The following is a 69,991-nucleotide window of genomic DNA, read 5'->3' on the forward strand; positions in this document are numbered from 1 at the left end:
ACTATCCACTGTTATGACAACCAGCAGCGTAAAAAGCGGCAATGACAACAATTACGCATTAACCACACCCACTTCAAATTTCTGACCAACCGCACAATAGTTGTTGGACACCACACGCGAAGAAAGTTCTGCCCAAATGATGTGTCGAGAACAAACTGCGAGAACTCCTAAACCAGGGCTGCGAGGGAATTTAATGCCATTCTTTTCTTGCAGCCCTAGGACAGAGAACAAATTTCTTACTTCTGGCGGGGTATGCATAGGCCTTTAAAGTTAATGTTGCAGTATGAAACTACGAAACAAACAGCAACACATGTGGAACTGATTCCAAAAAGTGAAGGTTGTAACTATTTAACGATTGAAATCAAGTTTTAGCTAAACATAATAAAGTTTTAAGTTAAGCTACTTTAGCAACAAGCTAACTTACAATGAGCACGTGTCACAGCGGGAAAACACGGGTTGCAGTTAACGTTCAGTTACTTACCCCTGAATTTCCTTAGTCCCTTCTTCGTTAATTTGTATTCCAGCTTCAGTCATTTTTTTATTAGCTTATCTGTGGACAAGCTTGAGAAAGGAGGAAGCTTGCGTGGTCATACGAAATTTTTCAGGGAGTGTCTTAAGCAGTATCAAAATGCTGTTAGAGAGGCACAGTTTAAATATATGTCTGATTTAATTGCACAAAATTCTCAGAGTCCTAAGGTTCTTTTTAGCACAATTAATGCCCTTCTAAATTCTTCTTCTGATGTCCTACCTGAGGTTTCTACTGACCTGTGTGATCAGTTTTTACACATTTTATCTATTGAATTGAGGGTATTCGTTCTAATATTCCATCTCAGAGGGTTTCATTCCTTGAAATGTCACCCTGTGACAGTGCTCTTACACTTTTTCAACCTGTCACCTTCACAGCGTCATGATATTGATTCTAGTAAGAAATCCTTGTCCTTCTGATGTTTTGCCTTCTCACATTTTTAAAGGGGTTTTTTTCAGTTCTAAGTCCAGTTGTGACCACTATTGTTAATAGTTCATTGGTCAATGTGGTTCTACCCACTAACTTCAAACATGCTACAGTAGCCGTTGTTAAAATAACCTCATTTAGATCAGCATGACTTGAATAACTACAGACCCATTTCTAAACTGCCTTTCATTTCCAAAGTTCTGGAAAAAGTTGTTTACCATCAGATCTCTTCATACCTGAGTGCTTTTAGTATTTTTGACAAATTTCAGTCTGATTTCAGGGAGCTACATAGTACTGAATCAGCTTTGCTGAAGGTTTTAAATGACATCTTACTCACTCTGGATGCAGGTTCTGCCTGTATCTTAATCTTGCTTGATCTAAGTGCAGCTTTTGACACTGTAGGGGCTTTATGCTGGATTGGTTGGCTTCTTGCCTCAAAGGGAGAACGCTTTCTGTTAAAGTAGGGAATTGTTTTGCGTGACATTTTATGTTATTCATGCATTTATTACCTCAAAGTTGGATTATTGTAACTCTTTATACTTGGGTTTGCCTAATTCAACTGTAAATCGTCTGCAGATGGTTCAAAACGCAGCAGCCAGGCTTTTGACTGGTACTAAAAAGGGTCAGGACATTACTCCTGTGCTTGCCTCTCTCCACTGGTTACCAGTTAAGTCCCGGATTGATTTTAAAATTTTGATTTTTGTTTATAAAGCTTTACATGTTCTTACCCCTCAGTATATCAGTGATGTTCTTGTCCCATACAACGCCTCAAGATCCTTACGCTCTTCCAGTCAACTACTTCTTTCTGTTCATCGCTCACGTTACAAAACTACAGGTGACCAGGCTTTTTCTGTGGCTGCTCCTAGACTATGGAACAGTCTCCCTCTGTACAGTATATTAGATCGTCACCTTTTGTTTCTACTATTACTAAAATTACTCTATACTTATTTGTGTTTTTTATGTTTTAATTGATTGACTGAGGTGAGACCCTTGAGCAAGGCACTGGAGCCCCAACCGGACGCCGCAGCATTGGCTGCCCACTGCCCCGGGTGTGTTTGCATGGTGTGAGTGTGTGTGCACTTGGGTGGGTTAATTTGGGTTAATTTTTGGAATTTGTGCGCTGCACACCATACCATACTTGGCCATGTAAAGTCACTTTCATATGTCTGTACCGCACTGTGGCTGCAACTTTGCTTTGAAATGTGTTTTATAAACTAAACAAATTTATTCAAAACAAATTCACAACCTGACAAACAAAAAAAAAAAAGCTACTCGGTGAAAGCTGGAACAGCTATCTGCTAGTGTGGAAAGTGCGCCGTGCGCAAAAAAGGTTCGCTTTACCCGAAGCCTGTCATCTATAAGCTCTTGCAAAGCTCTTTAAGTCTCAGTTTTAGCTCTGACTCACGACAAGGATGAGCTACAGAGACTACACCTTGTCATCCTACCGGAAGATTTTCGGGGATTCTCCCAGGTTTCCTGTCTCTTCCTCTCGTATGAGCAGCGCCTCAGCTCGGATTTCCCCGGGGCTCCGGTCCATGGCTGCCGCCCGCAACAACGCGCCGGCCCTGAGCATGTACAGACGGGTCGGGCGGGCATCCTCCTCTTTCTCTCCAGTGCCGACCGACTCCCTCGACTTGACCCAGACCTCCGTACTCAACAATGAATTCAAAGTTATTAGAACTAACGAGAAGGAGCAGCTGCAGGTAGGAGGGATGAGCTCAAATAAATCATTATGCTTTTTTTCAGAGATTAGAGATTTATTTCTAATTATTAAAAATGATTGGTCTATAATTATGTTTTCATTAAAAATTCTGAGAGCCTTGTAGAGATTATGGCGTAGAATTTAAAGACACAAACCTGAAAGCACCAGCAACTTTATTTTCCTATTTTTGGCCAATTTTGGAGAAGCATTATTTCATGAACCTAAATCTGATGCTGATTTTAAAATGTTGCCTAGAAATCACTCACACAGATGAGTGATTAATATGATGTAATTATAAGTTACAGCAAAAAAAAAAAAAAAAAAAACACTGTCTCACTGGCTTCTGCTTAAACATTGAGCTTGACAGGACATCATTGAAACAGCATCTGCCATGTGAAACTGTCAAAAGATATATGTAATATTTTGTCATCATCGATCGACCAAAAAAACAAATGTGCCAGCTGACATCTAGGTCAAAGGTAATGTCTTGACATATTTTGTCTTGCCCAATTACAGTCGATAACCCAGCAAACAAAGAAACAGGCAAATCTTCACTCTGATGTTACTGGCTTGGTGAGCCTGTTTGTATGTCTGCTGTTTTGCAGTTTTGACTTACCACTGCCTCCTGGCAGGTTCTTGTTTTTGGTGAAATGGATGCTTTGTAAAAGTTCATCCCAATTTTAAAGCTGTAGCTATCAAATGTAAGTTAAAGTCAAATAATATTTGATCAAATCACTATAGGCCTACTCAATGGGAAACCTCCCACTTCCTGTCCTAAAGAGCAAGGTCTGATGATAAATATGTGTTATCCTGTTGCACAGGGTCTGAATGACCGCTTCGCCATGTTCATTGATAAAGTGCGGCACCTGGAGCAGCAGAATAAAGTGCTGGAGACCGAGCTGGTGACCCTGCGCCAGAAACAGAGCGAGCCGTCCCGCATCGCTCGTCTCTACCAGCAGGAGATGCAGGACCTGCGGTCACAGCTGGAGGACCTCAGCAGGGACAAGAACCGCATCCTGATTGAGAGAAACAACATGGAGGACGAGCTGCAGGTTCTGAAAACGATAAGAAGATTACGTTTTACTTGCTGTATCATATTTTATACTCCAAAGCACAATATCTCTTTGTCATTTTGTTGCCTGTCATCCACTGTCAGCATGTATTGATTATCTCCTGATATCTCACCTTTCATATAATTTAATCATCTCGTTTTCTACCTGTCATTAGGTAGTGAGATAGGTGAGATAATGACATCTCACCACCAATCTCACCTCTCTCATTCTCATCTCTTTACTCTCCTCTCATGTCTCTTTTCAGAAGCTCAATGCAAAGTATGACGAGGAGGTGAGGGCACGGGAGGAAGCTGAGCAGACCTTGAGGTCTTTCAGGAAGGACGTGGACGATGCAGCCGCCATTCGCCTGGACCTGGAGCGTCGAGTGGAATCGCTGACGGATGAGATCTCCTTCCTGAAAAAAGTGCACGACGAGGAAATCCAAGAGCTGAGCAACATGATGGAGGCGCAGCAGATCTCTGTGGAGCTCGAGCCCGCCAAGCCTGACCTCACTTCAGCTCTAAAGGAGATCCGCAACCAGTACGAGTCCATTTCTTCCAAAAACCTGCAGTCGGCCGAGGAGTGGTACAAGAGCAAGTTTGCCAGTTTGAGTGAGCAGGCTACCAGAAGCAATGAAGCCATGAGGGCCAGCAGGGAGGAGATGAATGAGTTCAGGAGGCAGCTGCAGTCCAAGACCATCGAGATAGAGACCCTGAGGGGCGCCAACGAGTCTCTGGAGAGGCAGATCACAGAGATGGAGGAGTCACACAATGCTGAAGTCACAGCCATGCAGGCAAGCAACCACAGTCAATAAGCAAAATTAGTTAAACAATGAAACATATACTTATTTATCTCACACAGTAGCAGGGCCACAGCTGTGAGTCTTTAAAAGTATGTAAGTTTTTCATTTCTATGGGGCAGTTTTTCTACAATAATTAAAACTGCCTGAGACCATTACTCTTTCTTTCCTACTGTTATTATGAAGTTTTATTATTCTTTTCAGGTCACATGCCTATTATTATTAAATCCCAAACATCTACGGTAAAGACTTAATTTTTTAATCCCCAATATGATTGTCTGCATGTTGTGTCAAAGACTGCTTCAAATTGCTTGACATAAAATTCTGATGGAGAAAATGTGAATTCTAGTAGAAAAATACTGGATATCATCCTGAAAAAAATGCAGGTCTTAACTTTGTCTTGCATAAAAACAATTTCCCAGAAGAAAATACACAGAAGGACATGATTTCAGGGTTCTCATTGGTAACTACATTGCTGGTAATCCATGCAAAATTCATGTATAGCCCAAGATGGAACATGCAGTTCCAGGCAGTTTTAAAAAAAACTAAAACCCTCACAAATCCTACATTTTCCAAGCAAGAAACTATAAATGGTCAGAGTTGAAACTGCTACTATGCAAATGTGCTGGAAAAGAAGGCGCTCTCAGCGCTGCTGGCATTGACTGCTTGCAGGTCATTACTGTGCCGAGTAATAGGATTGGAAGTGAGCAGATCTCATGGTCAAGTTCCTCATGAATTATGTCACAGCTTTAGTAAAGCTGTTGGCTAACAATGCTCAGCAGGGAGCCCCAAACATTTCTATGTCAAGGACTGAATAGAGGCAGCATACTGGTGATCTTATTTAAAACAAACACACTGCTGCTCTGCGACTGTCATTTTTAAATTTTTCACTATTTATGTTGCTTTGCCCAATTTTGGCTGCAAACAGAAAACTCAGTCATAAAAGCTTTTTTTTACAGAACAACTGCTGCAGTAGTAGAAAAACAGCAAATTCACACACAAAATGGCAGCAGTGAGGCCTCCCACTAAAATGTGCCAAAATATATTTATCAAATAGGACAAAAATAGAAATAGAGAAATCCTGTGTTTAATAATAACCTGTCTCAAATACAACAATCGCACTGGCTTTAATTAAGCTTAACAATTTCGTGTCAGAGATTGTCTAATTCAGGACATGACCTTTAATAAGCCTCTGCGACTGACTGAAACCATTCTCAATGGGTTGACCGTGCGTGCGTGTCTGAATCACCTCTGACCGGCTAAATCAGATACAGCAAGGCTGTAGGTATCTATAGGTTTAAAACCAGTCTATACACATACTGAGTAAGTAAACACGTTCTCATTTCAAATGTAACAGGACACTATTGGCCACCTGGACACTGAGCTGAGAAACCTAAAGGGCGAGATGGCACAGCACCTGAGAGAGTATCAGGACCTGCTCAACGTCAAGATGGCCCTGGACATCGAGATAGCTGCCTACAGGTGCTGGCTGGATTAAAGAACGCACTGAGCAAAAAATGACCATCTCTTGACTCATTTAACATCTTTAGGCATCGTGAGGTGCATTAAGCCTGTGTCCAGTCTGACATCTGTTTCCTCTTATTCTACAAGGAAACTGCTGGAGGGAGAGGAGACTCACTTCAACACCGGGATGTCGTTTGGCGCTCCCAGCTACAGCTACCAGCTCCGAGCCTCAGCTGCGTCCTCCATGATCAGCCAGAGGGAGACAGAAGCAGTCATCAAGGAAAGCTTCCAAGAGGAGAAAGATGAGGCAGACATCAACTCCAACAACTGAAGACAGATAGACAGGCATATCTGAAAAGTGAGATGAGATTTATTGTGTATGTGTAATGAGCCTATAGTCACGTGCTGTATTTGTTAGGGCAGGGGTAATACAAATATTTTTGAACTAGAGCTTAAAGTCTGTATTTCAGAACTCTTCATCATCTTTGGACTCTAAAACTCAAATATTTTTTAAATGAAAGGTTTGTCTGAATTACTATTTCACAAGTCTTCTCTATTAAGGGAAACCAACCTGGAATTCTTGAGATGAACATATGAGAAATTAACACGTTGCAAACATTACTACTGAATGTTCCGGGATGTTTTCCCATTTTGCTGCTGCTTGACATGGCACTGAACCCTGTGCTAACTTCTTAAGAGAAAGACACCAATTTTGAATGTAGCTCTGTTGTTGCGGTGTATTGTTTTATGATATTACAAAGTGTAGATCTTTTACCCTTCTAACATAACCAGTTTCAGAAACAGTCTATGTTGAAAAGCCTTATAGTAGCAGAAAGAATAGCCTGCATGGTTTATTATGATGTACACAAAATATTTAACTGTCCACTGTACCTGCTGGGGAACCACTGTTGTTTCTGATGCATTGAATAAAATGACATAACTGATCAACTGTGCTGTCATATCCAAGGCAGCACATGTACTAATAGAGTAGGATGTTCCTTCAAGTCTCCCCCAGTTACATGTGAAGCTTCTCTAGTTCAAGTCCACTGAGAAAGACCCTCAGCTTAGAAACTGTAATGACTGCATAAACGTAATTCTACTGCTTTCCTGACTTCCTGTCCAGTGATTTATGACAGAGTAAACAATGCAAACATTAATAAGGCCATTTATCTTTGCCTAAAATCACAACTTTGAAGTCTTTTTTTTTCCTTTTTCTTCTTCTTTAAATCCGTGTTCCCAGTTTGGCCAGGCCTTTCAAAATAGCCTGTCATTACAAAGCATCAAACATGGATCAATCTGGAACATTTTGTTGTTGTGCAGTCATTTATTCATTGAAATATATATATATAAAAAAAAACAAACAGGAAAGATATGTTTACAAACCATATTAAACACTTGCTGATACACACCCCCTTTAAGTACCGGTAACTGCTTTTGTGATCTAACAAGCCGTAATGAAAGCCCCATTACTTTATATGGGTAGACATTCTGTATGAAAGTTAACAGTTCTGAAACTAGATGTGTAACCCACCAATAGACAAGTTTTAATTAAAGATCACATGTAGATCTAAACTGTACAAACACATGCAACAAACCTTTGGTTGAGTTGGTCTTTTTGTTTCAAGCCCTTAAAATAAGATGAAATAACAGTCAACCTTCAATATTACTAGAAGAAAATAAGGTACAGATATGTGGTTTTCACAAGGATTGCAAAGTTAAACTGATGCAGCTTTTACTGCCTTCACAGCACAGTTTGACATGACTTTTCAGAGTCACTAACAGCAGTTAAGTCCTGTTTCAAATACAGCAGAAGTCATTCTTGTATAGAGTGGAAGCACACTGAAAAAATACCTAAAAGAAAACCTTGACTCTTGCAATAGATATGTGTTATTTCATGAGGTAAATTCATTTTTTAAAATGGTGGCCTTTCACAAAATCAAATGCATGTTGTCAGCGCTCAGTACATTTACAGCAGAGATGGCTTCTCCTGAAATCAAGATGGTGTTCTTGAGAGTTAAACATTTGATGACAGTGTGAAAAGAGTATTTGATGGCAGACTGTTCAGTAAAAAAAAAAAAAAAAAAACAAAGTTCAAAGTTCATGTACAAGTGGTTTTGGCAGTGCCCTTGCTACACTTTAGTTAATTAAAGTTATATGAAATAAGATCCTGAAACTCCACTCTTTGGAACAACACACCCAAGTAAGTTGTGGAGTCAAAAAGGTAGGCTGGTCTGCGAAGGAATTAACTACATCCACCTCTTGTGCTCAAGACTGACAAGGCAAGACCAAGCCAAAATGCAGCACCAAGAGACCATCCTGAAAACAAGACAAAAAGGGTCACTGAATAGACGCAATATTCCAGCCCCCTGACAACATTCAAATTATTAAAATTGTGGTTTTATCTTTCTCCGTGTGTTTCTGGCACTTACCTGTAGTGCATCTTCACCCACAGACCTCTGTATGTCTTTGAGTGACTGGTAGTGATCCAGCAGGTGATCTCCACATACCACATCCACCTGCAGAGAACACAAAAACACTTCAGCTGATTCCTACACATTTCTCTTTAGCATTTTAAAGGGACAAAGTACTACTGTGCCCACTCCCACATCATAAATGCATAAATACTTATCTGGCAAAAACACCACCATACAGGAAAAGCTTTGGATATTTATGATAAACTTGAACATGATGAGGTAGATTAAAACTTCAAGGACAACTAGAATACAAAATGATCTGAAGAGTGTTGTAACAATATAAAAATTTAAAGTGTTATATAATGAATTGTGACCCTGGGTTCATCTTTTCCTCTCCTCTCCAGGTTAGTCCAGACAGGCCCAGGCAGTGAAGCCAGGAAATCAGTGTAAGCTGATGATGCTAATCCTTAGCCACGTGTTACTAAACACAAAACAACTGAATGCTGTCGCTATGTATCAAACTGAACACATCAGCATCTCTGTTTGCCTGTGCTCTGAGGAAAAAGGATCTCGACTGTAACACTATTTGAACTGAGGAGTCTTTAACAATAGGTCCACTGCCCTGAGACAGAATTTGGGTATTACTGCACTTACAATTTGGTTGTAATCAGATTAACATTGTCCTTCCAGAGTGTCTGTTGTCCTTTCGATGTGGGCAGCCTGCTGAGTTTTGACCTGAGCGGTTGACCCTTTTATTTTAGTCTCTGTTTGTTTTCAGCATTTGCCTCATCTCCCCAGTTTGCACATGCTCATTCCACAATGCACTGCTTTTTGTTCTGATCATGTTTTCATGCCTCATCGCTTGAACACAGCTGATCTCCCACAGATGTGAATGAAAGATGGTAAGCTCTCACCAGGCAATAAAACTGAGGACGACAGTGTCCACTCACGTGTGTGAGTAGACACACGTTGAGCCCCACTCACTATGCCAGTTTTAACCTTGTCACTCTGTACAATTACACTATGCCAACTTCCTTTTCTGTCCTGCTTCCAAGCCGGTCTAAAGCAATGATCAGGATCAAGCTGTGGTCATGTCACTTTGTGGACTGATTAGCTGTAAGCCTTGCAGACTCACTTGGCAGGTTGGGCTGAGCTCCATCTTCCTTCTGATGAATAGTTCCACGTGGCGAATGGTAGCCTCACCCGACACACGAACGTACCGCCTCTCTAATGGCTACATAGGAGCAGGATGAGTTATATTCTATCAAAGTCTTTCAGAAGGATATCAATCATTATACACTATAGGAAATATATCCAACACTATATGATAAAATTAGAGTCCTGTCATTAAAAATGATGAGACCATGAAAAAACATGCTAGCTTCACTACTTCAAGCCCTGTTGGCAGGTCTGTAGTTATACTGTACATGTGTGTTTTGTCTACACACACATATAAAAGCCAAACTGTTATTCTGATTTTAGACTATAGAGCATTTAGCCCACACACGGACCGGATGATTAAACTGTCAATCCTACTCTAACTCCTGAGGAGACTAAGTAAGAGGCTGCTGTGTTCAACAAACAACCAACTGGTAAAGAAAGATCAACCAGCAGCCATAAAGTAAGAGGCCCATTCAAAAATTAAAATAAAATGTTGTACAAATTAAGTGCCGCCAGGCAAAAAGTAACAATATTTATCATAATGTAAATCTTTAAAACAAAACTATTCTTGACACTATAGCCAAATAGCTGTAGTTACAGAATAACTTCACTATTTGGATAAGCAGGCCTGGGTGCAGCTTACACTACAACCTTTATCAAGTTATCATTCATCTTGTCCTTATATGTTCTGTTACTGGGTCACATCATTTCTAATAAAACCTAGAAAAATGTTTACATTTTAGGTCATTACCTTATAGTTGCTAATCCCCTCTTCAGCCCTGAAAACAGAACAAGAGTCAGCGTAAACAAGCATTCTTTGAGGCAGTATGATCATCTGGTGCAATGTCTATAAAATTACATTCTAATTTCAGTCATTTCTACAATTCACATAACAACATGGGTGTGGAGCCAAATACAGGTCAGTCAGCCCTATTTAGGTCTACAAACTAAATCAAAGCACCTGCACTTGAACATTCAAGCACTTACCTCATATTTTCAAGGTGATTCACAGCAGTGAGAAACTACAGTATGTTACTTTATTTAGATGTGTAAGAAGACAGGTTTTTGTTTCACCTCGCTATAACAGTACTGCCTAGCACTAGTCAGTTTCTAATTGGGACATCGAGGACACCATATGTCTAGCAATAGGCCTTTTCCATTTGAACAGGTCATAGCAGCGAGCAGACTGGTAAGAACATAAATGATAGTCTTGGTGTTCTGTATACTGACTCAATAGCATGGCTAAGAGCACAGTCATTGTGAATGTTAGTTGTTACATCTGCTATATCAAGTTCGATATCTGCTGTGAAAATGCAGATGGTTACACACAGTGTCGACTTGTTCACTGGTCTCTTTGACCATATTTATGCATTTTAACATTATGCTTAAAAAAATAAGAAAAAAAGATGGAGACTATGTTTTCAGAAAGTGTAAAGTCAGAACCCTTCTCAGCAGGTGTGGCTCTCAAATAAGATGAATGAAAATATGTTTGGCCAGTGAGAAACAGTTTAGCTCAAGTACTGAAGATGGATAATGCATTGCTAAACTACTTCCTAACTGTTCTTGTGTGGGATTGTTAAGTTATATTAAAATGTAAACATCTAAAGGGCTAAGTATCAGTAACAGTAACAACTGTCCAGTGAGATCCTTACCCTACAAACTCCAGAAGCAGAGATACATCCAGTTCACGGGGAATGGTAAACACAGACTGAGGAATGCTATCTTTCTTCTGCCTCTTTAACACAGCAGGACTTGGAGGGGAGACCGTCACTGCAAAGGAGGAAAGAGGAAACACCATGGACTCAGTGACCAACTTTAGAGCTTTTGCAACTGCTGTGCTGAAAATCTCCACCTTTGAATTTCCATTACTAAGATTGAATGCAAAATCAAAACACATTTTCCTCTTGTAAAATCAGTAAGATCTTATCTTCAGGATTTGATCCTCTACTTTTATGACCTTTGTTTTTGTTCTGCCAGGTTGGTTATGTTTTCAGTCTTAAAGATACTATGATTAAGCACATATACAGTGCACATATACAGTGGTGTGAAAAAGTGTTGGCCCCGTTCCTGATTTCTTATTGTTTTGCATGCTTGTCACACTTTAATGTTTCAGATCATCAAACAAATTTAAATATTAGTCAAAGATAACATAAGTAAACACATGATGCAGTTTTTAAATGAAGGTTTTTATTATTAAGGGAAAACAAAATCCAAAACTACATGGCCCTGTGTGAAAAGGCCCCCCCCCTCCCTTTAAACATAACTTAACTGTGGTTTATCACACCAGAATTCAATTCCTCTAGCCACACCCGGGGCCTGATTACTGCCACACCTGTTCGCAATCAAGAAATCACTTAAATAGGACCTGCCTGACAAAGTGAAATAGACCAAAAGATCCTCAAAAGATCCTCGACATCATGCCGAGATCCAAAGAAATTCAAAAGCAAATGAGAAAGAAAGTGTGTGTAAGAAATCAGGAAGGGGGCCAACACTTTTCCACACCGCTGTAGATGACTGAGTTAGTTTGACTAAAGCCAGACTTTACTGGTAAATACGTTAGACTGAATTGTTGTGATGTGTAACCAGCAGTCTGGTCCCCATGATGCTGTGTAAACTGTGAACTTTGGATTAACAATGCAATTTTATTAAATCAAACATTTCAATAATCCATTAATAAAAAAAAGAATGTGAAATACTGCAAAGTACATTAGATAGTTAATATTGCTCCAAACCTATTTACTTATGAGGCACAACTGTTTTACCTGGTTTTGGAACCTCCAGCCCTCTCTCCTTGTAGAAGTTACACATTTGTTCTCTTTCCACTATAGGCAAACAAAATCCAGATCAATTGACACATCATATACATTTATTTCATTAAATACACATGGAAAGTGTGTATGTATACATACGCTCCTCCAGGTAGGGAACCATTTTGTAAACAATATCTTGCAGCTGTCTGTCAGGCCTGTGAGAAATCAGGGAAAAAAGTTGAATACAGACCAAAAATTAAAGCATTTCAATTTACAAAATAATTTTTCTCACACTTCACACTTTAAAACTTTTTTCCTGAATAACGTAAACTCAACAAACTCAGCTGACAACTATCAAGACATTTAAAACAGACTGAAGGTTGATACAAATCAGCAAATTCTTCAAAAAAACAACAAAAAAAAAACAGACCTACCTGATGTTGTAAAGGGGCTGGGTCTGGTGGACAACAATACTGCATGTTGGACACCTGCTGCTGTAGAAGAAGTGCTTTACGATGCAGCTTTTGCAGACTAACAGGAGATGAACACATCACAATGTAAAATGCAGTTTGGATCCATTAGGATATTTTGCAGCAACAAAAAAAAAATAAATTAGATACTGACTTTTTTTGTACCCAAAAGTTTTTATGAAATATGCTGATACACATTTATCAGTGATTAGCTAATCGCTATGACGATTCACACCTTTGTTGAACATTACTCCCTGTGTTTGCTGTCTACCTTAAGCTATCTAAAGTATAGTCCTCTTGCAGCAGGCTTTGAGTGCACACACTTGCAAACCACAACTGAGCAAGTGTGGCTGTTTCGTAACTGTGTCCACTATAGTGACAGACAGGAAAGACAACTGATGTGTGGACAAGTGGCCCTGACCACAGAGGTTATGGTGTGCTGATAGCCATATCTAGCACACTGGTGCCTCTCTGCTGTGTTCACCAATACAGATATTTACAATAGATGACTGTGACTCTTGTGTTGAGTACATATTTATATACGCTACGCGTACTGGACAGTTGTTATCTGACATATCCACAGCCACCACACATTTTTTGGTAAATGGTATATTTACATTTATATTTGTATAGCACTTTTCTACACTCAATTGTACTCAAAGCTTTTACACTATATGTCCATTCACCCATTCACACACACATACACTCATACACCAATGGAACAAGCCACTGGTTGAGGGAGCTTGTGCTGTGGCAACTTGGGGTTCAGTACAATTCAACATGTGGACCATTTGAGCCAGGGATCGAACCACCAACTCTCCGGTTCATTGTCAACCTGCTGTATGTCAAGCAACTATTTAAAGACATGTCAAGAAAAACTGGGAAGCCAGAAAGTACACAGTAAAGCTTTTCCTCCTATTAAAATTTTCAAAGTTTTAAGCTTATTTGTCTCACAAAGCTGTGCAAAACTATTTCTGTTAAAACCAAAACAATCACTATTGGTTCTTGCTATTTGCTATCACTTATGGTGTGCCAAAAGATGTTTGCACAAAGTTCAGTCTTTATAAACTTTGTAGTGTAGTGTTGCTTTGTGAGCCTATTGATTGGTCTTTGAATATGTCCCTATGTGCAAACAGCCTTTTACTACAACCCACAAGGTTGGATTTCCAAAGTATAAACCCAGTCAATACTTATATACTGAACTCAATAATATAAATTATGCATAAGATTAGCCACCCAGTTCATCTGAAGCCCTTGGAATCCTCTTGAAGTCCTCTGAGGACTACGGGAGCTTAAGGACCCCTGTGCTGGGACTCACATGTGTGCAGGCACTCTGTGATGGTGGTGGCATCGATGAGAAAGCCGCAGCACAGCGCACAGCGGATGTATGGGTAGAACTGGTTGAGGGGGAGCTTGCGCTGTGGAAAGTAAACAAATCTCGGTCAGTGGGTAGCCACGGCGATAAAGACTGCCATGCCACTACGCGGGCATCACTTGAAGCCGCGTCTGCCTAAAAACGGAAGCTAAAGGCAGTAACGTACGTTTGAGTTAGCGCAGGTTTCGAGGAAGAAGAGCAGCTCAAAACGGGTGGTATCAATTTCTATCGTCGGAAAACAGCTTCGTCACAAACAGGTCAAATGTAAAAAGGCTTCAGACCCTGTCGACGTGTAAACGTACCTCTTCCTCTGAGTCGCTCTCGGATACATGTGTTGACCCCTCGTGACTCCTGCGGTCGGACGGAGGCGATGACATCCCAACGGCTTTCAACGGCTCTATCTTCAAGTTACGACAAACGTAACGTTTTCTTTAAAAGAACAACTGAGCTTTAAATGTCGTGCATAATTTTAGTTGTCAGTAACTTCTGACCCCGGCTTGCTAACGTTAGCTTGCCTGTTATACGCAACAATAAAAGTATAAACACAGTCGCGGTTATGTTGCCGGTTAGCCTTAAGTTATAGCCTGATTGCTAATACCACCTACTCCTGCCAGGTTCAGTCCGTGCTATAATCACAAAAAAGCACTTCAACGCGAGGTTAAGGTTACTTCCTAACTTTATCTACTCTGTTGCTTTATTCACGCTCACGCTTGCTCCGCTCTTCTTCCGCGAGCAGCAAAAACAATACAACTTCCCGTCTGGCTCCTTCAGAATAAACGTAACGCGACCAAACAATTAAATTATAGCTTATGTCTAAATCATATCCATGCTCTAAACACCGCCCTGGGTCTAGCCTTTACGCTCAAATTGTCTATAATAATTTGTTAATCGATTAACAAATTACATGCATTTATTTTGTGGACACAATCAGGTCTTCTCCAGCAACACACGGGAAAGACAGTCCTACCCTGATTCTTTCTGCAGGGGGTGCTAGAGCATGTCATTGATCATGTGTGAAAGAGAAGTCTCCTTTCCTTTCCTTTCCTGAATTGCATTTGTCATCGATGTGTCGTTTATGTCGTACATGTGTCTGTGTTTATTACTGCCTGACCCATTTCCTGTTTGTTGTCATTTGATTTTTAGTTATTTCAGTTCGTGTAATAATGAAGGGGCATAGTTTTCTTGCCAGAGATGTCCAGATGTGACCTCACACTTAAAGTCAACATTTTGTCCTTAAAATATTTTTCCATAATGATAAAATCTGGAAAATGCATCAGCAGATTTTCATCGCAATAATTTGGAAAACGCTTTATTCAACAGTTCCTTTTATTTTCATGACAGTGTCAAAGAAGGACCAGTTCTGTTTTGGTCAGTCATTTTTAGAGTGATCTATGAGCAGAAATGGATTATAGTATGTATGTATATATATATATATATATATATATATATATATATATATATATATATATATATATATATGTATAGTTTGAGGGTTCTTAGGTCAGGTCTTAGCTGTTCCTAGCGCTGTGCTCTTCTGAACTGAGAGCTCTGATGTTGTTTCTGGGATCTGTTTTTAGCCACTCTCCCAGTTTGGGGGTCACAGCCCCCAAGGGTGCCGATTACCACGAGGACCACTGTTGCCTTCACCTTCCACATCTTTTCTAGCTCTTCTTTCAGCCCTTGGTATTTCTCAAGCTTCTCATGTTCCTTCTTTCTGATGTTGCAATCACTTGGAATTGCTACATCTACCACTACGGCTTTCTTCTGCTGTTTGTCCACCACTACTATGTCCAGTTGGTTAGCCATCACCTGTTTGTCGGTCTGTATCTGGAAGTCCCACAGGATCTTAGCTTGGTCATTCTCCACCACCTTTGGAGGTGTGTCCCATTTTCACCTTGGGACCTCCAGCCCATACTCGGCACAGATGTTCCTGTACACCACTTGGTTATGGCGTTCTATGTATGCTCTGCCTGCTAGCATCTTACAACCTGCTGTTATATGCTGGATTGTCTGATGATCAGTGCCTCTGTGCTGTCTTTCAGTCCAGCTTTTTCCAGCCACTGGTAGGACTTTTTGATATCAGCCACTTCTTCTATCTGTCAGTGGTACATACTGTGCAGTGGTTTGTCCTGCCATGATGGTTCTTGCTCCTCTCCCTGTGCTTTGGGCTTCTGTTGCCTGAGATATTAACTAAGTACTCCATCTCTCTGGGCCATCTTCCTGATGTACTCATGGATCTTTGCTATTTCATCTCGGATGGTGGCTCACAGTCCTCAGTCTCCTTCCTTCCTCTTAGTGTACAGTCTCAGGATGCTGGATTCTTGACATCCGTGGTCTTTATCTCCTATTTTGGCCAGTTTATTATGCCAGCAGGGTATCTGATGACTGGTAGGGCGTAGGTGTTGGTGGCTTGGACCTTATTCTTCCCATTTAACTGACTTCTTAGGACTTGCCTTTCACTCTGTAGGTACTTGGCTGTGGTTGCTTTGCTTGCGGCTTCTTCTTGGTTCCCATTTACCTGTGGGATTCCAAGCTACTTGTTGCTTTCCTCAACATCCGCTATGCTGCCTTCTGGCAGTTCAATTCCTTCAGTCCTGGCAACCTTCCCTCTCTTTATTATCATCCAACCACACTTATCCAGTCCTTATGACATTCCAGTGTCATTGCTGTATATCCTGGTGGTGTGGATCAGAGAGTCGATGTCTCGCTCACTCCTGGCATACAGCTTGATGTCATCCATGTACAGGATGGTTGCTCCATTTCGTAGTCGGAATTCAAAGCCAGTCTTAGTGATCATCTGGCTGAGGGGGTTCAGGCCTATGCAGAACAACAGCAGGGACAGAGCATTTCCTTGGTAGATGCCACACTTGATGGAGAATCGTGCATTCAGCTTGAGGTTGGCCACTACGGTTGTTTTCCACAGTCCCAGTGAGTTCTTTATGAAGGTTCTTAGAGTCCTATTGATGTTGTGTAACCCCCAGCAATCCAGGATCCATGTGTGAGGCATTGAGTCATAGGCTTTCTTGTAGTCAATCTAGGCGGTACACAGGTTGGCCTGTCTGGTCTTACAGTCTCGAGTGACTGCTTTATCTACCAAGAGTTGATGTTTTCCTTCCCTGGTGTTCTTGCCAATTCCTTTCTGGGCACACTCATGTATTGAGCCATGTGCTTACTCATCTTAGCCGCTATGATGCCTGACAAGAGCTTCCATGTTGTGCAGAGGCAGGTTATCTGGCGGTAGTTGGATGTGGCTGGTCCCTTTTGTCCCTTCAGGATCAGGACTGTCCTGCCTTCAGTCAGCCATTCAGGGTGAGTCCCATCCATTATTAGCAGGTTCATTTGAGCTGCCAGGTTCTCATGGAGTGCAGTTAGCTTCTTTGGCCAGTAGGTGTTAGGGTCCTGGTGCTGTCCAGTTCTTCATGTTTGAGACCCTTTCGTGGATATCTACCATTGTGATGGTTATGGGGTCCTGTTCAGGGAGGTTGCTGTGGTCTGCTCTCAGGTCCATCAGCCACTGGACATTGGTGTTATGTGATGCCTCCTTCTCCCATATGTTTTTCCAGTATTGTTCAGTCTCCAGCCTTGGTGGGTCTGCTCTCATGTTACTGCCCTGCCACTGGGAGTACACTTTGGATGGTTCGGTGGAGAACACCCTGTTTATTCTCCTTGCTTTTATTTCTCTGGTGTACCTCTTCAGATGTGTGGCTAGGGCTGTGCGTTGTTGCTTAGGAGTCTCCAGAGCCTCTGGTATGGACAGCTTGTTGTACTTGTTCCCCAAGTCTTTCTTCATCCCATCTCTCTGCAATTCTGATAGTTGCATAACCTTTCTCCGTGTTGCCCTTATTTTTGTCTCCAACCTCCTTCTTCATGCAGGATACTGCTCCTTAGTGGTGATGTTTATCTTGTGACCAAGCATCTCAAGGATCACTTGTTGCCATGGTGTATATCAGCCTGTTGGTGTCAGTGATGGTCACAGTAGGGATTGTTCGTAATGCTGCATTCACATCTTCTAGTAGACTTTCAGTTGGGTACTTCACTTAGTCTTGGAAACCGGCTGCGGATAGATAGTAAAGATTGCAGCAGCAAACAGAACTGGAGAAAGAAAAAGGTCTTCTGAACACTAAATTCATTAACAAAACGATGTCTGATGGTTCTGTCCACGAGACAAAAGTTGTCTGCGTTTATTGTGGATGTGAGTTAAGTTGGCTTTTCTGTTTGAGATGATGTATATTATTTTTTTCCACTTTCTCCTACTTCATTTCGTGTTTGCTTTGCATTAATGGTGTCAGCTCATTATGACATGGTCAGATTATGTAGGAAAATGCAGCTGATTTTGTTTGTGTGGTCTCTGAGGAAACAGCTGGCAGTAACTACTTATATCCAGGAAGAGAGACACTGGGTGACTCAGGAGCCTCAGAGACACAATTGTTTGTACATGACACTGCACGGATGCATAAAACAACCACTCCAGACTAAGAGGATAAGTGTGCAACACAGCAGGCTAGGACAATAGGAGTCGTGATATTTATGTGAGACGATATAAAACAAAGTTAAATCTTTGATGACTGAACTTGTGAAACTCAGAGGTTTACTGAGAGATGTTGGCAGTGATGGATTAGTCATCTCCACTCAGGCCTCTTTGTCTTCTAAATATTATCTCTATTTAGAATGAGCCAGTTTATGTGCTGAATGCTCACTTATATGTGGGACTTTTCATGGTTAAATATTTACTTTTGAAAGACTTCTTTCAAAAGACTTCTTTGTGAAGAAGTTTGTGAAGACTATAGTTTCAATCTCCCAAAGGATATATTTGAGATTATAGAGTTTATCACATTTGCAGTGCTGTGTGGTTTCAAGTGTCTTTGCAAATCACTCTAAGTCAGTGTCAATAATGAAACATCAGCATCCTTGAAAACCTTCCATAACACCCTCATTGTGTTCTTGTGCAAATAGCTTGCTGTCACGATTGCACAGGGAATTTCCAGACATCTGCTCACAGTGTGTAGTTCTGTGTTGTCTGTGTTTGTCCGCCCATCCATTATCTTATTCCCATTTAGGGGCACAGGGATCTGCTGGAGCATATCCCAGCTCTGGAAATCTGGAAATCAGGGAAGCCCCATTGAGAATTACTGTTAGATTATTGTAAGAGACAAGATACTTAGGAGAAATTAAGCTTGGTAAAATTTCTTAAGAATCTCTTCAAAGAAATATTTCTGAAGATTATATTGTATGTTTGCATGTTCTCCCTGTACCTGTGTGGGTTTTCTCCAGGTTCTCCAGCTTCCTCCCACAGTCCAAACACATGAAGTTTGTGGTTAGATTAATTGGTGTCTCTAAATTGACCATGGGTTTGACTGTGAGTGTGAATGGTTGTCTGTCTTAATGTCAGTCCTGTGATAGACTTGTGATTTGTCAAGGGTGTACCCTGCTTCTCTCCCACTGTCAGCTGGTATAGACAATGGATGGATAAAAAATAATACAATATTTCAAAAATAAATATCTGTCATTTTTAATTGCTGAGGTATTTTAATTTTGACCAAAGCAGAGCACTGACAGACCAATAGACCGATAAGTGCCACCCCTAGAATCACTCTGCTTGTGTTGCTAGAAGTATAAAATAAATATATTAATTAATTTAGAGGACAATTATTATGCCTCATAACATGCAGTCTAATTTTATTAGAAGAACAACAGCCTATTTATTTATTTAGCTTTCCAGCCCTTTTCTCTTAGGCATATTTACACAGTATATCAGAGATAGCACCTTGTAGGTGATAAAATTGCAATTATACTGTAGATACTCAGTTACAGAAAAACCTCATCTATAAGATCAACCAAATCCAACAGATCTGACTAAAAAATAGGGCACTAACAGCATACTGATATGACTCTTCCATATCTTACAACTGACAAGATCAATAAACAGCTTTAAATATCAGCATGTAGCAATATTAGAAAAAAGACCTGGATCCAAATGAGCTTATCAAAAACACTGGTTATATATTTTTTCTGAAGTCAGAAAATGTAAATGCATTTACAATTTACACAGTACTCATAGTATATTACACAGTATATACAGAAAATGATGTTTATGGGGCACCTCACTCAGACAAGAAACCAGCTGAAACAGGCTCTTTATATCAGTGCAGAGTGTCTATTTATATCACTACAGTACAAAGCGGTGCTTAGAAAGTGGGAGCTAAGATTTCACTGAAGAATGGTTGGTTCAAATCTGCCTCACTGGCAACAATGATATCCCACTACTTGACAATGACAGTCAAAGTATTTAAGCATCACTGACACCTGATACCTTCTAGTCATTTATGATACAAAACAGTTAACAATAACTTAACATCCATCTATATGTATTTATGTATGTATGTGTTATTTTAGTGGTAGAGTCCCTCAGGATCCTGAGGTGCAGATGAACAGTAAGTAATTAATTTCTATCAGATGCCATATGACACAGCTGTTTTTTCATTTAGGGCTTCAGTACCTTCGCTCAGCCCAATGCACTGCAGGATGGATCTGATTGGCTATGAGGCAGTGGGAGATGGCAGTCAAAATACACAACCACGTGTTTTTGATTGGAAAAGTTGTCTTATAATTGCACATCTGTCATTACAGGTTGGCCATCAAATCTGGGGCAGCAGTGAGCCAAAGGAGGTTCTGATTTCTTCATAGCTGGTGTCATCTGGTGGTTGGATCTTCTTTCCAAGCCCCAGACTCTTAAGTTGCAGTGAACAATCAAGACACTGACTGGAGTTTTTCATGCAAACATTTCTCAGTGGCAGAGCTGCTCTAAAGGCAGAAATAATCATGATTAATTAGTTGAGTTACTGAAGTTACACTGCAGATCAACATCCTCAAAATGCTGAAGGTCCTAAACAACAGTTTGGAGGCTGTATACTGTATCTATTACCCAAACTAACCTACACCTTGAATATTTACTATCTGGTGACTACTAGCTCATGGTCTCACACTACAGCATATTGTGGGTGACAATGCTATGAAGATGTCACAGACTTTTGTTAATTGCACCAATGTTTCTGCATGATGAATGATCAAAGCTTAAAGAACCACAACTTTCGTTGGAAAGTACTATCCACTACCCAGCTCTGTGTGAAAAGATTTACTCATCCACTAGTCCCTACATAACGCCAGCTTATCTATGGTAAGGAGCAAAGTGGGATTTCAGAAAATTATGAACCATCATCGTTCTGTTCCATTACTCACAGTTGTTAGTCTATGGTAATGACTATACTGTATACTTTTAGGATAGCAAAGTAGTGAGAATTGCTCAAAGCAGTGTACTTTGTACTCCTTTTACACTTTTTCAGCTCAGTTCTTGTAAATGTTCTTTGACTTTTGTTTTCATTTACAAATATAACAAGTTTAAGTCAGAAAGTTAAATAAAATAGCAGAGCCATCCAAGAAAATGCAGCATAACCTCAGGCCTTTATTCTCTTAATAAAACAATATTAAAGACCAATATTAACTGGGAATTAGCTTTTAGTGGCCTTTAGACGATCTGTCACTTTAAGGCACTTGTGCATTGGCATAAGTCAGAGGTGTTGACAGGAATTTATTTCGGGTGGTCGAAGGTATTTATTTAATCTCAATTTAAAAGCTGAACAGAAAACACAGTCCTGATTCATTCACAGGAAGATACTGTCCTGTTGCTGGAGGCCAGTCAAGAAAATAAATGTCCAGTTTGTGTTTTTAATGACACTTAGCTCATTATATAGATCTCTGGGCTCAGTTCTTCTTTAGCAGCATTACTCTTCCACTCCATCAGAGTACAGGTAGCATTAGCTTTAGGCTTTAGTAGCGAGTGGGGACCTAGTGTCCTCTACAGTGAAAACACATCATGCTGCTCTGTTCACTGCTTTGCTCAGTACCTGAGGTTTATTGCTGCTGGTGTTATTCAGTTGTTTTTGCCTTTTCGTTAGGCCAAAGAAGTCACTATTTTTTTGTGCTTTCTGGATTCATCCCTAATTTAAGCCTCCTAACATGACAAATTAGCCCAATTGAGCAAAGCCCCTAAACAATGAAACTTTCATGATACCCCCATTCTGATTGGTTCTCAATGGTTTTAGTGTAAGGGAAATTAAAATATGGTTACACATTGTTAGTAATGTTAAAAGTTCTGTCGGTCCATCAAACAGGATGATTAAGACACTTAATCCAAGGAACTATTGTCCACATTAAGAACATGTTCTCTGTTCTATGTTGTTATTCTGTTTTCTTAAAGGTTTGATACAAGATGATATGTAACATATGCCATGGGGGAGGGCTTAAACCTGAATTCCACCCCCCTACCTATGCCTTTGGCTTAAGCATATACTGTATGTACTGCAAATTGTAGCCTCGAGTCTTGATCAATAGTTTCAATCTGCTATCATGAATTCCATGTCAAATACTATGGTGTAACTGAGACAAGCTATGTTCAGAGTAGCTCTGCCTCACTGAATGTCACTAAAACCTTTATAGTGTTACTAAAATCTGTTGGAAGGTGAAACAGGGCTTCCTATAGTGACTGGAGAGTGTGAAGTGCTGCAGGACATACTGTACATTCCCCTCTCAGACCTCCAAGAGACTCTATGGTTGTTCAGGTGCTTGTGGGGGATCAGGCTGGAGGCGGCAAACGGGTTTGTTGCACATGGGGCAGACACTGCGAATCTCTAACCATTTTAGCAGACACCTGAGAAAAGCATAGATCAGGGACATATTACAAAAGTTTCATGTAGGTAGAAACAATACAAGACTCAGACAGCTTAAGCAAGGCATGCAAAGGACATCTGGACTGAACAGATGCTGACACAGTTGACAAGTATTAGTCATACACGTAATGAAATGTCAGTCATAAAGGCAAGCACACCGCTGTCAATGTCACACCTGTGCTGTGGGGCAAAAACAGCTATCTGCTGCTGAAGACATGTTCATGTTCAAGCGTGCAGCCACATATACTGTCAGGAATGTGCTTGTCATTTTCTGGAAGGCGCCCCAAAAAAGTTGCTGATCATTTTTTTGCACCACCTCCCTTACTGTTACTTTGAAGGCACAACTCCACCATGAAGTCTGAGTAATTAGTAGTAATTAGTATGCCCATCAAGAAAACTCTAGCAAAGTGGTTAGAAATAAAGACTAAAATAATATACTGAGTTTTAAAAAGTGATGCCTATGGAGTCATGTGAGTGAATCTGTGGACACAATGGTTTTTCCAAAAGTGTTGCTCCATATAGTCTCAACTGAAGATTGCTTGTAACATCATTGTCAATAAAATGATGTACATAATTGCTAATGTGTGAAACAGCTAAACAAATGGCGCAAGTCATTTGACCGCGACGTTGATACAAATACAGAGTCAGGTGTTGTAATTACTGAGTAGGGCTGTGAAACTTACTTCTTGTGAAAAGCATGGGAACATGGACACACTCCAAGCTCATCCCTGCTGCGAAACTCTTCTAAACACACAGCACATGTTTGCTGAAAAGGGGAAACAACAGGATATGAAATCAGGTCATAACTGACGTGCGTCACCTTCATTGTTTTCAATTAATACACTAAATACTGATCAAGCGACATGTCAAAGTAGCCTACTTCCAGTTTCAAATTTGGTAGTTTAACAAAGATAAAGCCAAATGATTATTAGAGGATTTCATACTTTTTTAAATATTTTTTTTTTATCAAGTGAACTAAGCTTTCAAACTTATATTTATGAGCATACTCAGTTTTCTTACTTTTCCAAAACCTATATACTATAATACTAACCTAATTATGATAGTATGAACATGGTACATTGGTACATAACAGTAACAGAGTACAGTATCAACATCTAAAAATTGCAAGATCGATGACTGAGAATTCACAATTTTCAAATTTCATGCACTTGAGATATTAAGATAGATCTTTATTATTTAAAAATGTTTTTGAGTAATATTTTCTTGAAAGGGGGATTTTTTAGGGGCAGGGGGCAGAACCATTTTTTAAAATGCTTAAAATGAAGTACAGTGATTTAAAAGGATTATCATCCACATTACTTAACCGATGCTGGGAAAGGTTTAGTTGATGTACAATATTTGTTTGCGTGTGTCATTAACCTCTGCAGTATGAACAGTAAAATTTTGGCAGCAGTGACTCACACATTGATCACTGTCTCTCCCTGTTTTTCCAGCGAAATACAGATTTGCTTAACATCACTCTTTTATTTGAGTCACTAATGCATTAAGTATGTTTTGCACATTCATTGTGTCCCATTAGTGTCTTAGTGTGGGTCAGCTACACTTGTTTAGACTTTTTCATTACAGTGTTCATCCTATCCCATCCACACTGTATTCAACTTACACCAAGAAGACTCAGTTTCTTCCCCGCTCCTTTCAAAACAACCTGCTGACAAGAACAAATTAGTGAAAAAAAGCATATAGTTCAACAGACCAAAACATAGTAACAATTACAATTACTTATATTAATGATAACAACTAGTGGAAGTGGGTTTAGCATATTACCTCATTGTAGCCATACTGTTCCCGTGCACCTTGACGTCTCAGTCTGTGAAGCATAAAAAATAAACCTATGCTGTAATTTAAAGCCATAATTCTATATTGTACCTGGTGGCTCTGTAGCCATCAGGGCATGTTTTGTCCTGCTGTATGAATCAGCTGAGATACTGCTCCAAGCAGACCTGGAATTTACACTATGCCAGATTCAAGTAACAGCGTGTGCCTTTACACCCGTCATGAGCAAATCACGTCATATGAGATTGCATGTATGAGAATTCAAACTGATATTCAGTTTCACTGAGTTGTTCATAACTTGTTGAAAAGATAAATGTATTACTATTATTTTGGTTGAATGTACATTTCTAATTGAGATATACACTGTTTAAGTTTGCACTGGCCTTCACAGTGTTCAAATTATAGGTATTCTATCCACTTTCATTTCCAAAGTGCCTGGACTACTCCTCTGCCAGCAGTAAAACACATTACTGACAAAATATTCTAAGCCCATTTCAACTTTTGGATTCTGCAAGCATAGCCTTACTTTGTGTCCATTGTATAGTTACAACTAAAACAATCAAAATCCACCAAACTCTAGATTCAGATCACCACTGTAGCCTTGGCTGATGCTCTTGGCTGAAAATCCAGCTTTAACTTAACAGCCTTTTTAACTGGTTTTTCCAGGAATCCTGGAACTCAACAGTGGTGCACTGGCCTAAACCCAGCACGTCTGTAATTGCTTTAAGCAGCATTCACTGGATCCTTTGTGGTTTGTCAAACAACAGACAATGCACTATGTATTTCCATTTATTGGAGTGCCTCTCATGCTTCTGTGCTGACAGCTGACCTGAATGAACCTCATATCACAATATTAAAACCCAATTTAGAGTTCACCCAACTCTGCTGTGTGAAGGCTAAATGATACTTAATGATGCCAAGTAGCAGGTTGTACATGTATGGTTCCTTCAAACTTTGTATGTCAGAAGTTAAGGTCATGCACCTTATTGATATTTGAAGCCTGAATCAGTTGCTTGTATTTTGATAACAATTTAATTTCAGTAGGCATAATAAATAATAGTTACAGTAGGTTTATCTTTCTCTGCCCCTCTGTAGGTAAAAGCAATATAGAGATTCAGGTATACTTTCTCAGGATACCAAATATCAGGACAAGGGAAAGTAGAAACAACGAAAGAAAAAAGAATTTCAAAAATTTCACTTTAAGGCAGGGTGAAGCTAATTTCACTGCCCATATGACAGCCCTGGAGTTATATCAGAATGATTTCTCCAGGGAGAAATGGTTGAATCTGTCTGATTTTTAGTAACATGCTATTACTGTTCTAGTATAGCAATCTGACACAACTACAGGAGTGCTATGTCAGCTTTGAGTGTTGTCATGTACCTGAACAGATAGCAGCAGAAAGTGAGGCTCAGCATGAGGATGAAGAGGCCAATTCCCAGGATAATGATGTAGATGTTGAGCGGCAAGTGGAAGAGCTCTTCAGATGTCATTTTGCAGTAAGGGTGGGAATTTTGCAATCCAAGGTCACAAAACATCCTGAGAGGAATGCATACATTAAAAACATATCAAAGAATGGAAGCTCTATAAATGCAGAATAAGCAATTTAGCTTGGCTAAGATAAAACACCAGTGTTACAGTATTACAACAATCAAACTCAAAATTTTCAGTTGTTAAAAATCCTTGTCAAACAACATTTAGACAGTCATTCTACCAAATGAATACATTTATCCCAAAACAAATATGATTGCATATTGTTTCAGTTTAAATTCCCAACAACTGACTGTATAAACAGTAACTACAACTATCAAACTGGTGCATCATACAACATAACAGGAAAGGTTGGTTTTAGCCACCATCTGAATTTAATCTAACTGTATTCAGAGTCACTTTGCCTTCATACAGTGATGCTGAATATAGCCTTGTGTTGGTAAAAATGCAAATGCATACTCATGTTTTCAAATGCATGTTGAAAATGTAAATAAATAAAAAAGAAAACACAGGCACTGTCAGATAATTTAGCAATGATGACTCTACCCTGCATAACTGTGGCATTCAGAAGCCCATAAACCACAATTTATGCCTCTTTGCATGTTGTGTATTACACAGACGGAAGATGTTAGCATAAATAACTTGCAAAATTCATAGTAATGTGGGTGAGCTTCCAAAGTTTGCAACTTTCATTATTTAGCTTCTAATGGGCCATATATTTGAGGGTTTAGTGTTCATAACAATATAAGGTGTCTGGGCTGTGTTTACATATTGTAGCACTGTCCTAGAGAAGCCAAACGTCAGTCACTGCAGGGTTAAAGATGAACTTATGTCTCCAGAGGCCTGTGGATGTGTGTATCTTCTTATTACAGTAAACCCCTTTACGCTTAGTGGAGCATGGGTCATCCATAATGGACTTCATTGTGTGTTGATTGTAGATATTTTCTGTAAACCCAGCTCCATAAGAGACTTGTCAGTGTGTGTTGAGAACAACACAGGTCTTCATGAGGACATCTGATCATACATCATCCAGTCTGGCAACACACACTTTGTCTGTGTTCATCTTGCATGGCGTGGATGTTAGGTAGGATTTTAGAAGCTGCGTGTGTGTGTATGTATTTGTGTAACTGGTAAGGCCTGGCACACAGGCGCCACACTGCATATTTGAAACCTCTAGTTTCAAACTGCAATGTAATACTGCTCACGCTGCTTACAGGGATTCGTGAGCTGCACAGAGTTTTTGAAATTAGGTGAAAGTTGATAATATGAGTCCATATGTACAGGTTGCATGTAATAAAAGTGCCTAATTTTTCATTTTTGTTATAAATAAGAAGTGAGTGAGAAATGAAGATAAAGGTAAGGATCTCTGTTGCAGAAAAGTCTTCTGGCTATTTCTTCTCTTTCCAGTTTATTGAAGTGTAATCCCCTGTTTACTTATATAATAATGTTTTTTAGGACTGTGAAAATCTTTATGGAATAAATCCATGTTAATTAGGATCAAACTGGGGTTATTTCAGAAAAATACTTGCTTTCTGGCCTACAAGTAGTTACTGGCTGGTGTTTGGGTTTGGGAAGAAAGAAGTGTATTCAGCTTGAGGGTCCTGAACATGAAGCTTTTCATTCCATACTATGCACATCAGCCAGAAACTGCAGTAGTTCTTTTTTTTTTCCAGTATGTCAGGGGCCACAACTTATAATGTGTTGGCACTCTCCTGGTTCACAGCCTCTAATGAAAAAGTGACATGGCAGTAGGATGCAATGTCGATGTACAACGGGGAGTTTGGCAGGAGCTTTGGGTAAAGGAGGAGACAGGCTGTAATCTTAGCACAATGTTAGTAAATCATTGATAGTGGAGCACTAAAAGGTAAGCGACTGTGCAAATGAACGCAGTGCAAACAGGACTGTACCTGGACACTGTTAAACAGGAAGAGAAGAGTTGATGTTATGTTTTAGATCAAAACAAGGGTAGAATTTTGGTAATGATTATCAGCTAGTTAATAAGCAGTTGACTATTTCAACAGGGAAACTCTGTAGCATTACAACCATAAAGAAATCTGTGTTTAAGAGTACTCATGCAATGACAGGGAAATATACTAACCTAACCAACACAGCTTAGTAATTTAGTCACTTAGTAACAGTTACTCAGGGTAAATATTATGTAAAAAGTCATCTTTTTGAACTACGACTATGTTGTAGGCTAAGTCATGTGTAACTCACTGTAATTTAGTGTTTAGGTGTATTTTTTCACCTAATAATCACTGAGTAATAAAATGACTTAAGCTGATCTTACAAAAATCCTGAGCAGCTGGCACTTACCGTTACACCACTGGACAAGATTCATCAAAATGTGTGGATGCTAAGATAGCAAAAAAAAAGAAGAAGAAAGAAAGTAGTTAAGGTCATGCTCTCCCCAGTATCACAAAGTCTGGTGTCCACAGCTTTGTCTGATGTTTCTTTCTGGAAATAAAAATGATTTGTTGTGTCCACTACCTTTTAGGTTCAGTCTTGTTAACCCCTATTGTCGAGAGAGCAGATGTGCAGTGAGTTAAATCCTTGTGGTCTGGAGTAAGAAGACTGGATTACAGACTGCCATTTCCTCACTGTACAGAGAACAGTGATTATTCAGCCAGTGGTGATGATTTATCTTCTAACAATGTGACAAAAACATCCACCTTAATTGAGGTTTAGGCAAATATCAGGAACTGTGTCAGATTAATAAACGTCAGTATTCCTTTGTGACATCCCTCTACAGGACAAAGAAAACAGTCTTAAAGATGAACCTGCAAGGCTTGAGAATAAAAAGTCACCAGTGTCACTGATACTTTGAAGAAGTATACTCCAAATCCCATCCAGCACTCTGGTTATGAAGTCCTTGCTTTTTGGCTTTGTCTCCCCTTCAAAACACTGTCACAAGGCTCTCCCTTCCTTCCTTTTCTCCTTTTCTCGTTCTTTTTCCGTTCTGCTCTGTCCTCTCTTTTTAGATCTCCACGTTGATTTCCTCCTTTCTGGCTGTGAAAACCTGCTGTGGCCAATTATGGAGAGACAAAGGGAAGGACATGGATGGATTCCCCAGCAGCACAGACAGGCAGGCAGCCTCAGTGTTCCTGTGGAAAGTAGCTTCTCATCTCTTTCCCTGCCTCTCTGCTCTGAACAGAAAACACAGGGAAGTGTAAGATACAGGAAGACAAGGCAGCTATTGTAAATTCAGATCCAGGATCTCCTGTATTTTCCTCTCATGTTCATTCTCCCCTTCTCTGCTTCCTTGTCTCGCTTCTGCACTTCTCGTCTACACCACGCAGTTTGTAAACAGATCCCTGCTCATGTGATTCGCTGTCTGCATCACAGCTCTGCTTTCACCGCCCCTCTATTTTTCTTCCTCGCCCCCTTCCCCCTGCCTGCCCTCCCTTTACCCCTCACCCGTCTGGGTTTTTTGTACCACACACAAACCCCCCTTCCCTTCCTTCCTTTGCAGCTGCAAGCTATTACTGAAGTAGCTGCAGATGGCAGACAGGCAGAAGTAGAAACAGGCGTGAGGAGAGGTGGTGAAATGTTAGTCTTAAGATTTGACAAATTTGTCAATTTGATCAATACCAACTCATTTATAGAGATTCTCTCCTTGTTTATAGAACAATCGCAATTGAAACTGATTCAAATAGGGAATTTGAGCCATTAGCCCTAATGCAGGACTACCAAGTGTGCAACTGCCCCAGACCCTTAGGGGGCCCAAAAGCTCAGGGCTGACCATGTGGCAATCAGTTTAAAGCTAAAGACCATTGGTAATACCTAATCTTTAAATCCTAATGATCTAGAGAGGCCCTGAGTTCCCGTTAGCACAAGGAAGACAGCTTATTGTGCTTCAAAACTCTAAATTTGCAGGTCAAAGTCTGACAAAGTTAACCTCGATCTATTTTTTGTACTGTATTTAAACAGTGTATTTTACTAAATAAAATTTGTTCTTCATACATACACATTGCTAAGAAAGTGGGTAAATAGGGCCGTCATCATGATCTTACAGAACATTGTTGCCTGTTGCCCTGGGGTCCCACCGTCACAATAGATTAGATTAGATTAGATTAGACTAGATTAGATTCAACTTTATTCTTATTGCACATGTTACAATACAAGACAAAGAAATACAGTTAACATCTAACTAGAAGTGCATTTGTAGTAGTGAAAAATATTTACATATGACGGGGTGAATATGAATAATAGTGCTAGGGATATATAGGAGGAATTGTACCAGTATGAGAAATATACATGTTATATACCATATTTGCAGATGGTTGAGAATAGTGGAAGAATGAAAAATATTGTATACATAGTTATGGTATATTGGTTATGAGCAGGTTATATACAGGTTGTTGTGTTGTTGTTGTACAGGTTGTTTATGGAGAGTGCAATGAAGAAGACCACATCTTAACAATACTATAACAATATGCGTTGTCAATCCAATTATTATGGATAGTACAATATAAGAGGCTATGTCTAAACAGTACTATAAAAACCTGTGCAATGGTTAATTAAAGTACAGTCTGTATGTATAGTGTATATATATTATGAGCCCCTGAAAATATAAGTAGGTTCAAGTAAATTCAAATTAAAATGCAGGTAGCATTCAGTTCAGTATGAAGTTCAGGTGGGGGGGGCTAATACTGGTCTGCTCTGTTATTTTCCAGATATTCCTTGAACTTCCTCATTCAGTCTCGAAATGTCTGCAGACTTTCCCTAAGCACACCTGCCTCTCATTCCCTCATCGACCCTGTCCTGAATTCCAAGCCCATCACACCCATTTACAGTTCAACACCTCAGTATATACACGCATCAGCTTTCCCTTGTCCTCTGCCAGACTGTCTATTGTGCTTTAATGCCCTAGCCGTTTCTATTCCTGCCCTCCTTGTGGTTACCTTTCTGTGTATTCAGCTTGTTAATGGATCCCTTGAACATTGCCAGATTCAGTTTTGTTCTTCCTGTTGCTTGGTGACCTCTGTTTAGACTCTGGCTATGTCTCAACTTTGCTCCACCTTATAGTGGTTGCTGGAACTCAGAGCAACCTTTCCTCTTTTATGTTGTAAAATTAACCTTTTTAATTCATTCACCAACTTATCTGCCGCTCTAGTCTGCAGTTGGGTCTATTTTGTCTGTTTTCTAACTCCTACACTTTCATGGATGCTGCCACCTGTCTGCCTTGGGCCACTGTTGCCATTTACCAGTTGCATGCTCTGGGAGTTTAGCTTCTGCTCTGGTTCCTAGAACTTTACCTGTCCCAAGTCTTGGTCCAATCCCTAGAGCCCTGCTCCAGACTACTCCTGGGCCTACAGTATGCTGGTCTCTCGTTTCCAAGAGGAGGCCACCCTCTTAACCTCATGCCTTCTTCCTAACGTCTCTAGGTCCTTGGTTCTCCAGCCTCTGGGCTGTCAGCCTGAGGTCTCCATATCCTCTGCTTTCTAGCCCCCAGGCTTTAACAAAGCCAGCATTACAAACAAGGAGGATATGGGGTAATGCAGGAAAAGCAGGGATTCTGGTGAGAGAAGAATAGGCTTCATAGAAAGAACACAAAATTTAGTGTCCCAGATTTGTTTTCTCTGTGGCTTCAGATTTTACTTACCTCTGTAATAAGCTACAACACCGTTCTGTTGGAAGAGCACTGAGACTTAATTTTCATCTGTCCTATTGTGTTTGTTATGTTCTGCTACTTTATTTCAATGCTCTCACCCAACCCAATAAACACAGCAAAACACTGCAGAGATCAAATAAACCACTCCACACACATTTGGTGTGAACATGCCATGATGTTATGACAGATCTTCGGCTCTGCTTGGTGAGGATTATTGCAAATGTGAGTTTCTTTCTGCCTTCATAGCAGCTTTGTCATATTTGTAGAACTACAATTACAGCCTGCTTAATTTTCTAATTTATTGTCTTTATTGAAGATGCCAATTAAACACTGACAGGGCTGGATGAAAAAGTAGGTGAACCCTTGAGTTAATAGCTGATTGAACCTCCTCTGGGAGCTGACTTCAACAAGTGTTTTTGGTAGCTCTGGATCAGACCTGCACAATGCTCAGGAGGAATTTTGGACCATTCCTCCTTACAGAGCTGCTTTAGCTCAAACACATTTGTAGGATGTCTGGTGTGACTGACTCCCTCCCATTCTGTGGTGGATTTACTCTGATGCATTGGTTTATCTTCCTGCTGTATCACCCAACTTCTACTAAGCTTCAGCTGGTGGACAGCCACCCTGACATTATCCTGTAGGATATTTTTGTAAGCCTGGGAACAAAGGGGACATTTTCCTCTTCATGATGGTAAGTGGTCCAGGCCCTGAGGCAGCAAAGCAAGCCCAAATAATGATGCTCCCTCCACTGTAATTCACTGTTGGGATAATGTTTTAATGTTGGTAAGATGTGCCATACATAGTACTAGTATTCATCAGTCCACAAAACATTGTCCCTGTGGCACAGCAAATTGCCAAACAGCTTTTTGGCAAATGTCAGGCACGCAGCAATTATTATTATTATGATTTTTTAGTGGTGGGGGATGGAGGGTGAGGGAAGAGCAGCAGCTTGCTCCATGTTGTTCTGCCATTGATGCCATACTGATTCAAAGATGTTCTCATGAACAGAGATGTTTGCCAGTTCCAGTGATTAGCTATTACTAGTGGGTTCTTCTTGACCTCATTGAGGCTTTTGAGGGATCTTGACTAGGCACCCATTTCTAGGAAGAACAGCCACAGGATTAAACTGTCTCCATTTATAGACTGCTTGTTTAACTGTCGACTGATGGATGCTTAAACACTTTGAGATGACTTTATATCCCTCTCCAGCCTTACGTAGATCAGCCACTCTTGATTGTTACTGTAAAATATGTCTTCAGAGACCTCCTTTTTGCGAGGCATGGTTCACATCAGCAGATGCTTTTAAACAGCAAATGCATCTTTTATCATTCAAAGTTGCTCTAAAACACACTTCCAAACTCAGTTCATTATTGGACTCTATGTATGCAAACTACTGACTCCAATTAGCTTTTGTTGAAGTAATTAAACTGTGGGTTCACTTACTTTTTCCTCTAGCACTGTTTAATCAGTGTGTTCAGTAAAGACATGAGAAATTAGAATTGTTCATGTCTTATCAGCTTAAGCACATTTTGTCTAGTGTTGTGACTGGAGTGAAGATCAGATCGTGAGCCAAATTAATGCAGAAAAATTCATTTCCAGGGGTTTGCATACTTTTTCTTGCCACTTGCCAAGTGTCTTGACCCATCTAGTGGCCGGTGTGCACAACTGGAAGATACGGGGGGCTGGTCCTGGTAGGTAGCATTTGTTTAACAAAAATCTATATTCTACACTAAAAAAACACATAATTCACTCATAATCATAATTCTACTAGCATAAATTTTAAGTGTTTTTAAAAACATGTAAACAGTGTCTTAATAAACTGAGCTTTTATTGAGTTTGGAAGTAAGGTAAGTAAGGCAGGTATAAAGGCTAGATACTACAGGACTCAATGTCTGTTAAATTACAAGACATGCAGATGTGTATGAAAACCTGTTTCCGCCATGGGGATGAAAAATAAAATGACCCCCTAAGTCAAAATAATGAGATACTTTCTCAATATTGTGACTTGGTAACTCAAAATAACAAGATTTTATTTTGACGTAAGCCTACCAACCAGAAGTACTTATTCTACTTTTTTTTAGGTTTTTGGTGCAATGACAGATAACTTTTGATACTATGTGATTCCTCAAAAATCACTAAAATTTCATTATTTTGTGCCTAAAATAATCTTCAGTAATGGCATCCATTGGCATTTGATCTGTGTGGAAGGCCTCCCCTAAGCTGTTTGCTGCTTTGGCATGTATGAGAATACAGGAATGCTAGCTAATAGTTACCAAGTCATTATTTTGAGGAAGTATCTCACTGTTGGGATAATGTTTTAATAACAAGTATCTTGTTATTTTGACTTGGGTCTTTTTATTTTTCATCATTTTCCATAGATGTGTGTAGTTTTTGTGTAGTAAAGAATTTATTTAGATGCTATTCCAATTTCAATAGTATTTATAGTAAGAATTTTTCTGCCATAGTTATTGTCGTTGTGTATTGTGTTCTGTAAACACTGGCTGTGTAAACACTGTATCTTATGACTATGGCTACTATGGGATTAATTTAATAAAATTTAGATGCATGCAAAGCTTAACCAGTATTAGTCAGTATAACATCTTTTTTCTCCCTCTTTCAAATGGTATTACCATTAAATTAAAAAAAAACATTTCTTTGTCAATGTAAATTAAAATATTACTGACGGATTAAAACTAAAAAATAGGTCTCTTGTACCTTTTGAAGATACTATATGTTTTGGTAAATGTAATATCTCACATCTCACATTGCAACCATTATTTTTCTGAAAATGTAGTGTTTTGGTTTTTCAAATCACACACAATGGCTAACAAAGAAAACATGGAGGTGTCTGAAGCCAGTGTCGAGGTCCATTAGCAAATGCTTGAGCCACAGCTATGGAGATGTCAAGAATATGAAAACACACATCTTGAAAAATGACAACCAGAAGATTTACCAAAATTGGGCATCTAAAACATATCACAAAGCAGGAAAAAGAAATGCTTTATTACCTGGCTGTGAGACGGATACAGTGTGTGCCACAGACTGGAATGGCTCTGGTGGCATGTAACTAAACATATCTTGTAGGAAACAGGAGAACTGGTCAGCAGGTTTTAAAATTAATACAACAGAACTGTGGGAGTTTTAGGAGAGTTTCAAGTCGGCTAATGATTAAATTTGAAAAAGACTTTGACACACAAGTTAAGAATTCTGTCCAAATTATGGATAAAGCTCAGCAAACTCTAGCTGTGGTAAGGATTATGGGGATCACAATGAAACCAGTGCAAGAGAAGCAGACTTCAGAGCCATTCCTACATATTCCAAAAGGGCAATATAAACTATGTCAAAAATATATCAAAGCCACACAATTACTATTATTTAACATTGATGCATATTTTGTCAGCTCTCCTTAGTATTAGTGGAATTATTATAGTTTATTTGGTCACATATCTTTTGTTTCATACAGTGAAATACAATTACAGGATGGGTTCTGTTTCTTGTATAGTAATAGTAATTTACAAGTTAGGTATGTGTTTTGGTTTATTTTAGTGAATTTCAATGTCCTGCTGTTTCAGTAACAGTGCCTGTTGTTTCCCCAGCAGAGGGTGCTCCAGGATCATATATGAGATGCAGTCATTTTAAATACAACTTGCAGAAGATGGCACTGTTATTTGTTTATATTCAGTAAAAGTCCTGATTGAGCCATGGACTTAAATAGCACGCTAATCAAAAGGCAATCAATTAGACCCGTCTCTTGTTTGTGATTATTTGCTGCAAGTACATGAAGCAGATTAAACAGTCTATATTAGCTTATTCAATTTCACTTCAATTTATTTTATTTGTATAGTGGCAAATCACAATTCAATCACCTCAAGGCACTTTACAATAACAAAAGCAAAAAACCAACAAATCCCTTATGAGCAGCACTTGGCAACAGTGGAGAGGGAAAACTCCCTTTAATGGAAGAAGAAACCTCCAGCAGAACCAGGCTCAGTTTGGGCGGCCATCTGCCTCGACCGGTTGGGGTGAGTGGATAGAGGAGAGAGAAAAGAACAGCAACAATAAACAACAAATAGACACTGCAGGTTGGTGAGACCAGTAACTGCTCATCAGCAATATATACAGCTCCAGGACCAGGGACACCTGCAGAAGGTACAATGAGAGAGCACATACTACTGGAGACAAAAGGCACAAAGTTAGTCACATTCAATGGTGGCATATACATGAGCTGGGGGAGGAGAGAAGAGAGAAAGAGGAGCAGAGAGGGAGGGAGAGGAGCTCAGTGCACCAATGGGAAGTCCTCAGACAGTCTAGGCCTATAGCAGCATAACTAAGGGATTGTAGAATCACCTGAGCCAGCCCTAACTATATGCTTTGTTAAAGTGGAAGGTTTTAAGTCTAGCCTTAAAACTACAGAGAGTGTCTGCCTCCTGAACCCAGACTGGGAGCTGGTTCCACAGGAGAGGAGCTTGATAGCTAAAGGCTCTGCCTCCCATCCTACTTTTGGAAACTTTGGGAACCACAAGTAGACCTGCACTCTGAGAGTGAAGTGCTCTATTGGGATAATATGGTACTATGAGGTCTTTAAGGTATGAAGGAGCTTGATCATGAAGGGATTTGTATGTGAGGAGACCTACCTTAAGATGATGAGGAGACCTAAATATGATTGACAGATTTGTTATCACATTGCTATTTTTGTGTAATACCTCTAAAACTGTGCATGAGTCTTCATTTCTCCTTTTCCTGTTTTATGTTTATATGCTGGGGCCAAGCGTTCAGGCTTTGGGACTTGAGCGGTGTGAGCCAGCACAACAAATTTAAAAAGTTTTTTTAGTTGTCTTCCACTTGGAGGTCAGCCCCCTAGTGTGATGCAATGATAACATATGTAAGTGGACTACCATGCCCTGACCAGACAGAACAAGATATAACCAGCCTGTGCCTGGTTGAGGTAGCTTGCCTCCAAACTTCACACGTGTGTAACCATAAATTCCAGCACTGCACCAAGAGAGAGAGGGAGAGTTCAGCAGTGTCGACAGCGAGGGCCTAAAGGCAGCTGACGTTTTGTGAACATAATGACTCACTAAATGAAATGACATAGTAAATGTTCATAGTACTATACTTATCAACTATTATCAGAGTGATGTTAACTTTAGAAAATATGAAATGCATTAGTACACACTGGTCATTCCACTATGTGCTGGTTATGTGTTTGATAACCTGATATCATAGTCAAAATCACAAGTGTGTGAAAACACAGTACAAATAACGGCACAAGCAATGAAGATGCAGTCACTGTCACAGAGTTATACAGACAGTATGTCTTAGGTTAAACTTAAGATACTTACTTTTTCCAGACTGGTATTTCTAAAAAGTGGCTTTGTCTGTTTGTTTCTAGGAATACGTTTGTTCTCATTTCTTCGGAGGGCATAGGACTCAAGGAATGTGACAGCATGGATGCAAGTGGTATTTCTGAATCAACATATGGATAATAGGCTTTGAAACCTTGTTTCTTAAAAACAAAGGCTTGGATATAGGCCAACTGTATGAGGGTGTGTGGCTGATCCAAGGACACTGCCACAGCAGCAGCGCAGATACATTAAGAGAATTTACATTGAATATGGGAAATCTTAAGCACATAGACAAATACATGGATATCATTACGATTTTATGTTACATTTTCTTTGACGGGTTCGGTTGCACTGAAGGATTTTCTAAGGCATGCATAATCTGCACAATTACACATTTTAAAAAACTGAAACATCAAAACACAAAAGCACTAACTTGGCAATTGCTTTGCTTTCCAATACAATACAAAAAAACAGACATGAGATGTCTGGGCACAGCTTACTGCACCGAACTACTTCAAATAACATAAATGACCTACACATGTTTATGTGGGTCGCAGAAACATTAAAAAAAAAACGTGAGTGGTAGACTGTTGCTGGGTAAAGGCTCAAACGCCCTTCGAAAAATCCTCCCTGAATGACTTTACTGGTTGTGTACTGTCTCCACTACACACCAAATCCAGTATTTTTCCATCAAGTAGCGCGATGGACCACGTGACCACAGAGGAGGAAAAAAAAAACGCTGTCATGTTTGCATCCCCAATTGACAGCGGTGCACACTGTGTATGGCTCTCAGGCAGCGAAATATCGCCAGCGCTAATGCATTTCTTGTCTGCGCTGCTACGGACACTATAAATGTAAGAAGTCCACCGTCTAGTTTGATACTGTTGCCCATTCGGGAAACAAATTCTCCCCCAGGTCGTTTTTCTAACCCCGTGCGTTCATGATCATATAACCACTCCCACTCGTGGCTGGTGGAAAATTACCAGCTTACAAGTAACAAGCAAATGAATGGTACTTGCGGTTTGTCACATCATTCAACCTAACACTTTATCTGCATGAGACGCACACTCGCCTTTCACGATGTACAAGATTTAAGAGCAGGAGAAGCTTCACACAGTCTAAGTGAATAAACTCATTAAGTGTCATTAGTTTTACGCCTTGCTCTGTGCGCGCCCGCAGTCTACAGGACATGAGCAGGAATTGGAGTAATATAACGTTATAACTTCACCCTGGCCAAAGCCATAAAACTGTGGTCGCCAAGTTATTCACTATTCTGATAGGAGTCATGAAGAAATCCATTCTGCATGGGAGTCTGCCCTCTTTTTCTCTCCGGGCGGAGTAGTCGCGTGGGCGCTTGGGCGAATTGAAATAAACTGACAGGTCAGTCTTTCAATGGGACGTCACCTACGAAGCCCTCGCCAAAGAGCCAGCCAATCACGGCGCAGTGTGGGCGGAACACCAGTCCAAACTTTACGCGGCGCCATCGGCTGAAAACTAAACCGAGATGGAATCTCCCAGTCTGAACCGGTTTCAACCGGTTGCGAGTTAGTTGCTTGAGAGAGAAGAGGAGGCGCAGACACACAACCTCTATACCGCCCCACTGGAAAATTATTAGAGTAACGAATTAATTTGTCAGTCAATGTTTACTTTGTTTTGTAAAATGAATCGGAGTGACATATTCTTGGGTTTGCCGTAATAGTAGTTCTGGAAATCACATCAGTGGTTCTCACCTGCTAGACATCACTCACTGCTGGAGCTGGAGATAGTCAACGCTGCAGAAATTGGAAAATCGTTTTCTTATCAACAGTGATACTGAAGTACTCACTATATCTTGTAGCTTCTTTGGCACTCTTTTCAGTCAGAGCCTTGGACTTAGGTAGGTAAAGGTAAAGTGCAAACATATAACGTTGTGATTAACGTTTCTCGGCTTTACCTGTAACGTTACAGGGAATAAAATGCATTGTGGTGTGGGTAACGTTATTAGTTCAGTTGTGTTATCTCAATGTTTACGTGGGTGCTGCTGAAAGGAAACGCTAAATGAGAACGCAATAGCATCAGTGGGATAATAAAATAGCCATCGTCTGCCTGCTAGCTAAAATCTACCACTTTATGAGGATTGGTAAACACTGTTTCTCAGAAAGTGCTAACGCTGTGTGTTAACTTGGCGAACTAACGTCAAATGCCGAGGCTGCATCTCGTAACGTTACGTGTCGTTGCGGATGGACAAGTGTTCAAACGCTGTATGATTAAATCGGTGCCTCTCCCACCACAGCAGCATCACTCAGCCGTGATGTGAGCCGAAGCCAAGTTAATGTTGTTAGGTACCCAGTGGTAACACATTTCAAATTTGGCACTGCCTATTGTAACGTTAAGCCGTAAAATGTAACGTTAACGTTAGTTATTAGGACAAGCCGTTGCCAGTCTTTCTGAAAAACCCAAACACCAAAAAACGCCAAGTTGCCTGAACAACACTGTTAAATGATACAAGGAGTAAAATGAATGTATGGGTGCTCTCCGTCCCTGGTATCAGTGGTGGGAGTGGTTGTAGTCAGTAGTGAAGTACCACATGTGAGCTGTTAGTGCGACACACTGCTAGCGGTTAGCACGAAATTTAGCGTAAAGGCTAGCCGATGTTAGCATTTTTGCGTGCAGCACTCCAGTGTCGTGTGTTGGCTGTTTTCATGAGCCACAAAGGTAACGCAGCTAAGTATCGTAGTTGTAAAGGACGGTCATTATTCCGATTGTCTTTCCGTCTGTTTGGAGGAGCGAGCGCAGTCACTAACATGTAAACAACGTGACGTCGACTAGTATATCCGGCACGTGGCTTGATTAACCTTCTTAATATGGTCGTAGAAGAGCTTCATTAGCAGGACAGAGTGAGCAGTATGGACGGGCAGTAAGCCATCGTGGGAATCACTTTGGTTTTATGAGCGCTATACTCAGCCATTTACAGATCAATGATATTTCTGGTGTGGTTTTGGTTTGGTAAAAGCCCTTCCATCATAAATAAAATGAAGATTGAAGTTTTGAGATGCATTTACATCGGTAGTCTAGGGCAACCCATCAGAGCACCCTGTTCACCTTTTTCAGCCAAATTACTGTTGTGTTTAATAAAGTTCAACATAAGAACTGACAAAGCTTTCTGTGTCTTTGTACACTATCTGAACAGTGACAAGCTTACAACACCTTCAGCTTCTTAAAAATGATGGGACATTAGTGGGTCTAGGGGATGTTTGTTAAGTTGTCAGCTGCTTGGAATTGTTTCCAAACACACAAGTCACATGACTTTGGCTGCTGAATGTGTTCTGTGCAACCATGACCCCTCCCTCTGGTGTCCTTGTTGCAGAGCTCTATGCCAGCAATTATGACAATGTTAGCGGACCATGCAGCACAGCAGCTGCTGGACTTCAACCAGAAACTGGATATCAACCTGCTGGATAATGTGGTGAACTGTCTATATCATGGGGTAGGACCACAGGTATGTCTTTATATGCTATCTAATACAAAGCATATTGTTTAGAAGTTACATTTGCCATGCTTTATAGAATGCATTTTATATTCATTTCATGCAATTCAATGTGTTAAATCTAAAATGCCATTTGTATGTATTACAGCAAAGAATGGCACAAGAGGTGCTGACACACTTGAAAGAGCACCCTGATGCCTGGACAAGAGTGGACACCATCCTTGAGTTCTCCCAGAACATGAACACCAAAGTAAGTTAGAACCAGTCCAGAAAACATTGATGGAAAGACACTTACTTATACTTTGAGGAAGACGTAAAAAATGTGTTTGGGGTGGGGAACAAAACAAACAAAAACTGTTTTAATTCTTATTGAAAAAAAAAAATTGTATTATGTGTGCATATTGTGGGTGCAACATGGCCCCAGCAGAAGTTGAAAATGTAGTCCTGGCAGTATTTGCTTTATTTCTTAACTCTTGAGCTTAGCAAGACATCCTTCTGATTAAATGAATTCTGTTTGATCTGAACCCACCATAAAAATTAGAATCTTATCAACTTGATTTTGTGTTGATGTTTTAATACGTCGTCAGAAGCAGTACTGGTCTTCTGGACTGAAAATACAAGTTAAAATAATTGTGTCAATCAAATGTGCAGTGGCTTACAAATAATGACATTGAATAGAAAAATAAAACAAGCTATCCCAGTAAACTTAATAGCTAGTTAGGTGGTTGGGCATTTTTGCATGGCCAGTGGTTAGTTGCATGTCTAGCCTGTTACCATAACTCCTAGCTTTAGTAAAGTTGTGCTTCTCACACATTGTCAAGGTCAGAAACATGTTAAATTCTACACTCTACACCATTAAGCTTTTGGCATGTGACCAGTTACTGTAACCATTTGTACTGATGTAGTAGGCAGTATCCAACATCTATCTACCTACCTACCTATCATCCATCCATCCATCAGATTTATACCTTGAATAAATTGCTTGTTGATAAACCATTGACATCCCTTTCTACTTATATCTGTTATTTGAAGTTCTCTGTGGACATGCTGTCTCTTACAGCATACCCACTGATAAGTGTGCGTTGTGCCCCTTTGCACTAATGCACCTAATAAGTGACTGAATAATGAACCCAGTGATTCAGTCTTGAGAATAATACAGAGGTTTGTATCAGCAAAACAAAATTGATTTTGATATTTAAAATAATTAAGCATAATACTGTTCCCACATAAAATGACTATATGAATTGACTATGAAAAAGTGTTGTACATATACAACTTCCTCAAAGTAATGGTGACATGTGCCTTTTTCTGTTTTGTTTGCCTGTACAGATTGCTTTTAACACTGACGTTCATTACTAATGTCTAAGTTGATGTATCAACAGTATTTTTTTTTCTAGTTTCAAATTTGTAATTTGCCAAAAAATAGGGGCATTTGAGGAAAAGAGGAAACAAAGGTAAACACCTCTTGAATTCTGCATTTGTCTTGTTTTATTCGTTTAAAAAGTGCATAATTTCAAAAGCACTGTGAATATTTGGCTTTTTCTTAGAAACTACAGTAATTATAATATTTGCAAAAGTGTAATGAATTCAAGTTGTGACTATTTGATATTAATCACAATGTTCCATTATGTTTATGGCTTGTAATAGGAAGAAAAGGGGTGTGTCATCCTGTGCCTCATGACACAGCTAGGCTTTGACGGCAGGCCTCCACAAGGTCTACCCTTTTTAAATTCCCTTTGACTGAATTCTGTTCATCCGTTTCTATTGCATCTGTTTCATTGGACAGAGGGAGGTTGCAGACTGCAGTCAGTAGGATCCATTGTAGAGAGACAATCTGTTGATGACTTAATTTCACCTGTAGGGATCATAGCTCTGTTCCCGACCCACCCATCTCTTCTTTTACAGTGCATCTTCTTCCTCTTCTCAGCCCGTTCCCATCAGTTCTTTGGCCTAGGCCTTTTAATGATGAGCTTTTGCCAGCAGAGGTTACAAAGCATCTGGCAGTTTCCCTGCTAATAACTTCTCTCTTCTTACCTCCTGTGGTGGTTTGTGTAAACTATCGTAGTTAAAGGTGAAACAATGCCAGAATTGTCTGTAACTCTCCAAATAACATCTGTCACTATTGTCCAGTCATTGCCTGTAAGGAGATTTCACCTTTAATCTTCCAGCGTCCATTATCGGAAGGGCACTGTTACTACTGCTTTAATAACATCCTATACTATTACAGTCATTCATTTTTTTCTTGAATTTATGATCCCTACAGTTGAAATGATCAGTTGAAATAACACTACATCCAAAACTAAAAAAATGTTTTTTGTTGTTTTTTCTTCATGCTTCACTATTAAGCAATCAGAAATTAATTCAGGGAGTAACCTGTGGTTGGTCTTGCTGTTCCTTATGACACACCAGCTAAAGGGATCTTATGCAGGCTTACCTTCAACTTGAAACATAATTTTTGTAGTGTTAGGAAAATTGATTTATATGGTTTAGGGTTGGGTATCGATGAGTTTTATTTTATTTATTTTTTTTTAATTTATTTATTTACTTTTTTGGAATCAGTTCTGGTTCTTGTTAAAGGCCTGTTCAGAGTCTTGGTATCCTGTTTGAGTAACAAAAGAAGCCAAATTATGAATATGAAAAAGTCATTTAAGTCACAGCCATAAACACCAAGCTATGTTTAACTATTCTGTATTCTAGTCAACCTTTTTATACTTGGCTGTGTTTAATTTGGACACTGTACCGTTAGTTGTTTCTGGGGTGCTATGACTACTGCTGTTTCTTAAACTTTGCTACACTTCTGAGCTCAAGCTCTGTCATACTATGAGTACTGTTTTTGTGTGTTGATACATGCACAACTGTGAGGAAGATGGAAACACAGTAGGTTAAAACTTTGCTTTCATGGGTTGTGAAACTCAGATAGTGCTCCTGAATAAATGTGATAGTGCTCCTTTCTTATATACTGGAACCAGTCCAAATTCAAAACCAGTTGTCGGTGCCCAACCCTGCATACATTCTGTAGTGATGTAAAAGAACATTTTATTTCCACCTTGTTATGTCTTCTAGACCATTAGACTTGCCTTAGAAACAATCAGAGGCAAAGTTGGTTAATGGCTTGTTTAATTTTTCTGCTGTGTTTTGCTGTCTGGTGTTGTGCTGGAAGAAACAGCAGGACTTCTACAGTGTTCCAGATTAATGCTGCTTGTATAGATGTTAAAAAACAAATACAAACTACAAGTGAATATTCTTCATACGACAAAATCTGCATGAAAGATGTGGTTCAGTCCAATCCAATTTAGCAATGCAAGTTATTACAGGCTGGTCCACTTCATACTGTTTTTGGTTTGTATTAAAATTACACTATGCTTGTTGTTGAGTGTTATTATAAAGCTTTATCCTAATGCTCCTCTCTCCTTGCATGTTACAGTACTATGCTCTTCAAATTCTGGAAACGGTTATCAAAACAAGATGGAAGATTCTTCCCAGGAATCAGTGTGAAGGTAAAACTTAATTTAGTGGTGTAATTCACAAAATACTTCTGTGTTCAGTGCCTTTTTGAATGTTGTGACGTGCTGTTGCCAAGTTGAGGAGTATTCCCCACTAAACACGCTGGTTTGTTTTCTGCTTGACTGGCTTGTGCATTCTGCAGTGTATCTTTTGTTTTAGAAAGGAAACAAGCAAAACACCCCAGCACTGATTTTAAAGCTTTGTGAAGGACATATTAGAGCAAGTAGGGCAACTTCAGTTTTTAGCTTGGTTGCTTTCACTGCTTTAAAAATGTTAAAAGTCCCTATGTGTGGAACATTTGTGCTACAGTATGTTTCTGCTTGCATACATGTATATATACATTTTATTTTTTTTTTAAAGAAAAGACATTTTCAGTGTTGCTTTCAGCCTCTTTGTCTCATTGTGCTCAGGGAAAGAGGGTGGGGTTTTAGCATGCAATAATGCTCCCCCAATGTCTTTTTTGAAACTACTGTTAGAAGATGCCAAAGTCTGATATTTTCACATCTCCCACTTTAAATTAAATGCATTCAGAAAAATACAAGATTATCATTAGTATTTATGACTATTATAGTATGTGAAGTTGTTTACAATATAAATTCAGCATTTTGTATAATGGGTTGAATCACCAAAAGGTACAGGATATTGCAGTATATCAGAAAAGTAATTTATTTTGGGTATAAAAAGCTCCATAGTTTTTTTTTTTTTTTTTTTTTTTTTTAAAGATGCAGAGATTCTTGACTGTGAAAACACTCGGGGAAAATATACCTTCCACTGTACTGATCAAAACATTTCAGAGGCAGCTTCAACCCACATCTATTAGCTAACTAACTAGCATAGCGAGACTAAGTAAATGGAGGACAACACCTTTTTAATGTTCTCATCATGTCAGGATATGTCTGGATTTACACACTTTATTGCTGCACATTGACAGTGTTCTGATATTTTTGTATGTTTGCCAGGTATAAAAAAGTATGTTGTTGGTCTCATTATCAAGACTTCATCGGATGCATCAAATGTGGAGGTGAGTAGACTTTGACTGACAAAAGCCTCATATTTTGTTCTGTCTTTTTTTTTTTTTGTTTTCAGGGTAGCAGGTAAATGGAGCAGCCATGAGTAATGCTAGTAACATGTCATCAGTGCTTTGTTATTCAGACTAAAGATGCTGACTTCAGCAGCAGTGTTTGTCAGCCAGCTAAACCACTCAAAAAACCAGAAGTTAGAATTAACTTAGGGTGGAATCACCACCAGTGGAAAAATCGACAGATTGTATATTTAACTATCACTTATTTAGCAGCCCACCTGAAAAACATGTATCACACTCAACAGATGTAGCAAGTTAACAATGTGTTCAGCTTTGAAAGGAATCAAATAGAAATTTAATTATCAGAGAATACAGCAACTTTCATTATGGTTAATTGTTAACCTGCTGTACCAACCCAGCTGTATGAGTATGGAAGATGTGTGTATGGTGCTACCCGATCTAACAGAAGTTCTAATTTATAATTGAGACTATATATCTTCCTTTAAGTACCTCATATGTAGTAGTGTAAATTGTAATAAAAGCAAGATTAGGAGTATTTGTTGAAACACTTCTCAAAAACAAAATGAAAACAAAACTTAATGGCATTTTCCGGAAATGAAACCTAATAAACATACCTTGAAAACTGACCTGGAATTGAAATCAGAACAAGCTGTAGAGTGGCCACTGTTTGTCAGTTCAATGATGTGAAGTAAACATGTAACAGGAGGTAAGCTGTGGATAATGGTGCATTTACACATATGCATATAAAGTAGTTGGCAGTGACTGGCCTCTTATCACTCTGTAGTTCAGGTGGTGTGTTGTGTTGAGCACATAATTTACATACTCTTCTCTGACGTATCTACCGTTGCCAGAAACACCAACAATGGTGACACTGTTTACAGTCTGTGATTTCCACATGGCATTCTTTTTTATGTCCTGGTAATTTGTTGAAGATGTCGGCAATTATGAAGCCGGAAAGTGGCATGGTCAGCTTTTCTTTCATTTTATGTAAAATTCCTTCTTGTAGTGGAGTAAGTGAAAAACTTAGCTTTGGTTTCTGTGAAAATCAAGATAATCGTGCCTGGCTGTCACTGCACTGCATCAGAGCAACTTTGCATACGGTTGAGCCTTTCCCCTGTAGTGTAGCCTGGTGCTTGTTGAATTGGTTGGCTCTGGAAAGCTAGCTCTTGTTCAGTTTCTAGCCGTCGTCGGCGGCCCAGCTTTTTGAGTCTGATAAAGGTCAGACCTGGCGAAGGTAACACATAAATATGTCTGTTAAATGAAAACATTTAGCTGATAAACTATGTACTTGACTGTTAGTATTTAACTTCATATTGAGAAAACAGTTTTCCAGAGATGTTTCTGGTGCTTGCATCATTTCCAGGTATTCAACTATGAAAAACATCATACATTAAATCTAACTGCACAGGCTTTTCCCAGGTTATTTAGATTATTGACCCAGCCACACTGTCTTTGCATAGTTGTGAGATTTCACTTTCAGATATGAGAATGATCTGCTAACCAAATGAGCTACAGTTGAACAGAAGGTATTATATTAATGTAATGTCATCACTTTATTGATGGCTAACAAACTCATTTTAGGATAAAAAGGATCAAAGAAACAGTTAAAACAATTTAATGCTTAAGTTTGACTTTTGTCACTGTCCCTTTTAGCCATACCTCTTACTGTTTGATTTGTGATTTCCAGTCCACATTTTAGATTTTGTTATATTTCATGTTGGTGTTGTTTGTCATGTTCCAAATGAGTGGTAAATTGCCAGAAGTTTTGTGTTCTGTAGCTGATATCACTGACATTCATTTACCTCTTGTTCATTTGTACTATTTAGAAAGAAAAGGTGTACATTGGGAAGCTGAACATGATTCTTGTTCAGGTAAGCCTTCAGTATTAATGACAACACAAAAACCTTGTTACCATAGACCAAACACCATGTTGTTACTAAATGTTTAGGCTACATAGTAGTGAGGATATTGTTCAAACAAACATTATTTTAAACCATTAGATTTTGTATTGTTACAGCTCATTTACTACAGTATATACAAAAAATGTGGCATCCACACAGTGCCTTATCAGGAATAAATGTGGCAATAAAAGCCTAATAGTTTATGTGGAGTGTGTTTAACTTTGGAAATGTTGACATCTGAGATTTGGAGACTAGAAATATTTTCAATGCAAACAAGATACCATAGTCATGTTATTAGGAAAAGGCTCTTGTTATATTTTCAGGCATATGTTTTTAACCTTATTTAGGGTTATGACTGGGGTTATGACTTGTGTGTGTGTGTGTGTGTTTGTGTGTGTGTGTGTGTGTGTGTGTGTGTGTGTGTTCAGAGCCCATTCACTTTTTAAAAATTTGTTATGTCGCAGCCTGATGCTATAATTCTTAAATTTTGTTTTTCTCATTAATCTACACTCAATACCACATAATGACAAAGTGAATTTTAGGAATATCCGTACATTTATTAAAGAAGAAAAACTGAAATATCACATTTACACAAATACCAAGCTATGAGGTCAAATGAACTGCCTGCAGAGCTCAGAGACAGTATTGTTGAGAGCTGGGGAAGGCTACGAAAAAAATTTCTTCTGCACTTCCAAGAACTGGTCTCCCAGCCAATGTGAGCAATCATGGGAGAAGGGCCTTAGTAACAGAGGTGACCAAGAACCTGATGGTCACTTTGACTGAGCTCCAGAAATCCTGTGTGGAGATGGGACAAAGTTCCAGAAAGACAACCATCAGTGCTGCCCTCCACCGATCTGGGCTTTATGGCAGAGTGGATAGACTGAAGCCTCTCATAAACACAGAAAAGTCCACTTGGAGTTTGCAAAATGCACCTGAAGGAATCTCAGACTGAGGAACAAGATTCTCTCGTCTGATGAAACCAAACGTAAACCGTTTGGCCTCAGTTTTAAACGATATGTCTGGAGGAAACCATGCGTCTCTCATCAGCTGCTCAATACCGTCCCAACAGTGAAGCATCGTGGTGGCAGCATCAAGCTGTGGGGGTGTTTTTCAGTAGCAGGGTACCAAGATATCCTCAATGAAAACCTGTCTTCCAGTGTTCAGGACCTCAGACTGGGCCAAAGGTTCACCTTCCAACACGTCAACAACCCTAAGCACACAGCCAGGACAACACAGGAGTGGCTCAGGGATAACTCTGAAAGTCTAGAGTGGCCCAGCCAGAGCCCTGACTTGAACCCTGTCAAACATCTTTGGAGACACTTCAAAATGGCTGTCCACCAACTGTCCCCATCCAACCTGACCGAGCTTGAGAACAGTTGCAAAGAAGAATGGTAGAAAATCCTCCAGTCCAGGTGTGCAAAGCTTGTTGTGTCATACTCAAAAAGACTCAAGGCTGTAATTGCTGTCAAAGGTGCTTCAATTGGGTACTGAGTAAATATGGATATTGGATATTTATGTAAATCTGATATTTCAGTTTTTCTATTTTAATACATTTGCAGATATTCCTAAAATTCTGTTTTCACTTTGTCATTATGGGGTACTGAGTGTAGATTAATTAGGAAAAAATCACTTAAAAACAATTGAAGTATCAGGCTGCAACATAACAAAATTGAAAAAGGGGGGTCTGAATATTTTCTGAAAGCGCTATAAGTGAAAACTGTATTTGTGTGTATAGAAATGAGAGGACTTGTCATTGATGTAGGTGTTTTTAAGCAGCAAAAGTTATCAACAATGACACACAGTATAACTACAGAGCAACATATTACATAACAAATGGGGTCAATAATAATTGTATCCTTACTCAAGAAATACATTGAATTCTGTGAAAGCTCAGCTATAGAAATTAGCTGTTCACTGTTGTGGGCTGTCACAGCACACAGCTTTGATTGGCACTGTCATTGAGAGTATATGACAAAGGCCTTGAGATTGATAGACTATAGTGACTCATTGGCATCCACATTTTAAACCTTGCTCCTGAATGTGTGAGTCGGCATGTGTATGTGATGTATAATTGTGAGAGGAAGAGAGATTGACTCACTGGCTGCATGAGTGACTTTGCATTAATGCCAGTGAGAATGAGTCACTGCTTGCGTCAACTGAGCTAACATTGTTTTGGCCTTGAGGGTCCGTGGAGCTCCAGATTCCATTGCTTGTACTCGGCAAGGTACATATATGTTGTATTTGTACTAGTGCAGGGTTTGTGTGTATCATGTGATATCATAAAATGAGTGTTTACAACAGTATGCGAGTAATAGATTTTCCTGCAAAGCAGAAACAAGGGCATGTGTTTGAGTTAAAATTGAAAGAAGGAATTATTTTCAGGAATAGCTCGGACCTATGTCTTTACATTTTTCTTTTCAGATGTCATGTCATTCTGAGCAGAAATTGTCACTGTTCAACTGTGTAACACTAATATATATGTGGGCCCCTTTGTTTAGATCCTGAAGCAGGAGTGGCCAAAGCACTGGCCCACCTTCATTAGTGACATTGTGGGGGCAAGTCGTACCAGTGAGAGCCTTTGTCAGAACAACATGATCATTCTCAAGCTGCTCAGCGAAGAGGTCTTTGACTTCTCCAGTGGCCAGATGACCCAGGTCAAGGCGAAGCACCTAAAAGACAGGTGAGTGTCTTGCTTACTGTATTAACCCTTGGGAAGTGAAATTATGGTTATTTTAGCAGGGTTGTTTTGATGTTGTTGTGATAATTCAATAAATTCAATTTAATTTAATATAATGGTGTCATCTGTATCTATCAGAGTTGTCAACAAACCATTTTAGCGAACAAACCGGTTGCAATTGATTTGCTGTTTCAATGTTGCCTCTGTTGTGCACAACCTCCAAACACCAGGACTGAGGTCTTTGTTTGGTCTGTTGGGTTCCACAGCATGGGACATTTCGATATAAACAGTTTGAGGCAGGATATGAAAGATGAATAAGCTTTATTTCTTCCATATCCAAGGACAACTGTCTCCTGTGAAACACGATTGACAATGTCCCATTGTATCATCCTGTTGCCCAACCTTGGCATCAGAGTATTTTGCCCTTTACTTATTCAGAAGTTCCCATGGGTGTGTGTGTGCATGTGTGTGTTTTCTTGACTTTTTTTTTTTTTTTTTTTTTTTTTTTGAACAATTCTTGTAAATCTTCTAAAGACCCAATAGAATAAGAACCTTCCACCTCAAACCTTGAAGACTTTTTCACTGGTTTACTAAAGCAGTAGCCTCCAACAGAAAATATTTGACTTTTCTGAAATAAACCACTCACTGTCAGGGAAAAAGATCAGGGGGGTTATTCCCCACAGAAAATGTTATATAATTGATTGATTGTTTAGATAATCAGCTAGTTGGTTGCTCAAAAGAAGTGTAACATGATCACATTGTTAACATATGTTAAACATGCCAACATAAAGTAAATTTTATCTTTCTCTCTCAAAGGAAGCTCACATAGGGTTTGTATTAGGTGTTTATGTTCTCTAATATGTTCATCTGTTTCTTGCAGCATGTGTAATGAATTCTCCCAGATATTCCAGCTTTGCCAGTTTGTCATGGTATGCATATGCCAGTCTCTTACACTTAGCACTGTTGCACAACATTTTATTTACTGTTGCAATTCAGTGTTTTTCAATAACCTGTCTGTCATTGGTTTCCCTTTAGGAAAATTCTCAGAATGCTCCTCTGGTCCATGCCACTCTGGAGACTCTTTTGCGTTTTCTCAACTGGATTCCTCTGGGATACATTTTTGAAACTAAACTGATCAGCACATTGGTCTATAAGGTGTGAACACACACACAATGATATGTAGCAGTTTTTCTTTTTATCTGTTTACTGGGCCCTAAATAGGTAATTGCAAACAAAATACTCTTTAACTGAACATCTGTTCCAATTGTTTTCAGTTCTTGAATGTGCCCATGTTTCGCAATGTGACGCTGAAGTGCCTGACAGAGATTGCCGGTGTCAGCGTCAGCCAGTACGAGGAGCAGTTTGTCACCCTCTTCACACTGACCATGTGTCAACTCAAGCAGGTCGGCTAAATAATTGGTTCACATTTAACAACACTTAAATTTCACTCTATCGAACATGCTAAGTAAACACCTAATCTGAACCATATCTGTTTAGATGCTGCCTTTGAACACCAACATTCGTCTGGCCTATGCCAACGGGAAGGATGATGAGCAGAATTTCATCCAGAATCTCAGTCTGTTCCTCTGTACATTCCTTAAGGAGCATGGGCAGCTCATTGAGAAGCGACTTAACCTCAGAGAAACATTAATGGAGGTAAGAGAGAACACAGGAAGTCACATGAACTCACTGTTCTGTCCACCTCAGTGGTATATACACGTTGAATAGGTGAAAATGTGAAAAATGCTTATTACCAATTAACGGAATCATTTTATTTTAATCACTTCTGTAAACATCTAATGGGTCTCCACTAGCACTACTCAACTCGACTCTGGTATATATACCTGGTAGCAAGTACTTTTTTAATACCTCCTCGGCTGAGGTTCCAAGCTAGCTGAGCCGGTACTAAAATGTGACGTCAAGAGACTGCGGGCCACTGATTTGTCAGAGTGACGTTACTAGAGGAGTCATAAGAGCGAAGTCTGGCCACGTCCGACTCAAGAATCAAACCCACCATTTTTAGAAACCGGCAACATCGACTGTTTTTTTTTTTTTTTGTAGTCATGTGCAAGGCAAAGAGCTAACACTACTTGCAAAATAACACCGTGGTCCTACGAGGAGGTGTGGACATCTCTGTGCTTAGTGGTGTCACACCAGCTTAGCCGTGCTATGACAGCCCCGCCCATGTTGAGGTGGTACTCAGTTGTGATGGAAAATAACCAAAGTTGAGTCGAGTACTGCTAAAACTGTATAATGGAAAAGGGGCATATATTAATGGCCTTTTTTCCCCCTTGGTTTTCTTGCAGGCCCTCCACTACATGCTGTTAGTGTCAGAGGTGGAAGAGACGGAGATTTTTAAAATTTGTCTGGAGTATTGGAACCACTTGGCTGCAGAGCTTTACAGAGAGAGTCCCTTTTCTACATCCACATCTCCTCTGCTCTCTGGCAACCAGCATTTTGACGTACCACCACGCAGACAGCTCTATCTGCCTGTGCTCTCCAAGGTACTCCACACACTGAAAGAACTGAAAGAAGTAACGCATATATAGTTTTGTTTTACTTACTGACTTTGCATGCACATTCATGTAATATGGTACAATATATAAATCCAGTGTTGGGCCTCTATGTAAAGTGCCTCGAGATGCTTTTATTGTCATTTGGTGCTATACAAATAAATTGAATTAGTATGTCAACACCATTGCTATCAGCTGACAAGCTGAAAATGTAATATGCTGACTTTGTTGAATTTTTTGTTCAAACTGTTTCAGTTTATGGAACCTGGAGAGTCCTTAGCAATGTTGTACTTAAATCAGTTGGCTCTGGTCAAGAAACAGGTGGCTGCTCTACTGCTGCTGAAAATTAGCAGCCAGCACATTCAATAACTTAATGTGTGGTGTGTGAATATAGCTATGAGACAAACAGTTCATTGTATATTCTTTGACATTCATGTACACACAGACTACACTGTGATACATGTGTGCACACACGTGTAAAAGTGTCAAGTGAGGCAGTTCCTTGAAATGTGTATGTGCTGACTGTTTTAATCTCTTGTAACAGGTGCGTCTACTGATGGTAAGTCGGATGGCCAAGCCAGAGGAGGTGCTGGTGGTGGAGAATGACCAGGGGGAGGTGGTCAGAGAGTTCATGAAGGACACAGACTCCATCAACCTCTACAAGAACATGAGGGAAACTCTTGGTACGGCTCAGTAATGAGAGCATTAAATTTTATGTCATTGTCTGTGCTCCGCCTTTCCTTGATCATAACCGCAAAGAGCCATATGACTTTTGTATAGCATCTAATTCATGCATCCATCCAACTTTTTCATAAATGTGCAGCTGCTGATAACATGTCCTCTGAAAGACTAGGTGAATTTGACTCAGCACTGCTGTGATATTTAAATATTGTAGGGCAATGTGGCGTCTCAGTGGTTAGCACTACCGGCTGATCGGGGCCTTACTCTGTGGAGTTTGCATGTTCTCCTCGTGTCTGCGTGGATTTCCTCCTGGTGCTCTGGTTTTCTCCCACAGTCCAAAGACATGCAGGTTAGACTGACTGGAAACTCGTAAACTAACAACCTGTACAGGGTCTCCCTGACTGGATCGATAGCTCTTGTGACCCTGAACAAGATGGACTGTTTTAAAAACTGGATGGATGTAATGAAAGTTATAGCTTCTATATATGTGCTCTGTATTATCTGGGTTTGGGTCACAGAAAATAGTTGTAGAGCATCAACTACTGGTAAAATTGGGTTTGTTGGATATATTGATCATTGTATCCTGCCTCGCTGGCAGTTGATGTTTTGTCATGTTTCCAGCAGCTTGTGTTGCTGGCAACTGTTGTTCTTTAGGCTTTAGGTCTTTGTTTAAGCGCGAGTGCACACTGACTGATAAACGTCTGTCATCCTGCAGTGTACCTCACTCACTTGGACTACGCAGACACAGAACGCATAATGACAGAGAAGCTTCACAACCAGGTCAATGGGACTGAATGGTCCTGGAAGAACCTCAACACACTGTGCTGGGCCATTGGGTCCATTAGCGGGGCTATGCATGAGGAGGACGAGAAGAGGTTCCTGGTCACTGTCATCAAGGTGTGTAAAAATACTGAAAGTGCCTTGATATATCTTGTTTTAGAATGGTAATAGAGATCCAGGAGCACTGTTCAGAAAGATAAGAAAACCAACGTGATTATTTTAATAAAACTTGAAATTCTGCCCTAATAGAAGTTAGGAAAGAAAAAATACTAAATTTTCAGTCAGTCATCTTTTTAAACCTGAATAATCTTGTGCCTTAGGATTTGCTGGGTCTGTGTGAGCAAAAGAGAGGAAAGGACAACAAGGCCATTATAGCCTCCAACATCATGTACATCGTTGGCCAGTATCCCCGCTTCCTTAGAGCGCACTGGAAGTTCCTAAAAACGGTGGTCAACAAGCTCTTTGAGTTCATGCATGGTTAGAATTTTTTTTTTTTACCGCCATGTAACACTTGGAATTTAGACATTGACATGCTGAATTGAAACAATAGAACAAAAATACAAAAATATCCTCCGTCTCTTCTTCAACAGAGACCCATGATGGCGTGCAGGACATGGCATGTGACACATTCATTAAAATCGCCCAGAAGTGCAGGCGCCACTTTATCCAAGTGCAGGTGGGAGAGGTGATGCCCTTTATCGACGAGATCCTCAACAACATTAATACCATAATCTGTGACCTCCAACCACAACAGGTCAGCACAATAATACACAGTTGGTTTATCACACCTGCTCAGACAATAACAAGCTCGGCTATCCCATAATTCCACTTCTTGTAACATAATTTCCTTCATTTGTCTAATCCTCTGCGTGTCAAGGTGCACACATTTTATGAGGCAGTAGGGTATATGATTGGGGCCCAGACAGACCAGGCTGTTCAGGAACACCTGATAGAGAAGTATATGCTGCTACCTAATCAAGTGTGGGACAGCATCATCCAGCAGGCCACCAAGGTAAGATATATACATATATTTAAAATATATACCTGTACCAGTCTATATGTTTCATACTGACAAACAAGAACAGCATGTTGATGTATAACCTGCTCCATCACTCTCAGAATGTGGACATCTTGAAGGACCCAGAGACTGTGAAGCAGTTGGGCAGCATCCTGAAGACCAATGTCCGAGCATGCAAAGCTGTGGGACACCCCTTTGTCATACAGCTGGGTAGGATTTACCTTGACATGCTCAACGTCTACAAGTGCCTCAGTGAGAACATCTCTGCTGCCATTCAGACAAATGGTAAGACAGGTGATACAGCTAACTGATAACATATCGTTAGTTTGAGATTGCTTTCAGGGGTATGTGTTAGTACTTTGTGTGGAAACAGTCCATTTGACAATCAAAGATCCAGCTCTACCCAATATATAGTAGTTGTGCTGTACTGTAGCTTTTACTTGTATTTTTAATATTTGTCTCTCAGTAAATGCACAATAACAATGAGCTGAGTATAACTTGTATGTGTATGTTTGTGTGTCCCCTTTGTGTTACAGGTGAGATGGTGACAAAACAACCCCTGATCCGGAGTATGAGAACAGTGAAACGGGAGACACTGAAACTGATCTCTGGCTGGGTCAGCCGCTCAAATGACCCACAGATGGTGAGAAATGTGGAAGCCCATCACTGCTGAGAGTGGAAAATGTAATGTTTCTAAAGCTGTCTTGTGGAACAGTAGCCCTGTTTTTGAAGTGGTCAGCACTGCACTCTAAACAAAAGAAATGCAGTCACAATACATAACAGTGTAATTGGTTTTTTTTGTTTGTTTGTTTTTGTTTATTTTTTTAAAAATGTTTTTTTTCCCTCTTCAGCAATCAGCAGTGATTTGTTTTTTTTTTTTTTGTTGTTTTTTGTTTTTTTCCTTCTGTGTATACTGCACACTGATAATCAGTGAAATGGATGATGGTAAATGAGTAGATCCAATCCATTTAGTATTTTTAGATCGAACATACACATTTCCTATGGAGGACTTGTGTGTTTCTGTCCTCAGCTCTGTTTTTATCTGTATGACCATTAATATTCAGTTTCTGCGTGTACTCCAGGCCTGCTTTTGTTTTTGGTGAAGTCTTAGTTAAATGAAGCAAATGTTTTTGGATTCACCCGATTTCCCTCCTCTCTCTCATTAATGTTCTAATGCCTATTGTCCTTCAGGTTGGGGAGAACTTTGTTCCGCCATTGCTGGATGCCGTCCTCATTGACTACCAGCGCAATGTCCCTGCTGCTCGTGAACCTGAGGTCCTCAGCACCATGGCAACCATTGTCAACAAGCTGGGGGGACACATCACCAGCGAGATACCCCAGATCTTTGATGCTGTCTTTGAGTGTACTCTAAATATGATCAACAAGGTAGGCATTCACGGTGCTGTACTGTTGAACTTATTGTTTTTGTACATTATGACCTGATGGAGTGGTTAGTGGAAAACAGAATCTTTGATGATGTAACAAGTTATATGTAATGGGCACATGAATCCTTTATAAATATTTAGTCTTTTATTTTCCACCATATTCCATGTAGTTCAAATAAAGCTCAGTTTGAAATGCTTGTTAGGGTGATGTCAGAAACCATGAGACAAACTAGTCAGAGGTTGTACACCATCTTGTAGAAACACTTCTCCCATGCATGGGTTTTGTCTGAAGAACAGAAACAACAAACACTTAAAACATCAGCATCAGCCATTTAGAGCTAGATTATATCTGTAAGAGTTGCATCCAACTCAAGGTGGTGACACCTATGCCTGAAAGAAATGTCATACTCACCGATTTCATGGGTTATATAATGCAAATTTGCTCTCTTAACATCTGTAACCAACTCCACAATTGTGTGAGTGAACAGGAGTGAATATACTGTTGTCTGTTGGATATTTCTGCTAGAACTTTGAGGAGTACCCAGAGCACAGGACCCACTTCTTCTACTTGCTCCAAGCTGTGAACTCTCACTGCTTCCCTGCATTCCTCGCCATCCCACCAGCGCAGTTTAAACTGGTGCTGGACTCCATCATTTGGGCCTTCAAACACACCATGAGGAATGTGGCTGACACCGGTGAGGCTCCTGGGACACACACACATTTTACTGTATGTAGTGGTCAGCCTTAAGCACAAATGATACAAAAAAAAAACTACCTACTGTGTTTTACTACTTTCTCATAATGTTCAAATGGCAAAAACACAGTGTGTGCCACTATATTTGTTTCAAATCTCACATGCTTCTGGCCCTGCAGTAATGCAGAGGTGTAATGTAGGTAGGAAGCTGGTGTTGAATCCATGTTTCCACTCATGCAGGTCTGCAGATTCTCTACACGATGCTACAGAACGTTGCCCAGGAGGAAGCAGCTGCGCAGAGTTTCTACCAGACATATTTCTGTGATATCCTGCAGCACATCTTCTCTGTGGTCACTGACACATCGCACACCGCTGGTGAGTCTGCACAGAGATGACCCCCTCAAAACACACACACACACACACAAAGATGATGGCTTGAGGTTAATGGGTGTTTGTCCTGCAGGCCTGACGATGCATGCGTCCATCCTGGCCTACATGTTCAACCTGGTGGAAGAGGGGAAGATCACTACGCCGCTGAACCCCGCCAGCCCCACCAACAACCAGGTGTTCATCCAGGAGTATGTGGCCAACCTGCTCAAGACTGCCTTCCCCCACCTACAAGAGTGAGTGTCAACTCACAAGAACACACTCGGGTGTAGTAAAAGACAACTGCTTCTCATCACTCTGGCTCTGTACTTTTCAGTGCTCAGGTGAAGGTGTTTGTGACCGGGCTGTTCAGCTTAAACCAGGACATTCCTGCCTTCAAGGAGCACCTTAGGGACTTCCTGGTCCAGATTAAGGTGAGACTAATCACATTTCTATGCATTCAGAAGTCTCTTTGGATAGCATCAACTACTGCTGTGGTGTGGATCCTGCTATATAAGAGAAGAACCAAATCTTGGTTCTGTACACATAAATAAGCCTTTTATTGCTTGCTATTCTTGATTGGACCATATGCTCCAGCTGAACAAATGCAGTCAAAGACAAAACTAATGGGTAGCATGCCCTTTGCTGTCATCTTTGTAATGAGAGCCGGTTTTTGTGCTGCATGTCAATAATCAAACTTTCTGCACCTGACCTCTGCTGGATGTCTCACCTTCAAATAGCTGTGTTGTTTCGATGTACTAACTGAGCCTGGTAAGATTTCTGCTGGTTGCATTTGGCTCTGAAGTAAAATAATATACTGACCTCGTTATGGCGTTATTTCCAGACGCTGGGTAAAATCTGTGGAAAACAGTAGCTCTTTGTTTTAAAAGACAAAACCATTGTAATTCCCTCACAGCACAGGCGCACACAAGTGGTTTTCTTGCAACTGGTTTTTCTGAAGATTTCTGTCCAAATTTTCTGTGAAAACTGCACGCAAACATTGATGAAGAATACAGACCATGTTAGCTTAACGTGAAACAATAACATGCACAAGTGAAATACAGACACAGATAAATACCTCGTTAACTACATGAAAGGAAAAATAATTGTCCTTGAATCTCTTGAGGTTTTCTGAATTGTTTATGTAAAAGACCAAGCATAAATATTTCAGCAGAGCTCACCATGTCCCTGTTTGCTAGTCAATGTGTCACTTCCTGTGAGAGCAGCCTGACAGGATGTGTCTATGCTCGAATTGAGCCTTCAAAATAAAGGTATCTCAATACAAAGGTAAATCATATAACATATGAACAACAAATGCAACTTAAATAAATAGTCAAACATAACAAGGGTCTCAGGAAAGGCAACAAACAATGCGATGACAGTTTCAGCCATAGTCACATGAAATATTCGATTTATTTATTTAATTTAATGTCTGATTGAATATTTGAAAATCACTGCCTATTCCTTGTTGTACTGTGTGGATCTGTCGCCATCTGTTTACTAACCTGAACAATGGCCTGTGTACTTGTGGCTTTTCATTTTGTTGTCTATGTGGAATTCCCCTCTTGTCACAGAGGTTATCACTGCCTACATAGCTAGCTGCTTAGCTGTTGTTTCCACAAATAACATTTTCCAACACAGCTAGCTTGTCCTAAGTGTATGGAAGGTTTGTGTCTGCTGTGTTGGTCTGTTGTTGGAAGAAAACTGTGTGAATGACAAAAAGACATGTTAAATGTGTTCATAAACCACTCTGTTCATCTGGCTCGATGGAGCCTGATTTTACAGTAAACCAGTTCATCGATTACGAGATCAAAAATCAATACCAGTTAATTGTTTAGTGTTTTTGAACACTACTGTACTATTTTCTATTTCAATGTATGATAATTTCTCCCAATTTTAAATGTAATTTTTGTTTTGGACAGTTTAATGAACAATTTTAAATGTCACCTTGGGCTCTGGGAAGTAGATCACGTGTCTACAAAATGAAGTGACCGACAATGCAGTGTAGTGAGTAGAGGCAGCCCTACGAGGAGCCCTACAGTAGTGGAAGCACATAGGCCCTGTGGCTAACTGCAGTGTTCTCTGTTCTCTGCTGCTGTTTCAGGAGTTTGCAGGCGAGGACACCTCAGACTTGTTCTTGGAGGAGAGGGAAGCGTCACTTCGTCAAGCCCAGGAGGAGAAACACAAGATCCAAATGTCTGTCCCGGGCATCCTCAACCCTCACGAGATGCCTGAGGAGATGTGTGACTGAGCAGCAGCTCAACCAAACTGTACAGTACTCCACACACAACAAACAAACAACCTAACCACAGCAAACACAACAAAACCCAAGAGAAGCACTTGAGTATAGTGGGGGGCCACTGAGTCTCTGCAGAGCAGGCCGTCCCATTGGATGTTTGTTGACCAAAACAATGCCAACAATATGTAAATGATTACCATGTCACCCTGTGGCCCTTTTTGCATAATCTGCGTTTTCTATGGAGACTTTTGTGTAATAACTTTCCAGAACTGTTAATCTAAGATTATGTTTTGTTGGTCACTGGCCCATCCCAAGACCTGCATGATGAGGTTGGAACGATTAGGACGAGTTAATCATCTTGTTTTTGTTTTATTCCCTCCACCTCCTGTGTTCTTTTCCTCCATTTTTTCTTTATTCCCATGTATTTGTTTATATATAAATATATTAAATATACAGTCTGAGCAGGGTTTTTGTGAAAAATGGAATTTGTATCAAGTCAGCATAGAAGCTTCTAGTGTGGCAGACAGGAAGTGGTCCTTTAGAGGTGCACGCAGCTTGTTGTGTGCACCACAGTTCGTGGGAGAATGTGAATCTAGCAGGTAATGAATGAAGGCTGAGATGCTGCTTTGTGTGTCAGCATCTGTTGCTCATGAGTTATGCTTCACCTAAAAGTTTTTTTTAGGGAAAGCACAACCAAACATGTGCATATCATCCCAATTGTATAGCATCTTTAATAACATGGGAACATTTTTTTTTTTTCCTTTTATTCTATTGTTTCATTTTTTTGTGGATGTGTGTGCGTGTGTGTTGTCGCCTAGTCGACATCAGCGTTTTGTTTTCCTCTAAGAGGATTGTTGCTCATTTGTGAGCCTTCATTAATGGGATGTGTAAGGAAGTGGCAGAGGTATTTATGGGTTCTTGGTTGTTGCATCTTTATATTAACTGCTGTTTAACTCAGATGGCTTTCAAGATTTTGAATTGTACTAATTTAGATTGTTTACCATGCTGTAGTGCTTCAAGACACTACCTTTAGAGCAAAATGAGAAATTAAACTAAGGTTTACATTTAATTTTGTATTTTTGCATTTTTCATTTGTATCTGTTTGAGTTCTGTCCAAATAAACAAAAGGCTTTTTATCCAGACAGCAAATAAATTGCTAGAGAATTGAATTAGAAAAAGAATGTATAAATCCAAATCAGTCCCCGATCTCTAATGGCAAAGTTCCCTTCTCAAGGTGTTTCATTTGTTGTGAACTTTTTGAACTGATTAAAGCTGAGAATTTTATAACCCTTCCTCTGCTCTGGTTTCTTCATTTCAAAACAGGGAGCCGTTTGTTTCGTCACTACCTGACCAATGCTACTGAGTATTTTAATAAACGTTACGTGACAACTGCTGAGAGAGTCAAACCTGCTTCTCTTCCACACAAACACATGGATATCAGTCCTACGAGGAAGGGTACCGTAGAAGATGATGGGTGTTATCTGTCGTACACAGTATTCCCAAGGCGTTCAACAATTTCTGCTCTGATGTCTTTGGCCAAGGTTGGTGCTGTGTTAGCTGACCCTGGTGCTAATCCCTATGAACATACTGGTATTACCTTAAAGGTTATGATGACGCTCCTCTACTGAAATTTGACACACTCATCTGATGCAAACTCATCCTGTCAGCTCTGATGACCAGAGAGGAAGCTGGTGAGCTGTCAGCTTTTAAAGACTACGTTAAAAGACTTACAGCACTCTGGTTACTTTTGCTGGAAGTTGTCAACTGTGGGTCTTTAATCAAAAGCTGGATATTGGATATTGGTCACTAGATACAGCTCTCATCCCCTGCACCCCGGCAGCCCTGTTGATCAAGATTTTTGTTACTAGTTGCAGTAAAACTGTAGTTTTTGCATAACCTGTACTCTTTTGTAGACTCAACATCTCTTCTGGATTATTATTATTAGTTTATATGTTTGCTTTGACGTTTTGCATTTGACCATTTTTGCACAATTACTATTCAGCCTGGTTGTGACTCGATCCCCACCAACCCTACCTTCCTGACCCAGATCCAGAGATCCTCAACCATTCTCGGCATCCACTGTCGAGAAGAGGGAACAGCTGAGATAGTCCCCGCCCACCTTCAGACAAAAAAGAAAAAAAATGCCTGCTCGTGCAATGCACTATGCCCACTTATGCCCTGCTCAGTGTCTCTGCTGTGGGCATGCAGGGATATTAATACCGCTCTGAGTAATTTCAACAGGAAGAGCCAGATTAGCACACCCCCCAGTGGTTGACCCTCTGCCCAGTGACACATACCAGTCCTCTGCCCAGGTCTATCACACCATTTCTACAAAACTCCACTGGCTTCTTTTGGGAACAGCAAGCATTATGGGAAATCACAGCTTCTTATACTCAGTTCCTCAATATCACCTGGCTGTTAGTCGACTCACAGGTGGTCAAACTGGGTCAAAGTTGACTTGTGAGGGACCTGCACCTCCTTCTAGGTCATATACTGCCACCCAGTGGACAACAATCAGACAGAGAACATCAAAAAAAGACAGGTCTGGCCTAAATTCAGTCATTCATGTTTTATTATCCCCAGTGTTGTACAGTACAGAAATGTCTAGTGTGTCTCTACCAGAACTTGGGTGAACATTTCAATAAATGAAGCGTCTGTCTCATCCAGATGGCTGGGCTTCACCACAGAACACAAAGAATTAGTACAGAGTTAAATAAAACAAACAGTGTCAATACAGTAAACATTTCGGCCCCATCTAGCTTTCAGCAGGTGGTCTCTTTTCTCTCAAACTGTTTTTTTAGTCTCTTGTGTGGCAGCTACACGATCTGGACAACTCAGATCTACAGTTAGGAAAAGAATGCCACAGCCTAAATCAGACATATTGTCCTTTGTCTGAAGAAACACTGGGATCAGTCAAAGTTCTCAGCTGGATCCAGAGTTCACTTTGTTTTTTTTTTAAGGACTGACCACAGCTGCACAAACAGACAGCTAGCTGAGCGGCACGATGCAGTTAACGGTGATCCATGCGTAGTCACCTGAGATAAGCAGGGAGGAGCGGAGGAGGCCACTGGCAGGGAGTGTGGAGATACAAGTGGTGGCTGTGCTGGAGGGACGGCCAGTAGGAAGTTATTTTGCTGTACTGAGCCCTGGCACTGCGATGGCACCTCTGTGTTCTCTGGACTCTTCATTGACTCCTTTATGTTGTCCGGATCTGAGCGTAGCGGATTTTAGGTCTGAAGAGCCAGAATAAGATGAAAATTATGGAATATGATATTTGTGTGTCTGTGTGTGTGTGTTAGTACTAAAAGGAGTACCTGGGTGTCTTTTCTGAACTCTGTCTGGCTTGAGAGGTCTTTAACTGTGCTTCCAGTCTGGAGTAGATTCCTCCTGCAGGCTGCAGTGTGCATGCGCAACACACACACAAACACAAACACACACACACACACACACACACACACACAGTTAGGGAGCTGTGCAAACTAGGACAACAGAGCTGATAACTCAACACCAAGCATGACCACATGATCATTTCAGACTAAAATTTCCAGCACTATGATACTACCCTTCATTTAGCATGCATATCAATCAACACATATACACACACACACACACACACACACACACAGACACACACACACACACACACACACACAGACACATACACACACACACAGACACACACACAGACCTCTTTATTGTCTTTAGATTTGCTCTGTTCCTGGTCTCCAAATCTCATCTTAGTCAGGTGGCCAATGATCTCCACCATACGACGCTGGTCTGTTTAATAAAAAACAAAAAGAATTAAAAAAAAAAAAAGAATAAAAATCACAAAACAGAGCTTGATGTAATAAACCAAATATTAAAAGATTCATTAAGTCTGATTTGAATGGGTGACACATACTTGATATGTCCAAAAATAAAACAATATTAATAACATTCATTTCCTTCTTTACCTTCCTCCCTCTGAGCATCCTGGTTGTAGCGCATAGAGCGAGAGCTGTCCCACTTACTTTTCTGGACGCTCACTCTACAAACCACAGAGCACAAGCACCAGTCTTACACCAAAGTCCTGTCAACTGAGAAACACTACCTTTGTATCCTGACAGCGTGAGTTTTAATGCATCAGAAAAACATTGAAATTATTCTGAGCTACAGCGAAACATGTAGCATGTGATTAAAATGTGCTTAACTCACGTGAAAGGAGTGTTGTCCCTGGTCTGTGACTGAGAAAAGAAACGTGACATTACCAGAACATCTCCGAATTTACCTCTTCAATAATCCTACACAGTATTAGAGCACATTAGAGCAGTGGCTGATGGAAGTCACGCAGCATGAATGAGCAGTCAGAAAGATGTGTTAAGGGACTTGGTGATCAACTGCATGTCTTTAAGCAGATGTTTGGATTAGTCATGCATAAATTCAGTCAAGTTAATTAGTATAAATTATTTTGCTTGGAATAATAAATTGTAAACCACTTTCAGTGTGTATGTGCATGGAAATAAAGTCACTGCACTGTGAAAAAAAAAAAGATTCCCTTATGTATATTTAAGAATGTTTCCATAATTGACACACCCTGTTATAATAAATTTACTACATTGTAACTTAAAACTGTGGTATTAGCAGACCCTAGGAGCAGGGTGTCACTCCACAGAGGAAGATGAATTTAATGAAATCAGTGACTCACTTTCTCTGGTTTGTCTTTGCGTTGGAAGTTTGGAGAGGACAGTTGTTTCTTCAGAGGTCTGCTGGCTCTCTTGGCCTTCTTTGCAGCTGGAGAGCAAAACAACTCACAGGATGAATATGCTGAAGGCAGCTGGCGCCATCTGCTGGCCAGACAGAGCAAACAACTTCTTTTCTATCCCCGAAAATGAAAGGCAACAATGAAATGTTAAAAATAGATGTGATGAAAATGTTGATGAAGGCTGTTGATATGCTATAAATAGAGCATCGGCGTGTCCTTGCTTTCTTTTCATCATCTGAACACTGACAGTGAGTCAGTGATGAAGGGAAGCTGCTACGAGCACGACAAGGATCAAAGGAGCTAAACGTCACTGAAACACTTAATGCAAATAACCAGGACATTTATTATGAGGTCAGAGGTGATTAGTCACAGCGAATGATCGCCTGAAGGCATCTCATGTTCTGATGAAAGACTGATGCAACCTGTCAACTCTTATTTCATTTCCACCTCTCTGCCATGAAAAACAGTGCAAATTACTTCTTCTATGTATGCGGGTCACAAGTACACAGTGAAAAGACATTTCTGTAAGACTGTTCTCAGCATCACACACAGCATCACAGCCCACTGCTTAATGTTTCAACAATGAACTGCACAAACTACAATTAAACTGTCTTTACAAAACTGACAAAACTGTGATCATCACAATTAATGGCAAGTGCAGTTCTGAGCCTGTAATTAAAGCTCACAAGAGTATTTGAACAAAAAGTGAAACATTTGTCATTCTAGTCATTTATACGTCCCCACACCCTGTGTTTTATACAGCGTAGCTAACAAGACGCTGCACAGACCTAAGGCTTTGAAGACGTGCTGTACTGTTTGCTAAGCTAAGCCAACCAGCTCCAGCTATGACCTGAGACTGCACTGCCAACTCTACCTTGTTTCTTGGACAGCTCCTCTTCGTCCCCCACCTCATCTTCAGTGACCTCTGACCCTGTGGTGTACTCTTCATCCTCTGACAGGAGAGACTGCTGCCTCTGAAAGTCACAGGTTTCATCGGCTTCGTGACTCATCGAACAAAAGTGCTTTGCACACATCTGGATGTCTTCGAAAGTCTGACACAATTATAGATGACAGCATAGCAGATACTGTGTAATGAAGGAAATTGAGGAAACATCCTACCAGTTGCAGACTCCAGTTTTTCAAAAGGGAAAACTGGTTAAAAAGACAAAGTAGCTGAGGTCAGAAGCAGCAACATGACAAAGGAGAGACATAAATGACTGAGCAGCTGAGAGAGTGGGAGACTTACAGTGCTGCCATCTACTCTCAGAGGCCCGACAAGCGTCGGCTCCAAGAGAACATCACAGTCCTGAGCCTTTTCTGCCCCGGGTGGACTCTCCTCAGTGCTGACACACACATGCAAACAAACACATTATCAGAACAACTGGATATTTCCTTTCACCTCTAAGAACAAGTGCTAATTTTAAACACTGAGACACACACACTTCCAGAAAAAGGGAAACCTCCAAATGACCCACAGACTGGTGCTCACCTGTCTGCAGGTGGTGTGTTGGCCAAACACACTGCAAGTCGGTGAAGCAGGAGGTCATTCAGGACTCTGGTCTGGGCTGAGGTCACCTCGTCACAGTTCTCCTCGTCAGGTACGTTCACGATGTGGTCACGCATCTTACAGCCCTGAACACGCACACACACCATCGGGTCTTTCTTTGTTTTACATTCTGGTTCTTAGTCACAAACAAAAAATGCTATGGAATCCCAGAGTTGCATTCTTTGGTACCTACAACAGCACTACATCACTGACAAATCTCTACTTAATCATTTTCTGCAGCCACTACTTTAAAAGCCAAGCAGAAGATTGGGAATAAGCAGAAACGATGATTAAACATGGACAGCAAGTGTTTGTTTTATGATTTTAACAGCTAAAAATTAATTAGCTAACATTAAACCAACCACATCAGCTGTCTCTTGTAAAGCTGTTGTTGCATTATTACACACAAGAGTAATAAGTAGTTTTGTGTGTGTGTGTGTGTGTGTGTGTGTGTGTGTACATGTGTCCATACCTTGGGCATACCAGTGGGGTCAAAGCGGAGAACCCTCTGGTTGCAGCAGGGGTAGATTCCTGCACCATGCCAGCCTTTCTCAGCACCCAGGCTGGGGTACAGCACGCTGTCTGGGTGGTATTTGCAATGGGTCAGCTCCGCACACACAAACACCTATGGGTGCGCGCACACACACACATCCAGATAAAGTACTCTATGAATATTTCAGATGCAGGTTTATTCCCTGCACACGTGTTTTTTCTCTGTATGTGACTTACTGTTAACTCTTTATCTAATCTCTCTCTGTCACACTCTCTCTCTCTCTCTCTCACTCTCACACACACACACACACTCACACACACACACACACACTCTCTCTCTCTCTCTCTCTCTAACCTGCTGGCATCGGGAGCAAGTGAGGTAGTTGATGGTACCCCAGATTCTCCAATAGACCAGAACCCAGGACTTGAGGTCTTCATACAAACCAGTGATGTATTCATGCACATCCCAGCTCTTCTGTCTGCACAAACACACACACAGATCAGGAAATCAACAGAAAATAAAGAGGTGAACATAATGATCTGGAAAAGTCTATTGGAATGTTTCTCTTTGTATTCCTGCTAAGAGCTAAGTAAACACAGGAAGTATTATTGAATGAGTTGTATGGATTGTACAGGGTAATGCTGTGGAGTGGAGTATGCTTTAACACCTAGTGTGTGTGTATATGATCTCTCCTCGAGCGTCGATGTTGATCTTCCCTGGAACACAAGGAATCTTCCTCTCTGTGTCTTTGGTCAGCAGCTTAAGGCACAGACCGCACCTGGGATGGGACACACACACACTCATATTCACAAACATGTTAGTGTGTGAACTAAGAACCAAGTGCTATTGCTAATCAGTGGCCAAAAAACCTGTTTGCTTAGAGACACTAAGACGCTCACTGCTCCTACTCACCTGTAGAGAGTGGAGGCGTTTCCTGGTGAATCTCGGTTCAGGTAGTTAGGATCAAAAAGACGCTCAATTTTCTTCTGGAACAATTTGCTTTAAAGGTGAAAGGACATAAAGTAAGGAAACAATCAAATAGTGGCTGATATTGCATTTTTACTCAATATGTAAATATGACTCGTCTAAGGCTTCATTCTCCCACAGCCCTGTTATATCAGCTACCTGCTGCTACTATAAGGTACATTCAGTCAATCCGTCTATTTTTCTTGTTTAAAGACAGTAACATACAGTATGTTTCAGTTTATTTACGACACAAAAACTGCTACGAAAAGACTTGGAGTGGAGTATTTTTACATTTTGCTATTTTTCTCAAGCAAAGGATCAAGATATTTCTTCCACCAGTCACTGAAAATTGTCCCACTGACCAACCCCAGCCTGCCTCAAGCTTCCCTCTCTACACTGCTGTCCTCTTACCTCTTGAACTTGTCCTTTTTGTCCCTGATGTCGTCTGCCTCGTTGTGGTTGAACAGCTCGGCGATGCGTGTTGCCAGGTTGCTGTTGATGCAGTTCATGTTGCAGGGTGTTGCTACAATGGCGCTCATGTGTTTGTGGCAGTACTGGATACATTCCTCTACCTGAACATAGACAAACACATACTTGTCTTATTAAAGCCTTTCACATGGATAGTAACTCTTGTTTCTACCTAAAACACTATTGTTACACTACAATGTTAACTTGTCTTACAGAGCTTAAATAAGTACAGCAGTGATGAGAAGAATTACAGTAGGTCTTTATAAAGGAGTCCTGGATGCTATACAACATCTACAGGCCTCTAGTTTATGTGGATAAGGAGAAACTATCAGTTGTAAAACATACATTTATATTGTGAAGGTAAGAAAGAAAGTTTTCACTATTAAGTTTCAGCTAAAGGCACGGGTCTCCCTGTTACATGTGAAAATCAAGGGGCCCAAAGAGCATCAGCCACCAAGCATCACATGTCACAACACTTACTAACGTATCCATCTTCAAGAACTCGGAGGAGATCAGGATTGAGATCACATTGCTGGGCTCTGTAACCGACAAACACCACATGACCAACCAAGCAAACCCCACAAATAAGAGCACGCAGCCAGTGACCCACCAAACACAAAGTATGTTTAGTGACCAGTAAATCAAGCATCATCCATGGATTTACAGTAAGAGGTGGTATAATGTGATATCTATTATTGTTTTACAGTTCTTTGTGGGGTTTTACCGAGCCGGGGCTTGTCCTTGTTTCCCTCTCCTGCAGAGTTCCTCCTGACATAGTGCATGAGCCAGTCGAAAATCTGCACATCGCAGTGAACGGAGATGTCCACCTCTTCCCATCTCTGGGGGTCGACAGACAAGTACTCAGCGAAGTAACGCATCTCTTTAACTAGGAGATCTCTGGGACATGTGAAATCCTGCTTCAGATTCTTGGTCTCGTCACACACATGGATGACCATGTTGGGGCTGTGGGAAAAAGTCTATATCCATTATCTGAAAGACCATACAGTACAACTTCCTACTGGATATGGTTACAGAGATGTGCAAACTTTTTTTACTACTTCCTTTCAAGTCTACAGTGGGAGTGTATCACTTTAAGAGAGAGCAGCGGTGCACACTTCACTGCTATGGGAAACAGGGTACCACTTACTCTCGTGGCTTTTGAGGTTTGTCATCCTCCTCTGTTGAAAGTCTTTTCTCTCTCTTCTCCACAACACCAACCCTCCCTGAGGCTGTCGATTTGGAGCCTCCTGACACAGGGAGAAAATACTTAAATCTACTCTACACCCACTTAAAAAAACATAACAGTAACCATCAAAGATAGAGCTACACATTTTAACAAAGTCCTGCACTGCTCTAAAGTCACAGGTTTTTCTATTATTAAAGTGAGCTGAGTTGGAGATAAATAGATCTGCTAAAGCAAAAAGTATGTTTAGTTTAGAAAAGTGAATTCATTATTGGTTAAAATAGATTTCTAGGAGAAAGTTAGTTACAAATAATGTCAAGAAAACCAAGTAAACTCTGGGTGGCCCTAACTGACCTGTAACATTGCTGGTGCTCTGGCTGCTTCCTGTCTCCACCAGGCCCCCTGTGTCCAGCAGTGTGGACAAGCCGTCTGCAGGGAAGCTGCTTCCCTCTGTTAGGGTGTTGCATTGGTTGTCCACATGAGCAAACCCCCCTATAGTCTTCAGCTCCTCAAATCGACGGGCACACTGCAACATTACCATGATGTCAGTATCACGGTATTTATGTATCATCAATGATACATAATGTTATTAAACTGTGGAAAGTGATGGATGGGACAGGATAGGACAGGATGGGCGGAGGGGCGGAGGGGTGGATGGATGTAAGCATTTGTAGTTATCATTATTCCAGTTACCTCCTTAGGAGTGAATCCTGGAACAAGCTTGGCAACATTGTCCCAGTTTATGGGCTGGGCCACTCCCCACAGAGAGCCCAGCACCATGTCCAATACCAGGATGTTGTTGTCATAGGGAAAGTTGTTGTTGTCTGAGCAGAAGCGGCTCATCTCTATAGAGACAGAGGAAAGAAACAGGAGGCAAGAATGAACAGAAAATCACTATTGTCTAGTCATCACATCCAAACTAGAGCTGATGCCACCACTATAATCTGTCATGCCATCTGTGAGTTACTGCATCAATACTGATTCACGTAGAAGAATGTAGAAGGGTGCTCACTGTTACACTGCTTTCAATGAGGTTTAGTCATTTTTCTACACTAAAATTAACAAACCATTTTAAACTGACCATGAACTGATTTGTAAAGGCTTTTGTTGGGTGATGTACGTGTCAAATCAAAGTTACTAACCTACTGGGAGATTTTCTGTCCTGGGTATCTGAGCTTGACTCTAAGGTACTGGCTCAGGACGAGGTCAGGATTTGGTGCCTTA

General features: G+C 40.3%; 5 protein-coding genes across 14 annotated transcripts in view; 2 read left to right on the forward strand and 3 right to left on the reverse strand.

The window, feature by feature from the left end:
• Positions 1-2,293: 2,293 nt before the first annotated feature.
• LOC113131813 (alpha-internexin-like) lies at positions 2,294-6,421 on the forward strand. Its single transcript, XM_026309495.2, has 5 exons — positions 2,294-2,655; positions 3,476-3,706; positions 3,972-4,499; positions 5,863-5,987; positions 6,117-6,421. The coding sequence occupies exons 1-5, from the start codon at positions 2,365-2,367 to the stop codon at positions 6,298-6,300; spliced, it is 1,359 nt and encodes a 452-aa protein (XP_026165280.1). The 5' UTR covers positions 2,294-2,364; the 3' UTR covers positions 6,301-6,421.
• An 889-nt stretch (positions 6,422-7,310) lies between these two features.
• pcgf6 (polycomb group ring finger 6) lies at positions 7,311-15,071 on the reverse strand. Its single transcript, XM_026309494.2, has 10 exons — positions 14,442-15,071; positions 14,083-14,182; positions 12,729-12,825; positions 12,454-12,509; positions 12,307-12,366; positions 11,197-11,314; positions 10,296-10,323; positions 9,519-9,617; positions 8,399-8,485; positions 7,311-8,285 (listed from the first exon to the last, which is right to left on the reverse strand). Exons 1-10 carry the CDS (start codon positions 14,514-14,516, stop codon positions 8,235-8,237), a joined length of 771 nt encoding a protein of 256 aa, XP_026165279.1. The 5' UTR covers positions 14,517-15,071; the 3' UTR covers positions 7,311-8,234.
• A 5,043-nt stretch (positions 15,072-20,114) lies between these two features.
• On the reverse strand, positions 20,115-34,796 carry LOC113131881 (RING finger protein 122-like). 6 transcript variants are annotated; one of them, XM_026309620.1, is made up of 8 exons: positions 34,768-34,796; positions 28,636-28,745; positions 28,462-28,501; positions 26,038-26,193; positions 24,648-24,690; positions 24,487-24,531; positions 23,546-23,628; positions 20,115-22,843 (listed from the first exon to the last, which is right to left on the reverse strand). In XM_026309620.1, exons 4-8 carry the CDS (start codon positions 26,190-26,192, stop codon positions 22,741-22,743), a joined length of 429 nt encoding a protein of 142 aa, XP_026165405.1. In that variant the 5' UTR covers position 26,193; positions 28,462-28,501; positions 28,636-28,745; positions 34,768-34,796; the 3' UTR covers positions 20,115-22,740. The 6 variants fall into 6 exon arrangements, with proteins under 6 accessions (XP_026165405.1, XP_026165404.1, XP_026165403.1 ...); XM_026309619.1 differs by lacking the exon at positions 34,768-34,796 and adding an exon at positions 28,926-29,475; XM_026309618.1 differs by lacking the exon at positions 34,768-34,796 and having other exon boundaries at positions 20,115-20,940; positions 22,729-22,843; positions 28,636-29,475.
• Positions 34,797-38,617: 3,821 nt separating this feature from the next.
• xpo1b (exportin 1 (CRM1 homolog, yeast) b) lies at positions 38,618-60,662 on the forward strand. 4 transcript variants are annotated; one of them, XM_026309152.1, is made up of 25 exons: positions 38,618-38,980; positions 40,451-40,582; positions 40,719-40,820; positions 43,995-44,067; positions 45,034-45,095; positions 46,943-46,987; positions 49,516-49,697; positions 50,575-50,623; positions 50,730-50,849; positions 50,969-51,097; positions 51,192-51,350; positions 52,001-52,198; positions 52,752-52,890; positions 53,604-53,785; positions 53,989-54,145; positions 54,259-54,422; positions 54,546-54,680; positions 54,788-54,971; positions 55,223-55,329; positions 55,878-56,072; positions 56,598-56,766; positions 57,006-57,140; positions 57,229-57,388; positions 57,469-57,565; positions 59,236-59,382. In XM_026309152.1, exons 2-25 carry the CDS (start codon positions 40,457-40,459, stop codon positions 59,380-59,382), a joined length of 3,216 nt encoding a protein of 1,071 aa, XP_026164937.1. In that variant the 5' UTR covers positions 38,618-38,980; positions 40,451-40,456. The 4 variants fall into 4 exon arrangements, with proteins under 4 accessions (XP_026164937.1, XP_026164938.1, XP_026164939.1 ...); XM_026309153.1 differs by having other exon boundaries at positions 38,639-38,720; XM_026309154.2 differs by lacking the exon at positions 38,618-38,980 and adding an exon at positions 39,716-39,798.
• Positions 60,663-61,953: 1,291 nt separating this feature from the next.
• The window catches only part of sanbr (SANT and BTB domain regulator of CSR), an 8,805-nt gene continuing 767 nt past the window's right edge, over positions 61,954-69,991 (reverse strand). The window contains exons 2-21 of one of the 2 annotated variants that reach the window (XM_026308484.1): positions 69,461-69,612; positions 69,122-69,293; positions 68,732-68,831; positions 68,309-68,547; positions 68,065-68,123; positions 67,528-67,688; positions 67,063-67,149; positions 66,818-66,928; positions 66,505-66,628; positions 66,130-66,282; positions 65,601-65,743; positions 65,358-65,454; positions 65,231-65,263; positions 64,986-65,085; positions 64,055-64,140; positions 63,565-63,593; positions 63,324-63,397; positions 63,059-63,147; positions 62,685-62,764; positions 61,954-62,603 (exon numbers count right to left, since the gene is read on the reverse strand). In XM_026308484.1, the coding sequence (XP_026164269.1) occupies positions 62,567-62,603; positions 62,685-62,764; positions 63,059-63,147; positions 63,324-63,397; positions 63,565-63,593; positions 64,055-64,140; positions 64,986-65,085; positions 65,231-65,263; positions 65,358-65,454; positions 65,601-65,743; positions 66,130-66,282; positions 66,505-66,628; positions 66,818-66,928; positions 67,063-67,149; positions 67,528-67,688; positions 68,065-68,123; positions 68,309-68,547; positions 68,732-68,831; positions 69,122-69,293; positions 69,461-69,610 (2,124 nt within the window). In that variant the 5' untranslated portion in view covers positions 69,611-69,612 and the 3' untranslated portion in view covers positions 61,954-62,566. Of the gene's footprint in view, positions 62,604-62,684; positions 62,765-63,058; positions 63,148-63,323; positions 63,398-63,564; positions 63,594-64,054; positions 64,194-64,985; positions 65,086-65,230; positions 65,264-65,357; positions 65,455-65,600; positions 65,744-66,129; positions 66,283-66,504; positions 66,629-66,817; positions 66,929-67,062; positions 67,150-67,527; positions 67,689-68,064; positions 68,124-68,308; positions 68,548-68,731; positions 68,832-69,121; positions 69,294-69,460; positions 69,613-69,991 lie in introns of those variants that run through there. The other variant, XR_003295798.1, reaches the window with a different exon arrangement.

The sequence above is a fragment of the Mastacembelus armatus genome, chromosome 15 (assembly GCF_900324485.2).
Source record: "Mastacembelus armatus chromosome 15, fMasArm1.2, whole genome shotgun sequence".
Classification (NCBI taxonomy): Eukaryota; Metazoa; Chordata; class Actinopteri; order Synbranchiformes; family Mastacembelidae; genus Mastacembelus; species Mastacembelus armatus.

Bases quoted from the DNA above. Each gene is read 5' to 3' on its own strand.
- LOC113131881 (XM_026309620.1), bottom strand. From the start codon at position 26,192: ATGTTTTGTGACCTTGGATTGCAAAATTCCCACCCTTACTGCAAAATG. The intron at 24,532-24,647 runs GTAATATGCTAA...TGTTCTTGTCAG, and splicing joins AACAGTATGGCTACAATGAG to CAGGTTGTTTTGAAAGGAGC. The intron at 22,844-23,545 runs GTAAGTTTCACA...TGCTTTTCTCAG, and splicing joins TCCCATGCTTTTCACAAGAA to GTGTCTGCTAAAATGGTTAG.
- pcgf6 (XM_026309494.2), bottom strand. From the start codon at position 14,516: ATGTCATCGCCTCCGTCCGACCGCAGGAGTCACGAGGGGTCAACACAT. The intron at 14,183-14,441 runs GTACGTTTACAC...TACTTTCCACAG, and splicing joins AGAGCGACTCAGAGGAAGAG to CGCAAGCTCCCCCTCAACCA. The intron at 9,618-10,295 runs GTAATGACCTAA...GCTCCTATGTAG, and splicing joins AGGGGATTAGCAACTATAAG to CCATTAGAGAGGCGGTACGT.
- LOC113131813 (XM_026309495.2), top strand. From the start codon at position 2,365: ATGAGCTACAGAGACTACACCTTGTCATCCTACCGGAAGATTTTCGGG. The intron at 2,656-3,475 runs GTAGGAGGGATG...CCTGTTGCACAG, and splicing joins ACGAGAAGGAGCAGCTGCAG to GGTCTGAATGACCGCTTCGC. The intron at 5,988-6,116 runs GTGCTGGCTGGA...TTATTCTACAAG, and splicing joins ATCGAGATAGCTGCCTACAG to GAAACTGCTGGAGGGAGAGG.
- xpo1b (XM_026309152.1), top strand. From the start codon at position 40,457: ATGCCAGCAATTATGACAATGTTAGCGGACCATGCAGCACAGCAGCTG. The intron at 44,068-45,033 runs GTAAAACTTAAT...TATGTTTGCCAG, and splicing joins TCCCAGGAATCAGTGTGAAG to GTATAAAAAAGTATGTTGTT. The intron at 54,681-54,787 runs GTAAGATATATA...CATCACTCTCAG, and splicing joins TCATCCAGCAGGCCACCAAG to AATGTGGACATCTTGAAGGA.